Source organism: Silene latifolia, chromosome X, assembly GCF_048544455.1.
Source record: "Silene latifolia isolate original U9 population chromosome X, ASM4854445v1, whole genome shotgun sequence".
Lineage (NCBI taxonomy): Eukaryota > Viridiplantae > Streptophyta > Magnoliopsida > Caryophyllales > Caryophyllaceae > Silene > Silene latifolia.
In genome coordinates this window covers 221,903,047-221,975,135 of record NC_133537.1, presented here as the reverse complement: position 1 = coordinate 221,975,135, position 72,089 = coordinate 221,903,047, and the positions used below count along the sequence as shown (strand labels likewise).

Genomic DNA, 72,089 nt, shown 5'->3' with positions numbered 1-72,089 from the left:
CACATACTTCCTTAGAGATGCAATAAACTTCAGTAATTTAGTAAAAATAGTAAATCAGCTTAACAATACATGAAATTTTGTGAAAAGGAAGTTAAAATGATAAAGTAACACTGATCTAAATTTCAAGATTTTACAAGCCCTCTTAGTATTTTTAGAAATCCTCACAACAGACTGGTACAAACAGAGTTAAACAATTTTACAGGATTGACATTGTGACTGTTTTCTTTGATGTTTTCTGGATAAAATTGGATATAATTATTAAACTAATAACCACAACAAGCACAGGAAATTAGTCTAATAATTTAAGCCCTAAATTTGACACAATCACAGCAAGCACAGAAAGTATCAAGCTTAAGACAACAATAAGGCTCAGACAACCCACAGCAAGCACAGAATTGAAAGAATCTCACCCACAGGTACTTAATCAACACCAGGCCTGACTTAACTCTAGGACTCAGCAATAATTAAGATTTGAAAATACTTGAGAGAAATCTCAGGTTTTTGTTCATTAATCAAAGTTTAAATGTTACAAACTGCTGAAAGGTCCTTATATAGGCCTTTTCCAAGTTCTCAGTACAATAAACCCTAAAAGGTCTCATCCAAGGGCCAAGATTACTTCCTACATAAGGCATAAAGATAAATGATCTATCTTACAACGGTTGCATAGGGGTAAAAGGTGAAAAACTGAAGTAAAAACAAAAGAAAGCTGTTATGACAGTGACAGGTCTGACTTCTCCTTTGGATGTTCTTGTGGAAAGGCTTGGTCCTTGTTGCAAGTTGATTTTGTGCTCTAGGTGCTATCTGATGTTGTATGAAACATGGCCAAACGTCTCCGGGTATTAGTTTCGCAATTGTCTGGCCAAAAGAGAAAACAAACTTTATCAGGAATCACATGTGACTGGTTGGTGCATTGCTGGCCTGGCCTGGCTCTTTGGTTTAGTTTTTGTGGTTTAATTAAAAAGAGTTTCAGCTAGCCATGATGGCTGGTGCTGGTAGGACTGGTGCTGGCTTGGTTGGTCTCTTGGATCAGGGGTCAGAGTTGTTGTGGCCTGACCCTTGCTGCAGTGGCTTGGATTATAGACTGTGGTTGGATCATGGCTTGGCACCTGAAGGCCATGGATTGTCTGTTTTTGGCTATTATCAGAAATGTGTTGGCCATGGTCATCAGCTTCTGCTGCAAAAGTTTTACTATTTACCATTAAAGTTACACACTTGAAAAATTAAAGTTAGATAAACTTTATTTGTTAACTTCTTTGAGCTGTTTATTTTTATTGGTTTTTTAGTAACAAATTATATTTTGTTTTTTCATATCTATTTGTTAATATTTGTTGACGAAAGTTACACTATTTACGACTAAAGTTACACTATTTACGGCTAAAGTTATACTCTTCAAACTTTAAAGTTACATAAACTTTAAAATTATTTTTTAAAAGTTTTAGATCTATTTTTTTTTTAAATTTAGATTTTTTTTAATTGTTAATTTTTGTTGCCAATTTATATTTTTTATTTTTCAGATCTAATAGTGAATTTTTCTTAAAAAATTTCATACTTTATCTTTCAATTTCTCAGATCTATTTTATTTATGAGTAAAGTTATACCCTTTAAATATTAAAGTTGCACTACTTAGGACAAAAATTATATCATTATGGACTAAAGTTGAACTCATAAAATACTAAAGTTACACAAATTTGGACTAAAGTTACAGTCGTCAAATTCTAAAGTTACATCAAATTGACATAAAATTTGATAAATTCGATTTTATATATTCAAAATCATGTAACTCTAATTCTTTAAGGGTGTAACCTTAGTCATTAATAGTTTAATACTATAACATCAGTCTTATAGTCCATTTTATACATTTTTTGATTTTATATAACATAGAGGTTTAAAATTCACTCTCAAAAAATAAAGTTTCACCTATGAAATTAAAAAGTTATACAAATTTGGACTAAAGTTACACTATTTATGACTAATGTTACACTATTTATGACTAAAATTGCACTATTTACGATTAAAGTTATACCCTTTAAACATTAAAGTTACACTATTTAGGACAAAAGTTATATGATTATGGATTAAAGTTATACCCTTAAAATATTAAATCCCTTATTTTTCTCATTCCTTTTTTTTTTTGGACTAAAGTTACACAATTTTGGAATAAAATTACATAATTTTGTACTAAAGTTATACAAAAAAGGACTAAATTTACAGTAGGACAAATTATATAAACTTGTCTTAAAATTTAATAAATCCTAATTAATTTTGGATTAAAGTTACACAAATATGGACTAAAGTTACACAATTTAGGACTAAAGTTACACAATATTGAATTAAATTTATATATTCAAAATCATGTAATCTAGCGAAAAGGTGTAACTCTAGTGCTTTAAGGGTGTAACTTTAGTCCTTAATACTATAACTTCAGTCGTATAGTCCATTTTATACATTATTTTGAGTTTATATAACTCTAGTTTTTTTTCTGAGTGTAACTTTAGTTCACTGACAATGTAACTTTTGTCCATAATAGTTTAACTTTAGTCCTTTTTTGTATAACCTTAGTCCAAAATTGTGTACCTTTAGTCCAAAATCGTGTAACTTTAGTCCAAAATTATATAACTTTAGTCCAAATATAAATTCAAATTTGAAACCAACATAATAACAAGACGAGATTGAAGTTGCACATAATGTCATTGAAGTTGCGCATAAAGTCATTGAAGTTGCGAATAATGCCATGAAATAAACGGTAAAGTTGCACATATTGTCATTGAAGTTGCACATAATGCCACTGAAGTTGCGCATAATATCATTGAAGTTGCACATAATGTCACTAAAGTTGCACAAAATGTGTAATAAAGTTGTACATAATGCCATTGAAGCTACGCATAATGGGGATTGAAATTGCACATAATGTCATTAAACTTGCAAAAATGTGTAATAAAGTTACATATAATGTCATTGAAGTTGTGTATAATCTGGAAAAAAAAAAACAAAAAAATACCACCAACTATCACTATCAACAATCACCACTAAACTACCACAACAAACGAGATAATACGTTTATTTTTTCAAAAATCTATTTCTTATTTAATAGATTTAAAAATAAAATCAACATATTATATGAGATTTATTTTTGTATATCTAAGATCAAAATAAAAGAATCTTACAAAATAAAAACGAGATTTGAAAACCCGAGATCTTAAAAAAATGTACAAAAAGGAGAGATTTGAGAATATAAATAAAAAAACGAGAATACATAAATAAATAAAATAAAAGACAATAAAAATAACGAATAGAAAAAAACGACTCAAAACATAAAAGTTAACACCAAAACGAAAAAAATAAACAAAAATTATAAAAATTTACCAAGGCGGCGGTGGTGGAGTGGTGGTGGGATGGTGGTGGGTGGTGTCGGGTGGGGTGGTGGTGAATGATGAAGAGAGGAGTGAGTGATTTATTTGAGTTTTTTTGGTTTTGATTTATTTGGTTTTTTGGAAATTTTTTATTTATTTGAGTTTTTGATTTATTGGTGTTTTTGAGAGAGGAGGGTAGTGAAATGTGTGATATGTAAGAGAAGTGGATGAGAGGAACAAAAGTTATAGTGAATTAGTGATTAATTATGATGGATTAGTGAGGGAGGAGAGAGTGTGTGAGATTAGCCATTAAATACCTTTTTTATGAGTTGATCTTGGCCATCAATCTTCACCATCTAAGTACCCTTAATAGGCTTTATGGATTTATAAGTATAGGCGAGCTAATTAATCTAGTTTGTTTATATTTAAGTTTGTCTTAAAGGTAGCAGTTTAATGGGGTTTGATTGTTTGATTTCTAAGACTAATAGCGAGGTAAATAAAGATAAATTCAAATATGTTAAAAGAGTCTAGGGATTGGGTTCACTAGGTAGTCATCCAAGGGTGAGATTTAATTTTTTGATTGAGCAATCTATATTGTTGAAAGTCATATGATCGGTCGATTCTAATATGTCTTTTTAGATCTAAACTTAACATGTGATCGCTATTATTAAGTCAGACTAATTCAATTATCGTGGCCTATACTAGTCTTAACCCGGTCGGTGAAAATCCTAGTTTGCAAGACTAATTAACCAATTCTGATCAGTAATTAATTAACTAGATGTAAGACAATAATTGAACAACAATCAAAAGCAATTTAACAATCAATTTATTAATTAACCCTTTTCTAACAACCTAAATCCCCTTTCACCCTAGATTATGAAATTAGCTACTCATACTTATAATAATAACAACAATAACGATATAAGAAAGCATAATTAAGAATATAATAAGATGAATACTAATAAAGCAATTGTATAAATTAGAACTTGAATTAATAACAACTAAAAAAAAATTAACAAAGTACCTTAATTAAAGAATAACAGATCCAAAGCAATACTAATGTAAACTAATCTAAGAGTATTCTAAGAGAGTTTTTATAGAAGCTATGCGTAACTAGGTAAAAATAAGACATAAATAAACATAGGGTACGAATTGGGTATTTATAGTAAAACATAACCGACTTAATGAAATTGCGGAAAATTCAGGAAACTAGTGTGTACTCGATCGAGCCTATGTGCACTCGATCGAGCCCGCTTGTAATTGATCGAGTATTCTTCTTTCTCAGCTCTTTTCTTCGTGTTGTCTTCTTCACTTCTCTTCCTTTATTCTTCTATATTCTCGTGCCATGCTTCGTGTATTCCTTCATGCTCACTCTGCGGTGCTCATTTCATTCCTTTGCTCCTCAAGTGCATCATTGCTGCATTAAACACCAAATAGCGGAAGTATCGACATTCTAACATAAAAGGCATGGAAATAATATAATTTAACACGAAAACCGTATTAAAGTAATTAAGAGGAGGCACAAATATGTATATAATTATGACTCATCAAACTCCCCCAAACCATCTCTTTGCTTGTCCTTAAGCAAAGCATCACACATTATATAGGGCAATCATACAAATGACAAACAAATAACTCAGAGCTAATGTTTAATGTATACAAATCCCAAGCTATCCATATCTGTAACAAAGGAATGACCAAAGTGTACCAATAAAACAAATTCAAAGGTACGGGCAATAGAAAACGTAGCTCAAGTCTCATGTCACCATACTATATACAAATGCCAAATACTTTTCGATCTTGCAAGACAAATTACTCGGATTCTCGCGGATTCACTCATATGTATGGGTGATTTATATGTGAAGATAGAAAGAAGTGGAAACACTCACTCGACTTATGAAACATGCATGCAATCTAATGTGATAGAGATTTCCCCAACTAGTATGCATCCAATATGTAGACAAAAGTACATGTATCAAGGACAATAAGGGTGGCAAATGGGTTAAGGTGATAGAAATGGTTTGTACCAAAGCACGTTATGGATATGTGGAGCTAAGACGGTAGTAGCAGCGCTAAATCAAAACCAAAACCAAATCTATGATAACAAATGAACCCAAGTTAGAGAAATAATCTTAACTTTACAACACATGAGAGCAATGAAGTATTCTCCAAATATGCATTAGACTCTAATGACTATCCTTTTGATCCTTGACAAAACCAAATGAAGCAATCAATTTTCTTTTCAATTCTCTTCTTTTTTTTTCTTTTTTTTTTCTTTTTTTTTTCTTTTTTTTCTCTTTTGCTTGATATATTTTTTCTTCTTTTTCCAACACAAGGATACAACACAATTTCTAAAAAGTACTTTGCCATACCCACATGACGATAAGTCCCAACCCAACCATAATAGCAAAATAGACATGATAAACAAGCAACTGCGATTGCCCCGATAAAAGTAGGCAAATTCTTGGATTGTAGATCATAGGATGTGATTTAAAGTCGGCTACAAGGGTTCAAACGAGCTAAATAAAAGGTAATGTAAGGCTTATTTGAACGGTAAGAACCGCCTATCCACATGTACTTAGTCAAATGAAAGCAATCAAAGTATCAAGAAATCAATGTCACACTTATACAGTTTAATATTACATATTCCACAAGGAGAAACCACACTTAAGCCTATTTGACAATGAGACCAGTTTATTGATGTTCCTGGCCTAGGAAGCTCTATAGACTTCAGAATTTTAGTAGTTTACCAGCATAATTTTGTCGAATCTAATTAGCATAAGGCATGTCAATACGGTTAAGACTCGAGTTATGAGCTTTGTTTTCATGAATAACGGGTCAAAACAATGTACATGGACAACTAAATGGGATTCAAATACAAAAACAATGCAATTTAACATCATTGTTATTAAATTCACCAAGACTCACTTAAAACAAAGGAAAAACATGTTTTTGTATTTTGAATTTTTTAAATTTTTATGGGGTTTTTTTTATATAAATGCACACAACAATAAGTAAATCACACAACAAAATTAAACTCCTCCCCCAAACATAAATATCACAGTGTCCTCATTGTGACGCCTACAGCCTAGCAATCACACAAAATTTTCAAGCAACCTAAAGGACACATCTAACAAAAGGAACTGAAAAGAAATCGAGATAATACAACAAAAGTAGGTACAAGGAAAGAGAATACCGGGTAAGAGCGTAGGAGTTTCCCCAAACCAGCTGCAAAAATAGGGGAACATAACCAACCGCGCAATTCCATCATCATCTGGCTACATTTTATACCCAAAGAGCAAGGGTACTCGATCGAGCCTGGCAGCACTCGATCGAGTATCCATCTGGCGAGCAAATGTCCTGCATTTTAAGATAAATGTCATGCAAAGCATAATCAATAAAACTTAAAGCGCGCAATAGTAAATCAAAAATTAGCGCATGAAGGGTAAACAAAATTTTGTTGGAAAAAAAAACAAGAAAAAACCCTAGAGAGATGAACCCTACGCAGTCATTAATTTCTTCGACTAGGGCATTAATTTCTGCTTGAATTTCAACATTATGGCACGTAATTCTTCAAGTAAAACGAAATCAAAGCATGCTAGGAGGATGCCTGTGTTGAAATCTGCTGGAAAACATGTGAAACAACAACAGAATGCAAAGCAACGTGGACCTACTGAGGATGAAGTTGTGAAAACGAAGAGCATGCAGGAAGTGAATGGTGTCCCTGGGCTTAAGTTTGACGATGATTTAGAGGTGACAGATGTTACTGACATGCCTGAAGTGGTTGAAGTTGACACCACTCAAGATGATTTGGAAAAGGAGAATTCCCTGTGGATTACTCAACGTGGAAAGAAAAAAGTTATTCATGATGATGAGGAGGATACTGATGAAGGTCTCCTTCAATTCTCTAAAGAGGATACACAGGATGAGGTAGAGTATTGGAATAATGCCATTTATTGTTTTGTGTTAGGTGCAAACCCTCCATGGGAGATATTGAATGGCTTCCTTAGACGTATTTGGTCTAAACATAATATTTATAAAGTGTCCTTCATGCCAAATGGAATAGTTTTGGTACGTTTTAAGGAAGCTACAGATAAGGAGGCAGTCTTGAATGCAGGGCACTTCATGTTTGATAACAAACCTCTTATTGTAAGAGCTTGGACTGCTGAAGTGGAATTAACTAAAGGGAACATTAAGGATGTACCTGCATGGATTCGCATCCATGAGTTGCCGCTAAGATTTTGGGGCAAATGCTTGCCTGCCATTGCAGGATTGGTGGGTGCATATCAGAAGTCTGACCAGGCCACAATGGATAAAACTCGTCTGGGATATGCCAGAGTAATGGTTGAACTGACAGTGGGCAACAAGTTTCCATCCAAGATCAGATTTAAAGATGAGAATGGTAACATTGTGGCCCTTAGTGTGGAGTATGAGTGGAAGCCTTCAGTTTGTACTAAGTGCAAGGGGATAGGGCATGAGATTTCTAACTGTCGAAAAGACATGAAACCACAGAAAAAGCCAGTACAGACAGTTCAGGTTTGGAGACCAGTGAAAATAGGAGGAAGTGTAAGCACTTCAAATAAGAGCACTAAACTCAATCTTATGGTTACTCAGCAACCAGTTAATGGAGAGAGTGCTAGTACTTCTCTAGTTACCCCTGACACATCTTATAGAGAAGCTACAGAGGGTCCAGTCACACCAAAGGTGGGTATTGGACAAATTGGTGACCCTAATTCTCCCAAAATAAATGCATAATATCGGTTTTTTGAATGTGCGAGGTCTCAATAGTGTAAATAAACAGAATAATGTGAAATGGTTTTTGCATAATAAAGGTATTGGTCTTTTTGGCCTACTAGAAACTAAAATTAATCCTAATAAAACACAAAGTGTGTCTGCTAGTATGCTTGATGGATGGAGTGTGACTACTAATGCTTCTTATCACAAAGGTGGTAGGGTTTGGCTGTTGTGGAAGGCTGAGTTATTTGATGTCTTTATTCTACAGTATGATGCTCAGTTTGTGCATGCTCTTGTTACTGAGAGATGTTCCCAGGAACATTTCTATATTACTCTCGTCTATGCTTTTAATGATGGTTTGGAGAGGAGAGACTTATGGAAGAAGCTGATACTTATTCATGGTGCTGTTACTGGACCTTGGGTGGTTGCAGGTGATTTAACACAGTCATTACCCTTATAGAGAGACTTGGAGGTAATACAAAATAGAGTGATATGGATGAATTTATTGACTGTCTGGCAACTTGTGAACTGACTGATATCCACACTACTGGTGCGTTCTATACATGGACCAACAAACAGGAGGCACGGACGAGGGTTTACAGTAGACTTGACAGGTTCTTGATTAACCAGGATTGGCTTCAACGTTTTCCTAATTTGACTGCTCATTTCCATCCTGCTGGCTACTTTGATCACTGCCCTTGTGTAGTGAGTGATAGCCGCTTGTCTGTCACTAGGAAAACTAACTTCAAATATTTTAATATGTGGAGTAAGGCCTCATCTTTCCTAACTACAGTCCAAGAGGAGTGGCAAAAGATTTATGAAGGGTATCCCATGTACTGTATCACTAGGAAACTGAAAGCTTTGAAGGGGAGACTTAAAGCTTTGAATAAGGAATGCTTTTCAGATGTAGAGAATGCTGCAATTCTTGCTGAACAGTCAGTGTTGAAAATTCAGGAGGATTTGATGGATGACCCCCTTAATGCTGAACTTATCCAGGAGGAGATCAAAGCTCTGAAATCTTTTAAGGTACTCAATGATGCAAGGAAAAGTTACCTTAAACAGAAGGCTAAAACACAATGGTTGGAGGATGGTGATGCTAACTCTGCCTATTTTCATGGGGCCATTAAGAAGAGATGCTCTATTAACAAAGTGACTCAGATAGAAGATCATCAAGGTAATCTCTGTACCACCAGTCAGAGCATTCAGGATGCTTTCCTAAACTACAATCAGGAACTGCTAGGAACTTCAAAGACTACTGATAAAGTTAGACAGCAAGTGATTAATACTGGCAAATGTTGCACTGAGGTCCATAAGGAGATACTGAATAAGCCAGTCACCACAAAGGAGATTAAAGAAGCTTTCTTCCAGGTACCTATTGACAAATCACCAGGTCCTGATGGATACACTAGAGGATTCTTCAAGGATAGCTGGGATATTGTGGGAAATGATGTTTGCTATGCTATTCAAGACTTGTTTTCTCATGGTAAGCTTCTTAAGCAGATAAATGCCACCACTATCACACTTATTCCTAAATGTGAGAGACCTACATCTGTGAAACAGTTCAGACCCATAGCTTGTTGTAACCTGATATACAAAGTCATTTCCAAATTGCTATGCAATAGGCTATCTATGGTGCTACCAGATCTTGTTAGTGAGAACCAGGGAGCATTCATCAAAGGAAGATCCATTATTGAGAATATCCTGATATGCCAGGACTTAGTCAAAATGTATAATAGACAAGCAGTGTCACCAAGATGCTTGTTCAAAATTGACCTCCAGAAGGCCTATGACACTGTTGAGTGGGGTTTTGTAGCTCAGTTATTGGAAGGCATGGGGTTCCCAGATAATTTTTCCCAAAAAGTCATGACCTGCATTCAATCCACATCCTACTCTCTGAATTTAAATGGAAGTTGCTTTGGTTTCTTTCAAGGTAAGCGAGGCCTAAGACAGGGTGACCCCATTTCCCCCCTTATATTTGCCTTGTGTATGGAGTATTTAACCAGAATGTTACATTATGCTACTGATAGATGGCCTTTCCAGTACCATCCTCTCTGCAAGAGTATCAAGTTGAACCATCTAATGTTTGCAGATGACTTGTTGATGTTTTGTAAGGGTAATGTCCAATCCATAATGTTGCTGATGAGAGCTTTTTCTTCTTTCTCAAAAGCCTCTGGTCTCACCATGAATAGCTCCAAGTCTGAGGTATACTACAGTGGAGTCTCTCAAACTGTTAAGGACGATATAAGACAAATCACTAGTTTTAGTGAAGGTGCTATGCCTTTTAGATATCTGGGAGTGCCTGTTCAAGCTACCAGATTGACCAAAAGTGAGTGCAATGTCCTGGTGGAGAAGATGGTTAACAAGATTCGTAGCTTGGGTGCCAAGAAGTTGTCATATGCGGCGGGCTTGTATTGATAAACTCATCTGAATACACTACATAACTATTGGTCAGGTATCTTCCTTATCCCAAAATGTGTTGTAAAACGCATTGAGGCGCTTGCGAGAATCATCTATGGGATGGGACAGCTGATTTCCATAGAGTACCATCAGTGGGTTGGGATAGGGTAACTTTACCTAAAGAAGAAGGGGATTGGGAATTAAAAGAACGGTCACCTGAACATGGCTTCGTTGCAAAATTGGCGATCTGGTTATATTGCAAAGCTGATAGGCTTTGGATTAGGTGGGTTAATCAGGTCCATCTCAAGGGAAAGAATTGGCATGACTATGTTCCCCCTGCTGATGTGGCTTGGTCTTGGAAAAATATTTGCAAAGTAAAAGAATTGGTCAAGAATGCTTATGTAGAGGATCAATGGATGCCTGATGCTCAAGGGTTCACTATCAGAAATTGCTATGAATGGCTAAGGCATAGAGCTGGTCCTCGAACCTGGCACCTGCTTTGTATGGAACACCTGGAATGTCCCTAAACACTCCTTCATTACCTGGGTGTCCATGAATAATGGTCTTAACACCCGTGCTAAACTTGCATCTTTTTGGTTCTGTCACGAGCATCATTGCTGCATTTGTGAAAACTCAGATGAAACTCAAGCTCATCTGTTCTTTCAATGTGAATACAGTCAAAGAGTCCTGCAGGCAGTTGAGAAATGGTGTGGGTTCAGTGTTGATGTAACTATGGCAGTTTTGGCATCACCTGGTAATAAAATGAAAGGCTTGAAGCAGCTGGTGCATTGTCAGCTCTGGGTTTCCTGTCACTATCATATCTGGTTGGAAAGAAACAGTGCAAGATTGCATGCAGTGGTCACGTCCCCTACTAAACTTGTTGAAAGGATAGTTGCAGAAGCTAAGACGAGAATTATGAGTAAGGTTTGCAAGTCCAAAATTGCGCAGGATAGTGTGTGGTTAAGGAAATGGGGTTGTTTAGTAACATGAGTGTATTTTAGACTTCCTTTTTTTGTTCCTTGGAACAAATCCTTGTATATCCTTTTGATTTTTTTATATATTCTTACATTTCACCAAAAAAAAATTAGCGCATGTGCTACACAAAGACATAAGTAGCACCAATAAATAGTCCAAGCAAAAAAAATAAGCAATGAATAAAGTTCTGGCTCATCAAACTCAAAGTCTAATGTAAAATATGAGCAAGTATGTTCATCGCTCTTCAAATCATCATCATTTGAAAGGAGATAGGTCACTTCATCCATCATAGGAGCTGCATCAAAAACTTTGACGGGCTCCTCTTTGAAAATCTCGGCCTCCAAGGCATCCAACTCGGCTTCTATGTCAACATCATCATCAAAGCTATAAACTGGCTCAGGATGAGGCTCATCTCCATAAGTCAACTTCTCTATTTCATCCACTTCCTTGCTTCATGGTCCTGACGTAGCAGCAGGGGCGTCTGACTGATTCCTGTCAAAACACAAAGTAAAGGAATCATGAATAGCTGGATCAACAACATTAAGCATATAACATGGAGCTACTGATTGGGAACGTTTTAAAGAATTATAAATAACAAATTTAATAATGTCATCCCCAACTCTTAGTGTCAAACTGCCATCCCTAACATCTATGAGTGCTCCTGCAGTGTGAAGGAACGGTCTACCTAGAATAATAGGGACTTGAGAGTCCACAGCCATTTCCATAACGATAAAGTCAACTGGAATGAAATACTTCCCTACTCTAAGTGGCACATCCTCTAAGACACCAATAGGCTTCTTTAAAGATCTATCAGCCATTTGCAAGGTCATATTAGTGACACGTAGTTGACTCATATTTAACTTTTTGCATATGGAGTATGGCATGACACTAACACTAGCTCCTAAATCGCAATGGGCTTTATCAATAGCTATACTACCAATATGATAAGGAATAGAAAAACTCCCTGGATCCTTGAGCTTTGGTGGTGAGTTAGCTTGTAATGCGGCCGCGCACTCTTGAGTGAATGCCACCGTCTCAACTTCATCAAAAGACCGCTTCTTTGACAAGATCTCTTTCAAAAATTTAGCATATGCTGGCACTTGAGTTACTAATTCAGTAAATGGCATACTCACTTGAAGATTCTTCACTACCTCCATAAACCTCCCGAATTATTGTTCAAGCTTAGACTTTTGCAATCTTTGAGGAAAAGGTAGTTGAATTTTAATTGGTTCGGCTTCTTTTGCTTTAGAAGTAGCTTTGGAAACATTATCGTCAGTTCCAGGGTGTACTCAATCGAGTCCAATAGTCACTTGATCAAAGATCCTATTCTCTTTCAATGTCGTAGCTGAAACAAGCGAAAAATCATGCTCGGGGGGGGGGGGGGGGGCCTCGATCGAACCCATGTTGTACTCGATCGAGCATAGGTGGTACTCGATCGAGCCCGTACTTAATCGATCGAGGAACCAAGATGTTCATCATTTTTTCACTTTTCTTCTTATCTCGTGTTTGATCCTTGCTTAATTCTTTCTCGTCATCGCTTAGCTCCAAATTATCCAATCCCTTAGGATGGATGTAATGAACTTCCTCTTCTTCAATGGGTACATCCGGACTTTGATAAGTGGTACCGCTCCTCAAAGAAATAGCATTAAGTTGCTCATGTTCTTGTTTACCTTGAGGAGGAAGATTGCCGGACTGTTCTGAAGGATTTTTAGCCGCCATTTGAGCAACTTGAGTATCCAACATCTTGTTGTGAGCTATTAGTTCGGAAATCTTAGCCGTTTGCTTTTGTTAAATCATCAAACTTTGTTGCAAAAGAGCCTTCATCTCTGCTATCTCATTACATGGAGCTTGAGGAGGAGGTTGCTTCTGTTGAAAACCTCCTCGATTTTGCCGAAAAAAATTCTCTTGTGGTTGATTACCATGATTTGGAGGAATGATATAAGCATTCTGCGGCGGGGTTTGAGCAAACACAGTCTGACTTCTTTTAGGGAGGAAGTTAAAATATGGAGTACCTTGCTTGAAAGACTGGAAAGCATGAACTTGTTCAATGGTACTCATACACTTGGCCGCAGTGTGGCCATCAATCCCACATCTCTCGCAGGACACCTCATATTGAATCATATGAATCGTTTCTTGCTTATTAACCAAAGACTGAGATGCCTTTAATTCAGCTATTTAAGCCGTTAAGGCCTCCAGCTATGCCGTAATAACATTGTCTGATCCACTTCCTCTTTTACTACCTCTGGGGTTACCATACTCAGCAGTGTGAGTAGCTATCTGATCAATCAACTTCCAAGCATTACCGTCATTAGTATTATCCTAGAATCTCCCATTGACAACGGAATCAAGCAAAGTTCTGTGATCATCATACAATCCGTTGTGATGCAAATTAACCAAATCTGGAAGCCATGATGAGGGACGGATCGAACTAGCCTTTTGAAACGAACCCAGGCCTCATTAAAGTCTTCGGTAAGACCTTGTTTAAAACTCGTGATTTGGCTTCTAAGAGCATTAGTCTTCTACGGAGGAAAATACCTCTTGTAGAATGCAAGAGCTAGTGAAGTCCAGTTAGTGATTGCGCCGGTCTCCATATCCAAGTCACGTAGCCATTCTGCTAAATCATCTCTCAGAGAGAAAGGAAAAAGAGTCTGTTTGACTTGATCTTGAGTCACTCCAGCAGTCAAAGGAATAGAACAACAATATGTGACAAATTTATCCATTTGCTTGGCGGGGTCCTCTCCAGCTTTTCCTCCAAATAGATTTCGCTCTACCAGGCTTATATAAGACGGTTTGATCTCAAAGGTCCCTTTATCAGTGGTAGGGACCTTAAAGCCTTTAGGAATAGAATCAATGGTGGGTTCGGAATGACTTGCCAAGATCGGAATCTTCGATGTTCTAGAAATCACGGGTGCAGAAATAAGTGTGTCCTCTTCAAAGGACGAATCTTCTGCGAAAGTAAACCACTCGTAGTCAAGTGTACTCAAGTCTTTCACCTGACTTACTTCTCTTTGAAATTTTCATCTATAGCGAAAAGTCTTCTCTGGCTCGGGATCAAAAGGTACAATCTCCGACCTGTGAGACCTGGGCATACATGAAAACAACAAGAAAATATCAAATTGTCTCAAGGAACTGATGCTCCCTGAGACAAAAGACAAAAATAAACAAAAACAAACAGAAAAATTGTTGCCTCCCTGACAACGACGCCAAATTTGATAAGGTTAATTTCAGTCGTTGGCCTATCAAAATAAATCCTATTCTCAACTAACTAGTAGGTAGCAGTAAGAAAGGGTCGAATCCACAGGGAGGCGAGTTAATTAATCTTGTTTATTTATATTTAAGTTTGTCTTAAAGGTAGCAGTTTAATGGGGTTTGATTGTTTGATTTCTAAGACTAATAGCGAGGTAAATAAAGACAAATTCAAATATGTTAAAAGAGTCTAGGGATTGGGTTCACTAGGTAGTCATCAAAGGGTGAGATTTAATTTATTGATTGAGCAATTTATATTGTTGAAAGTCATATGATCGGTCGATTCTAATATGTCTTTTTAGATCTAAACTTAACATGCTATCGCTATTATTAAGTCAGTCTAATTCAATTATCGTGACCTATACAAATCTTAACCCGGTCGGTGAAAATCCTAGTTTGCAAGACTAATTAACCAATTCTGATCAGTAATTAATTAACTAGATGTAAGACAAACAATAACGATATAAGAAAGCATAATTAAGAACATAATAAGATGAATACTTATAAAGCAATTGTATAAATTAGAACTTGAATTAATAACAACTAAAGAAAGATTAACAAAGTACCTTAATTAAAGAGCAATAGATCCGAAGCAATACTAATGTAAAATAATCTAAGAGTATTCGAAGAGAGTTTTTAGAGAAGCTATGCTTAACTAGGTAAAAATAAGACGTAAATAAACATAGGGTACGAATTGGGTATTTATAGTAAACATAACCGACTTAAGGAAATTGCGGAAAATTCTGGAAACTAGTGTGTACTCGATGGAGCCTGTGTGCACTCGATCAAGTACACTACTTCCTCGATCGAGACCGCTTGTAATTGATCGAGTATTCTTCTTTCTCAGCTCTTTTCTTCGTGTTGTCTTCTTCACTTCTCTTCCTTTATTCTTCTAGATTCTCGTGCGATGCTTCGTGTATTCCTTCATGCCCACTCCGCGGTGCTCATTTCATTCCATTGCTCCTCAAATGCATCATTCCTGCATTAAACACCAAATATCGGAAGTATCGACATTCTAACATAAAATGCATGTAAATATTATAATTTAACACAAAAACGGTATCAAAAGTAATTAAGGAGAGGTATAAATATGTATATAATTATGACTCATCAATATTTTCTTAGTTCTGTTATTTTTTTCTCATTGTTAATAATAAAAGAAAAAATTTACTTTACATTCTTTTCAAGTAGATTTATAGGTAACTAAAACGTTTTGAGATATATAAGAGACTTAAAATGTTCGACTTTTGTTTGTATATGTACATATGCATCCGACATCTTGTTTTATTTCTCTAATGCATACCAAGCCCATTAATACGTTTACGTTAAAATATAATTATAATCAGTCCATATGATTTTATATGTTTCCTACCATTATAAAACCCTACCATAATACAACCTATCAGTATATTTGCGTTGCTTTCCTTTGCTTGGTTTGTAAGCTTTGTGCCTCCATCACATAAATCATTAAAATCCTCTATCTGGGTCTTTCTCTATCCATTGTACCATGAATATTACGATGTACCTATGAGGAGATTAGGTGATGTCAATTGACTGTGAGATTGATAAGGAGGAAGCACATGCATCATTATTAATAATTTCATCTTGTTATTTGGTTGAAGTATTAGCTATGAGATCAGGGTTTATTTTTTTAGCATTCGTATTTGCATTCTGTCTTATATTAAGTTTTTGAATTGTGTTTTTATTATCGTTTCCTTTGACTTTGACTCGTGGGTGAGTAGCTTAGAGCCTTGTACCCTAAGTGTTGACAGGGGCAGCTTTGGGCCGGTTCAGGCTGAGCCCAGGAACCGGGCCTCCAAAATTTTGGCCCAAAAATCTCTCGATCAGTTTACAAAAAAAAAAAAAAAAAAAAAGCTAGAACTTCTCCAATTCCGTATTGACTTCTTAATGACGTTTAAGATATCAAAGAGGAGTATCAATCAACGTAATCTTCTCCTTCCCAAATCTTCTCCTTCCCAAGATAGCTTTAAGATTCCCATTAATCTCATTTACTCAAAATAATCAAACGATCTTATTTTCTGATTATATATCTCTCTCAAATTCACAATAATCACTTGTATTCTCCAAATTTTTCTTTCAATCAGATTACCTATCTAACAAAAATTCTAGCTATTATTTATTTTTAAAACAAATTATCCAAATTCCTCAATTTCTATTGAAAAGCGTAACGAAAGAAAAATCTCGGGTAAAATTTTCTTTAAATTTTATAAGTTTTAAGTTTATTAATTTATTTATTTAACAATTATATTGTAATTTCTTTCATCTTAATAATCTAAAGGCCATGTTTTATGATTGAATAATGAATATATGTTTGGCCGTTTGTGTCTTTGTGACAATCTGACAAAATGAATCTTGTCAAGTTGTTGTTAATTTGTTCTACATAATTAAATTTCATTTAAGTATTCTAATTTATACGTGTTGTATTTTGTTCAGGTTTCGTTGATTAAATTTTGGGGTTTATGAATTCAATCAAAATATGAGGAGTATAACTAACAAGGACGAGAGATACAATTGTAGTGTTTTTTTTAATAAATAGTTGATGTTATTAAATTTTAATTCTATGCTTTTGTATTTTAGCAAATGAATAATCGTCACTATGTTTATTGGCTATATAAAATTTCAAATGTTATTTTTGGGGCCTCATTTTCATGCGGAGCACCGGGCCATTGTGATTGTTAAGACGCCCCTGAGTGTTGAGCACGGTTCTTTGAACCTTTGACAATATTGATATTGAAATTGAGATGGAAATTGGTTACTGTTATTAACTTGTGGGGCCTATGTGCCGAGTTATGTTTACGGTCCGAAGTGACCATGGTTATTGAGTTATATTATAATGAGATTGAAATTGATATTGAGATGGATATATTGTTTAGCGGTTTTATCCGCCAGTTCACTCACCCCTTGTCCTTCACTTAGGTTCAACGATGAGAATACTATACCTAGTTACTTTGGAATATTATATTATGAGACAGAGTAATGAGTGAGACGGAGTGATGAGATGAACGTTGATAGTTGTTGGAATAGAGAGTGTACTATAATGCGGAAATAGAACAGAGTTCGTTTGAGTTACTAGTTAGTAACGGGGGAGTGTTTTTATTATTATCTGTGTTTATTTTATTTTTACGTGTCTCTGTTTCCACGCCATGACAAAAAACTATTCTACTTATATTGAGGTATTATCTGTTACTTAGCTCTCCGGCTGACATGTTTTCTCCCTTCGGGGCTACTCATCATGGGGCTAGTCCTTTCTGTCTTCTAGTTTTGCTTCCAGGTATTCCGCTGCTGTTCAAAAAGGGTTTTATTTCAAGACAATATTTTATTTAAAGTGTTTGTAAAAGTTTTAGTTCATTTTGTATATTTTATTTTAAGAGACATTTTGTAAGAAAAACTTTGTATATTAATTATAATATCTCTGTATTTCGGCGAGTTTTATTATAAAAGTTAGTTTTAATTAGCCGAAAATCAGAGGTGTTACAGAGACAAAGAGAGTTAGGTTCATGTGAGTCCTCTATATCTTATGAGTCCCTAAGTCCTCATATGGACCATAGGATGAAGGGGATGAAAGGTTGAGATTACATCTAAATGAAAGGACAAGAATTCACCTCCACTAATTACCTCCTTAACCCAACTAATCATTCATCTCCCCCCTCTCTACCTGTAATACCCATCATTTGCATAGATTAGACTCGACCAAGTAGACGATTCACTAGGCCGAGTGACGCCCCACTCGACCGAGTGAAGGACCGAGTGCCACTGGACAGTGTTCTGGAAGCCTGTCAAGTTGGTCACTCGACCGAGTGACCATCCATTCGACCGAGTGGAGCTACCACTCGACCGAGTGGAGCTACCACTCGATCGAGTGGACCGGCCACTCGACCGAGTGCCGGTAGAGTGCGGATTATACGAGAATTTGTTGGTGAGATGTCGCTTTCGGAACCTTATCATCACATATTTCCCACACAAAAACCCTTCTCCAACACTATTCACACCACTTTCTAAACTCCCCCTTTATCTCTCTAAATTCCTCACAATAAACTTTCTCAAAACCCTAATTCTCTAAGAGGAGATTCATGCCTCCCTTGTTCTTCCAATTGGTTTAAAGTTGATCTATACCTGGTCTTCCCTTTATTCTTATCTTTACAATCTGAATTAGTTAGTAGATTTAATTAGTATGGTTATCATAATAGATTGTAGTATTGATTGTAGTAATTAATATGTGTAGAGAGCTTCATTGAGGAGCATTTCTAGTGAGTAGCTTGTGGATTGGTGAAGATAAGCTTGAGGTAGGGCTTTCCCTACTTAGCTATGGTGATATTAGTTTTTAATTGTCCATTTATTATCACTAATTGCATTTGTCTCATGATAGTTGCATTATAACATGTTTTGAAAATTAGGGTTTATCACTTATGATGATTTCATGATATTTAGGTTAAGATGAAGATGGTAAATTGTCACAAAAAGGATTACATTGCATGATATGTTAAAGAGCATTTAGATGATGAGAAATGAATTAGTGAAGAGTTGAACATGATTATACTTGTTTTGATGATGTGGTTGCATAGTTGTGTTGTTGGACTTGTTGGCTTATTCTTGGTTGTTGGACATTGGAGGATGTTGGAGGATCTTTGGTTCCGATTTTGGAGACGGAAGGCGTTTGGGAAACCGTCTTCCGCTCAAGTCACCCTTGGAGCTTCCCACTCCAAGGGGGATATGCACATTTAGTACTTGGGTTACTGAGGGACTCGTGTGGTGTAACACCCCCATTTATCTAGGAGCCTTTAACTAGACATTCCCAAATAAATAGGACTGTTACCATCTCGGTTTCCCGAGGTAGTGAATAACAAAGTCCAACTCATCAAACTACTTTAAATTAAACCTTAATGATTACATGTTTATTACAACTTAACCAACTGAAACTTAATATAAAATACAATACAACTCGCAGCGGAAATAAATAAAGTGATTAAATAATCTATGTGGTCTAGACTTCTAGGTAGATTGGCCAGTACTCACGCATCTCATAGCTCCCAAGTCAGCTAATCTTTAGTACCTGTCATATCTGCTCCCTATTATGGTTCACCGCAGGTGTTCACGAATACACTGTCAACCGCGAGGTTGAGTAGGAATAAATGCTAACAACAAGAACATACGATAAGCAATCCAATTTCCTTTTACTTTGCACAACTCCCTGACAATGTGCTCCTTTCATTTACTTTGGTACCCCTCCCTTAACAACGGACCGCCATCATGTAATTGTACCCCTCCCTCACAACATACATATTACCATCACCCCAGTATACAAACTCCCTCAACAACGTACAACTGACTGTCGTACAACTTTTCACAATAAACACGATCACATTCAACGATAACAACATAAATCACCTCGTCAATATTATTTACACAACTCAATATAATTTTCCTTTCCAACAGTTACGATATGATTAACCAACATAAGCAATATAAATCTCCCATCCAACAATTATGATTATATCAACCAACACAATTCACACACGATCAATTCACTTTAATGTAAACCATCCAACAAACATTATCGAGTAAAAGTTGAGTAGGATGTATCCCTACCTGGCAAGCAATTCCAATTACGCAGCTCAAGTAATCCAATAAATAAAGAAATCCGATCCAATTATAATTCTTCACTACCGTCACCTAATCAAAATATTATAATTCAATTCAATTCAATTATTCATTTATTTATATATTCCTTTTATTACATTAATTATTCAAACTAATTATTTATTATAATTAAAGATTACGATATTATAATTATTGTGTCAAACCCGAGTCACCCGAACTACCCACTTAAAACCCGTCACCAAACACACCAAAATACTCTTCCCATACATGGTTTTAAAACCGTGTCCAGACAACCCCATAAACACCCCCCCCCCCCCCCCCACAACGACACCACAATGACACCACGACCACCACCCTACCTCGACACCCCCAGCCTGCAACCCCACGCATCCAACTCACCCCTAACCACTAGTCTAACCACCTCCCAAGTCCTGCAAAACCACACCCGAGTCCCACGACCTCAACAGCCACCCCCTTCACCTGTGTCCCAAAACAGCCCGACACCAACTATTATACCAACCCCCACCACCTCCAGCCACCACCGGTATCACCATTGACCCATGATGGTCCCATGGGTGGTCCCTAACCCCTAGTACAGCCACAAACTCAACCGTGATTCCCGTCCTAACCCAGCCGCGACAATTCCCCTGCTCTCCCCTGTTTACCGCCATCACCAACACCAACCACCACCTGCCACCCTGCCAACACCACCACCATGGTCGACCACCTTCCCCCATCACAACCCTACCATGCCCAGGTGAAGACGGGTCCGATTAGGGGTTCAATTACCCCGTAAAAACCCCACGACCAACCCGCAACACCTCCCTGACCAGCCACCTTTAGCCACCCCAAAAACCACCCTAGGAAGGTCAACGACGGTCAAATAAGGTCAGGTCAGAATCTCGGCAGTCCAAGGTTGCTTTAGGTCTAAATCTCGAGTCCTATGGTGGTCTATAGATGTCATACGGTCGTCTTAAAGATGCTTGCACAATTAAGTATAAAATCGATTTAAGATGAGTAATTACCTCGAGTTCATTAATTGGTTTTTTGTTAATTTCTTCTTCTTCCGTCTCCTAAAGCTCCTCCTCTTAATTTGTGATTTATTTCTAAGATTTAACATGGTATTTATAGTATAAGATTAGAGAGTATGTGAGGTTAATTAGGAAACTATTATAGTTACCTTATTCTAATTAGTATAGAAATTACAATTATTATAATTACCATTATATTATTATTTTTATTACATATATTAGTCTTATCTTAAGTAGGATTCCCTCATACTATCTTTACTAATTTATTATTGTCATAACTTATTATTATTATTATTATTGATATAATTATTATTACCTTTTATATATTTTATTATTCTCCTTATTAATATTATCATTAAATCCCGAAACAATTCCCGACTACTACTCGTACTAAGCCATTAAAATCTATCCATACAATTATAGCACACGGCCCAATGCCCTATTATTAGCTAAGCCCAATTCCTGACTTGGATACTTAATTATTATTTAATTAACGTCTTATTGTAATTATTATTAGAAATGCTTTTAATTAATTATTAAATTACATAAATTATTCTCATAAATTATTATCAAAATGTAGGGTATTATATGTGGTGAGGCACGACGTCTGGCAGGGGACTCGAGTCACACTCGGGCCCGGTACCACAGACGTATTCTGAGTACCTTGTGTGTGTGTTAGTGACGTCGTGGGCGTGTCCCGGTCACCGGTTGTGTGGATTTGTTTGAGGGCGACTTCTTATCTCTCATTGTGTCTTGTTGGTTTCACCGTGCATTGTCATATGTAGGTAAGCTTAGTTTACATGCATTGAACATTTTTATCATTAAGCTAACGCTTGGGTTTTAATGATCTGTGGTGAACCATATGGTCATTTTCCCTCATATGGGAAGCAGTGTTGACATGTTAGCATGATTCATTCGAGGGCTTGGGAGCAGTCTTCACTAGTCGTCATCACTTGGGTCTATCTTAGTTTTTGACTATTAAACTCCTACTTTTCGATATGGTTGTATAACTATCGGGATGGCATTTATATCCCATAACTTGTAAACATTTAACTATAACTTATCTATTGCATGTTGTTGAGTTGGAACTTCTTTACTCGCTTGTTTGCACTACAAAACTTGGGAAACAAAGTATTGTGATGCCTCCATGTGTTGGGAAGGCCTAAAGGAAAGGGTCCCGACTTATAGGGTTGTTACACTATCTCACATCCTCCTTCATTAAACATTCAATCTTCCCCTCTCTCTCTCTATCTCACTACACTCTCATTTTGTCTCAATAAACAAAAAACAAAACAAATTAAACAAAACTAATCTGAGAAAAATAAAATCTCACTCCCTCCGTTCTTCCTCCCGCCACCGGCCCAACGCCCACCATCATCGACTTCCACCATCTCCGACACCCACCACGCGCCTGACCATTGTCTACACCACCAACACCCTCCTAACCGGCGGTGACTCAGATCCCGACCCTACCACAACCTCCTCTCCCTCACCCCACCAAACCAACACACCTCACCATTCACCCACATCTCCTCTCTTCTCGCTTGCTGCTGCCACTACTCACTTCCCACCGCCCATAGCCGACACAACACCTTCTCCTTCTCGGTGACCACCATTGACAACTAACCACGGCCTCCACTGAAGCCAACTCTACCGCCTTCTCCCTTCTTTTCTCTCAGATTTGTCGCCTTTTACCACCATCGTCTCTCCCCTGACTCACCGTTGTCCTTGCTCTCCCTCTTCCTCTGCTGCCACCCTCCTTCTATCGTTTTCCCTCCTCCCTCCTCCAGACCTAGAGGTTGTGTCGTGGTTATGGGGTAATGGTGGTTGGTGGTGGGGCGAATTTTTGTTGTTTTTTTTTTCCAAATCTTATATATTTTCAGATCTACTCGGGTTTTACTAGTCTTTCACGAAGGTTTTTTTAAAAAAAAGGTAGTGGCGGTGGCGTTATAGTCCACATTGATTTTATTTTCATATCTGGTGTCGGTTGTTACATGTTGGTTTGGTTTTTTTAGATAATGGTTTTTGTTTTTTTTCAGATCTACTTTTCGAGTTTATTTAAATATGAAAAAATGCGAAAGAATAGATTATACGACTAAAGTTACATTATTTATGACTAAAGTTACACTATTTTTTATTAAAGTTACACCCTTAAAAACATTAAAATTACATAAATTAATTTCAAAATTATGAATAAAATAGACTATAATAGAATAAAGTTACACAAAGTTTTTAGATCTATATTTTTTTTAAAGTCAAATCGGCTAGAGTTATACCGTTAAAGAACAAAAGTTACACAAATTTTGTTAAAAGTTAAATTACTTGGGCTATAACTCGATTTTTTTTTCCAGATCTACTTTTTTTTGCTAGGGTTTCAAATTTGTTTTTTTTTTACTAATATGGTCATTTTTTTTAATTTTATTAATATGGTCATTTTTTTTAATTAGTGTAACTTTATACTAATATGGTCATTTTTTTATAATTTTTGATCTTGTTTTCTTAAAAATTTTAGAACTTGGTTGGGACTAAAGTTACACATGTTGTTGATTAAAATTACACTATTTACGATTAAAGTTATACTATTTACGACTAAAATGGTGCTAGTGTGGTGTGTGGCTGTGTGGTGGTTGGCATTCAAGTTACATTCTTCCTCTTTGAAGTTACATGTCTCCTCTATTAAAGTTATACTCTTGTCGGTTAAAGTTACACCTCTAATCATTAAAGTTATATAGACATTTGACTAAAGTTACTTGAATAAAACACTAAAGTTATATAAATTTGGACTAAAAATATAAAGACTTGTCTTAAAATTGAATACTTTCAAATTAATGTATTTTTTGGTAAGAGTTGTACACTCAAGTGCCAAGTTTGGTTGCCGGTTGACGAAGGTTGGGGGTCGAGTGCCGAGGCGATTGCCGCAGGGGGCTCGGTGGGGGTGGTGAATGGAGTACTTTTTTCATTCTTTTTCTTGCGTAGTACATGCTTAAATTTATGGGAGGGGTAATTTGGTCAAAAGTGTACTACGTTGAGTAAAATATGTACTGCGAAAATCAATACCCTATGAATTTAATCCATCAATATTTTAAACTGCTTTAAAATAATTAGGTATCTATGAATTATGAACCGCTTCACAATAATTAATTGGCCAAAATCAAAACAAAAAAAACTTTTCTCCTTTTGGTCTCGGCATAAAATAAAAACAACAAAACATTTTCTTTAAAATTTATCTCGGTAAAAACCAAAACAACCAAATAATAAAAAACTTTTCTCGGTTTTACAGCTAAAACCAAAAAAAAAAATTTTTTTTTATTTAAATCTGTCCAACCGTGAACAGTAACAAATTTTTTTTTTTTTTTTTTTTTTTCACGGCTGAAAACCGAAACAAACAAAAAAAAGAAACTCTGAAATTTTTTTGTGTCTCGGCTGGGAAAAATTAAAACAGCCCCCAAAAAAGTTTTATCAATTCGGCATTATGCCCTAATTGCAAAAACATGACATTGATGAACAAAAATCGTTTATCGTTGCTATTAACAAGATTAGCATATTAATTAGTGAAACATGATTAACGTATATGCCAAAAACTATATAGCAAAAACGAATTTTATATCATCAACATGATGATTCCATTTACAATTTAATTTAATCCGAATTAAATCAAAGCATCTACAAATTCATTTTATTATTATCTTAACTGATTAAAACAACAATATAGATGAATCAAATGGAAATCAAAACAACCAAAAATTGAAAACATCTCGGTACCGACCAATGAGGCAACGATCGACCAGGGGTGTTGGTCGATCGACCATACTCATGAACCAAAACAACTACAAAAAAAAATTAACAAAATACAAGCCCTAATTTTCGAGACCAATTTTTGTTTACATCCAATTTTATGAAAATCATCAAAATAAAATTCGTGGCCTTGGCTCTGATACCACTTGTGGGATTTATCTGTATGCATCCCTTTAATTTTAAGGATTATAACGAATTATAGAGTGATGATTACGAGTCATAAAACTAAATTGCATAAACAAAGGTATAAAGGATTAAGAAATAACCTTCGGTCCTAGCTTTTATGGCCTATGAACAATATCGCAATGATATTCTCCTATCAGTTGCACCCAAGACGATATGAGATATGCCCTTGTTCTTTTGCTAGAATCGATCCCTCAAATTTTCTGTAAAATTAGGGTTTTTTGTTTTGTTGAGATGAGAGGCATGAGTAGGTTAGAAATTTGGTTAAGAAAAATAAACTCACCCTTCCCTTATAACTGTGTATTAGGGTGAAATAGGGTGATTTATTTTTCTTTCCAAAATCTCGGCCCACACATACGAAATGTATATCGTCGATCGATCGATACACCTTGTCGATCGACCATGTAATCAAAAGCAATATCATCGATCGATCGATCATACCCGGTCTATCGACCATGTATATAACGCATTATTTATAAATTGTCATTTATATTATACCGCATTAATTAATATGGGTCAATAATAATTTATTACGACAATATCGTATAATTTATCATTAGCTGATTAAATATAACCGATTACATTTAATTAGGAATTAACATATTAATTCGTCCAAGCTAACATTATATACATTAATTAAATATAACATATTATATTCAATTTTACGAATTGACAATTAATTCGTCTCAACTAATATTATTTAATCGGCATTAAATAATTGTCTCATCAACACATTGACTAACCGTTAAGTCATATAAGGCATCAATGTGATTATATTTTCATACAATCACATTTCTCAAACACATCCTTTAGGTGTGACTTTTAGGGACCAGTTGATCACCGCCATCTGTATGATAATAACGTCAAACTTTCTAGCAAGTCAACCGTTATTAGGTAATCGTTAATCAACTGATAAAATACGAAGTATACCCTTGTGAACCTATAAGAGATTTATAAATGTTATCACACTAATTTGTGGAGGACACAGGCTCCAACAATTACCTTTAAGATTTTCACCCATGCCTTGACTTGCCTACTTTACGAGAGGAAGGATGTGAGTAAGCTTAACTCACATGAGTTGATGTTGCTGGTGGCCTACCTTAACCCCACCCGATCCCAAAGAGTCACCTTTAGTGCCCCGGACATAGTGTGTGCCAGCTTGGCCTTGATGGCCTCTTTCGACACCCGTTTTCTGAGTTGTGGTGCCTTCGCCACTCGGTTGGCAGAGAGGCTGACTACCTTCGAGGCCTCCTTGGACTATACCCCTTTGACCCCGGCGGTGCCTACCGTGGACCGAGAGTACTTCCTCGACCAGAAATGGTTGAGAACTTTGGAGGGTGGTGGGTTGGCATGGAGAGTGTGGGATATGAGTTGGATGCGTATACCAGCTCCCGAGCACCTTTCCGCTACAGAGCCTTTACCAGCGGGAGTGGTGTCTGCCGATTCTGACGAGGAGGAGGAGGAGCGTCCTACAGGGCAGTCGTACCTCATTGACCCAGATATCCTACAGGTGATTCCCGAGCCGAGGAAGGGGGACCAGGTGAGACCTGAGGATGCCCAGCCTAGAGTGGGGAGGGGACCACGGCGAGTGAGGGAGAGAGTGGCAGAGACCCAGCCAGAGCAGCCACTTCCTCCACGGTACCAGTATCCCGGTTACCCTCCTTTCTATAGCTCTGAGATGAGAGTGAACGAGCTCACGGAGAGGGTGTCAGCGACCTTGACACTCCAGAACCTCCATGAGATGGCATATGTGCAGGGCACCGGGACCGAGGCAGTGCAGCCCGTGTGATGGAGGGGTGTTGAGGACGACAGTGGAGTTTTTCACTCTTTCGGCGTGGAGAGGTCTACTTGGGGAGAGCCCCAGTCATATCCCTACGGTTGCTTGGCCCCTTGGCGTATGGACGCAGATGCTGGTGTTGGTGGGGTGGCAGGCCATGATGCAGCAGGAGCGGGCACATCTGGTGGTGGCGGTGGTGATGAGATCATGGATGATCAGGATGCGGAGTGATGATACTCCTTTTATTTCTTTTATATATCGTTTCATGGATTTATGGTGGATAGTATTTGTTTTGTTGGTAGTACTTTATTAGACCTTGGTTTGTACGCTGGACATAAGGCCGTATTTTGAGTACTTTTAGACTGATTTTTATGATTTTAGGGTCGGGAGAGCGTCCCGACTCGTGTTTTTATGATTGTTTGGCTTATATTTGGCTTTAAAGAGGCTTTATCGACCTGTGGCTACTCGATCGAGTAACTGCAGGTGTGACTTTAGGGGGGGGGGGGTAATCTGATCTCGGCTTACTCGATCGAGTAGCTGATGAGCTCGATCGAGTAAGACCAGCTCGATCGAGTGCCTGACCAACTCGATCGAGTAGCACTATTACAAGAACTTTTTGGATTGAGACTTGGTTGAATCATCATATCTTTGGGTGCTATTATATTAATTCCTGTTGTGGGTGTTTAGTGCCATTGTTTAGCCTCACCAATGGTTATATAATTGCGTGTGGTCGTGCTATATATATAATTTTCAATGCTATGTATATTAGTCGGACGATAAATCAAATTGCTGCAGGTAACATAATGTGCGGTGCTGTTGTTCAAAGTTGATAATGATTGCATATGTATATATATATATATATATATATATATATATATATATATATATATATATATATATATATATATATATATATATATATATAGGGTCGGGATCCGGTGAGAACCACTAGTATAATGAAAACTGTGAGAACCTCTCACAATTCTTAGATCTTAAACAAATGAATGGCTGACATCATACCACATCTCCGTTGAACCCTCGGTCATTTAACAAAATTACTTTGTCTCTTACTTTTTGTCTCTAAATTTATTTCTCTCTCCCTAATCATCAAACTGCTTCTTGTAATTGAAGAACAAGCTTCAATAGACGCAAAATTGAACCATCCTTCACCGTTCATCAAAATTCGACAAGGTTTGTTTGATTTCTCAATTTATTTCCTTGAATTTCCATTTTATGTCTTTTGAATTTGTTAATTCGTCAACAAATTAGGGTTGACGAATTGTTGATTCGAGTTCATATACATATAATTGGGGTACAGAATTGAAATTTTTCTAGTCACCATGGCAGAGGAAGTTACTTTTCATTTGAATACAAACAAACAGAAGATAAGATGCTTCATTTGAATATTGGTTAATTTAGTATTTTAATTGTTGATGATTGTTTATTCGATTTTGAGTTCGTAATTTTGTGGCGATCAGATTATTTAGGCGGTGATTTGTATTCGGAAAGCAAGTCTTGCAAATGTTACTTCTTCACTGATTTGCAAAGATTAAGTCTTAAAAAGCTGAAATTTGGCGCTGATCATAGGTTAAGTCATATACTTCGTAGTCTATTTCTCAGAATAGGTCTTCTTTTGTTTTCCGTATGTCGCGTTGATTTAGTTTTGAAGAAATCAAGAGGAAATATCTAATTTTATGTTATATTTTCTTTGTGTGATTTGCTTATTTCAGTGGATTACATAAGATAATGAAGTATTCAACGAGCAATTTGATTGATCGACGAAGCTATGCAGGTTTGGAAACATGCATCTATTGTCAACTTGTAATACTTTAAAGCATATTGATAGAATGTTACTTGCTTATGAACTTGATACGATATGGAAAACGTGGATGAATTGCTCCGTTTAATTCGGTTATTCTCCGAGTTATTTCTAGTAGATCTCAGCGAGACGTCTAATTCGTTTTAAAAACTAGAAAATCGTTTTTCACATATAGTAGATGTCTTATTTTGTCTTTATCAACTATCACTCAAATATGTCTCTTTTAAAGTATGCTTGTTATTTGGGTTTTGGAGTATTAGGTTTTCATGATGTCAATGAAATTGTTATGTCCCAACTCTACTAAAGTCGAAGATTCTCTTTTTAGGCTTCAGAGGAAGTATGGAACAAGATCAAATGGCTAGCTAAACCATCTTTGCTCTTTATATTGAGAAAAAAGCAGTTAGTTAGCACACTTACTGATGTAATTCTTATTACGGGCTATTTCGAATAGATGACTGGTTGCAATCATCCTACCGATCTTTACCTCGTCATAGATGGGGAGCCTTTGAGGAACTTTGTTGCTGACTTTTTTTGTCAATGATTTTGCGCTATAGATTTCCACACTCAATTTTCTGGTTTAGTTTCATTTACTACTTTGTTACTTGAACTATCGGTTACTCTGCTTTTACTCGAAAGTTGAAAAATAATCTGAATTCTTCATTATTTACTATTGCTGTACTCATTTGGGAAATATGAGTGGCCTTTGCATTCCATGATAAAGTGTCATTGGTTATTTAAGCAAATTGTCTAACTTGGAAATACAAACTATTATCTGAAGAAATATTTTTATTACGCGTTGGTCGTCCTCACCTTGTTTCTAGTCTTTATTGCTTCTCTGAGCATCACAAGGCAAGGCAGTAAGTTTGTCACCCAAACTGTCTTCCTATTTTTTAAGTCGTATCGTGATTTTGGATTTCCTCTTATACCTTTCATTTGACCTTTTGAGCCGTGATAAGAATGACTGAGATCCATTAAGAAAAAGGTCCATTGAGAAAATCAAAAGTGGTTCTCTCAAACTTGTTCCTTCGTATAGAGGTGAACGAATTTCTCATCTTTGATATAGTCATTAAAGTTTAAACATTATAAATATGTACATTTTACTTATTTAAAAGCCAATTAGCTCAAATGGTAGAGCATTGTGCTATGCACAAAATGTGGGTTCGACTCCCATATTGGCTATGATATACCATTCTTTCTTTTACTTTAAGATTGAAAAATTATATGTAATTGGTAATTCTATTTCAAGTATGGCACGTATGATAATAATTTTGATGCATATGTTAGTCTTTGAAATGCTTGTCTTGAACTTCTCATCACTGCTAAGCTAATTAAGCTATTACACTCGCTCATAATTCTCTTTGTTGCTTCTCGCTTGAGTCTGATCATGGTCTGCACGTCATTGCCCGAATATGATTATGGTCTCCTTAATCATAATTGTATTGTATTGCTCGCATCATGATTTCATGACATGTTCCTATCATGAGATTTTGCGATTTAATAGGCTATATGGGACTCGAACCCATATCTTTGTGCAAAATTTGCACATTGCTCTACCATTGAGCTAATAGCCTTTAAAATACGCTAAACAAATACGAGTACAAAATAACTGACATAAGTACTACACTGAAATGCTTCTCACATATTAGTAAGATATGTAATAGATACACTAAAATGCCTTGTAGTTACATAAAAAGGCCGCTAAATACATTAAATCCAATTTCATGTACATAAAACCTTATTTCTTGCACATAGAATCTTATTTCATGCATATATAATCTTATTTCATGCCCATATAAAATTAACGTCCTTACCCAACAATAATTAGTATCATAATATAATCAACTGACGTAGCTGGAGAAATTTTTAATGCACGTAGAACCTTATTTCATGCTCATAGAACCTTATTTCATGCCCATAGAACACTTATTTCGTGCACATAGAACCTTATTTCATGCACATATAACCGTATTTCATGCACATAGAATCTTATTTCATGCCCATATAAAATTAACGTTCTTACCAATAATAATTAATATCATAATATAACCAACTGATGCAACTGAAAAACTTTTTTAATGCACTTAGAACCTTATTTCAAGCACATAGAACCTTATTTAAGACACACCGTATTATACATAGGTATATCAAGTCAAAAACTAAATTAACCAAACAACTATATTTTGGACACAGATATAAGTAACCCCATGGGTACACATCCAAGCTCCAAATAGCCAACGAATACTGGATATTAGACTCAAAAAGAAAAAAAGGTGTTCTGCAATTCTGCCCAAGTCTAAATGTCGGGTCTGCGCACTTACATGAAAAGTCGAGATGCAGTGACATAGGAAAAATACATAGTTTACCAAAACATTGACATATGCTTAGGGAACGATACACAGTTATACGAAAAACGTTAACCAACAAACTAAACAACTAAAGCCGTATAGAAACTCCAAATATCTGCAGTAAAACAAGGCGGTCAAGCTTCCAGATTTAAGTAAATCACATCATTCACTCATTCTCTGAAAAACAGTTGCAAGCACTAGGCTTCTTACCACACAATTAACAAAATGCATCTACACAAATAGTATTGTTACCATAAGTTCGTAACCTTGAGCTCGTTCACTAGAAGATAAAAGGCTTACACAGTTACACTCATTACTTGGAGGCCCCTCACTCATTCTCGAGTTTAAAAAAAGACAACCAACATGCCCAACGGCCAATCAACATGGATGTATCAGATGACAAATATCATTTGGTTAAACTACTAAAAGCTCTTGACTACTTGACATTCATCATATAAATATATAGGTAAGTATGTCACTTTACTATAAGACGGTCTCAGACAATAACTGGTACAAACGACAACATTTTGATTCACCCGAAAAGTTTCAAAGTAAGCAAAATTAGCAGCTAGAAAGGTAATTCCAAATTGCTAGATTAATACTTGATCAATTCTATTTCTATTTTATGTGAACGGTCATTTACGTTCACGAGAAGCTTAACTACTCTATCCAACAAACAAAATATAGCTTAGATGAATCATAAATTTGGACAATTACAATCGAGACCATTAAGGCACACATTACAGTCCAACCGACTATCTAGAGATCGTTTGAATAAGCGATTCATGATATAGAAAATGGGAAAACACACACAAAATTTACAACAGTGCTCAAAGAAAACAATGGCATATGCACTTACAGTAGGAGTAGGAGCAGTGTAGAGATCAGCTTCAGGAAAAAGACGAACATAGCCATATCTTGAAAACTTTGTACTAAAATCCTTGTCAATCTGGATATTTATTGCATAAATTCATTGTAAATTGCCTGCCAATCAACATGGATGTATCAAATAACAAATATCTTTTGGTTAGACCACTTTTTTCCTCTAATGAACTTAATTCAAGTAGAACGACATCAATTCAAGATCACTAGAAAGTGCAAATTCTACTCAAAAATCATCTGATTGCAATCTTCACTAATACCAGATCTGCCTCATTTATATTGTTCCATTTGATAAAATTGGTAAAAATAGCGAGAAACACTTGCAACTTAAATCGAACAACAATTAAAATCAACGAAAACGAACGAAAGAAGTACAAAACAGAAATAGAACCCTAATCAACTAATTTGAATCATAAAAATCATTAAAACGGATGAATAAGAAAGAAATTGGGCGAATTGAGGAATTACCTAAATTGTAATTTGCTCGAAATCAGGAAAATTGATGATGAAATCAGCGAGAACGAAGAAGGAAACAAAATTGATGTCGAGATTTATGAAGTATTTTGGTCGATATCAGAGTTATGCCGCTCGAAATCAATAAGAATGAAGAAGGAAAACGTGTGATAATGATAATTGAGGGTGAGACGGGTTGGACTATTCTCAAATAATGTTTAATCTCAAATTTAAAGAGGTTCTCACAGTTCTCATTATCTTGATGGTTCTCACCGGATCCCAAATCTATATATATATATATATATATATATATATATATATATATATATATATATATATATATATATATATATATATATCATGTGGGTCATGTGTACGTAATGTCAAAAACATGTTGTGGCTTTCATGAGTGGAATATGCATATTGGTCAATTTGCACAACTCTCGGTGGTATTTGTATAACTTTGTAGGCTATATCAAGTCGAATTGGATAAATAGAATATAATGGTTATAATGCTGTAACATAATTAGTATGATCGTATAACAAATAATTGGTGACTTTGCTGGTAGTTTGTAATAATATATCTTGCGGTGTGCTACATACTTTCAGTGATTTTAAGTTTATACGAGTTAAATTGTGTAATGTCAAAGAGTAGGTTGTGTCAGTATAAGTCAAGGCTGCCTTATGGTTTGTGAATTATGTCAATATGGTATAATATGTATCGGTTGAGGGACAGGGAAGTGGTTCGACAATGAACTTCGGGGACGAAGTTCCTTTTAAGAGGGGAAGAGTAATGTCGCAAAGGAAAAATGACGTAATTATAACAATTTTATAGTATTTTTGTGGTATTTTAAAGTATGTGTATGTTTATTTGAATGGTTTTATAGTGGGTATTGTGCAATTGAGTAAGAATTGCATGTTGTATACTTTATTTTCAGTAATTATTCGTCATGTTGGTTTGAGAATTTGATGCTATTAACAATAGTGGGGTTGTGTGGTTAAAGTAATAGAGTAGAATGAAACATATGTGGTGTGAATCAGTAACATGTGTTGTTGTGAATCGATGATAGGACTGTTGCTTTGTGTGTTTCGTAATTGATAATTATTGCCAAGTGATGAATGAAAGTATGGTGTGATAGTGGTGTTGATGTACGTTTGAATGCTAGTATATAGTAAGTACAGGTGGTAGTCGAGTTAGTCGTTCATGTGATTTGTATGTGTTCAGTGGTTCAAAAGGAAGTTGGTGGTTAGCCGAGAATCGTGTTGTGTTTTGTGTGCTACGGTGGACGATGATGATGTCTGATGAACATACATAGTGGGATGGTAATTCTAAACAGTTGTGTCGACCTGTGTCGGTTGAAAGGTGGTGATGACCTTGGTTTCCTTATCATGTGTCGCGGGAGAGGATGAGTCGAACTGCGGGGACGAAGTTCTTTTTAAGGGGGAAGACTGTAATACCCGTCCTTTTAGGGACCCGTTGATTGACGTTGACCGACCTTAGACGCATGTCTTGACCTTCGGAAACCTTACGAGCAATGTCTGGTGATGGTGTGAGCTTTAGTTAGTGTGTCACTCGATCTAGCGGAGGTTACTCGATCGAGTAGCTTTGGGGCTCGATCGAGTAGCGGTCACTCGATCGAGTAAGTCGGTTACTCGATCGAGTAGCGTGTTTACAGCGAGGATTTATAAATCGTGTTTTGTGAAACCGCAAATCAGTTCCGCCTCTCTTCCCTAAACCTAGAGGTCGTCTCTTCTCCTTCCCTTCACCATAGTTCCTTCCATTGGAGCCCTTGAGGATGCTTGTGCCATGGGGATGGGTTGTTTGAGTCGGGTAGCGGTCTTGACGCCGGTTTGCTATGCGTAGGTATGTCATCATCATCATCATCATCATCATTGTCGTTGATTGTTTTCAGTTAGGGTTGTAGTAATAGTGATAGATGATTGTACTGTTTGTATAGGTGTATTGCTTGGTTGATGGGTATCATGTGATCGGACATGGAGTCGCTGCGGTTGGCAAAAAGTAGGTTCGCCTACTCAGTACAGTTGGTTGTCTAGTGTGTCTTTGGTTGTGGATCGGTTGTGGTAATTGGTTGTCGTTGTTGTTGTGAGTAATTATCGTATTGAGTTCTGGTTTGGTGATTGTTGGTAGAGTATTATGAATATTGTATAACTGTCTGTGATCTTCGGGGTGCGTCCCTGGCTGAGTGGAGTCACTTGCGAGAGTGGCTTCACGCCCTTGATTCGCCTTCTGTGGAACCCGCCACAGAAGGGATGTGCACATTAATGGACATGGGTTATCGCTCGATTTGATGAGCGGGGCTTAGGTGGGAACGGATGCGGTCCCCCACTGGCAGGGTTGTCCAGTGGACAGTCGGTGATGGTGATTGATTGGAGGAGACGTGGCTTGTGTGTGTTTTGTTGTATCTGTATTGTGACGGGAGTTGTCGGTGTGCTTTCCTCAGGTACTGACCTTGTGTGGTTTTGTCTTCTTGTTTATTTCTGTTGTGTCTGTCGTGATCCCTTATGGTGAGAAGTCAGTCTTAGCAGGTGATGTCTTGGATGATAGCAAGGTGCTTGGCGGGATGAGTCTTTCACGAGTCACGACAGAAATATAGTTCACATAGCTGATAGTAGTTTGAGTTGTACCTTTGGTATACCTTTAGTTTTGTTAAGCACTTGTAATAAACCTTAATTGTTCTTTTATCGACATTTGATGATTACTGTCCTCGGGCAACCGAGATGGTAACGCCCTTATATGCTAGGGAAGGTCTTGTTACGGCTCCTTGGTATATGGGGGTGTTACACCTCCGCCACATTCTTAGGTGCTACCCACCTAGACACGGCCTCAATCTTGGTGGGATCCACGACAACTCCTTCTTTAGATATGATGTGGCACAAGAAAGCCACTTTCTCTAGCCAAAACTCGCACTTACTAAGCTTTGCATAAAGTTGGTGCTCCCTCAAGGTTTGCAATACTAGCCTTAGGTGCTCTTCATTCTCCTCTTTGGTCTTGGAGCAGACCAAGATATCATCTATGAAAACCACTACAAACTTATCCAAGTACGGACTAAACACCCTATTTATAAGATCCATGAAAGCGGCCGATGCATTTGTTAGTCCAAACGGCATCACTACAAACTCATAATGTCCATATCTTGATCTAAAAGCGGTCTTTGGGATGTCATCATCTTTGATCTTTAATTGGTGATAGCCCGAACGTAGGTCAAACTTTGAAAACACTCCGGCTCCACTAAGTTGGTCAAACAAGTTATCAATCCTTGGTAGTGGGTATTTGTTTTTTACGGTAACATTGTTCAACTCCCTATAATCAATGCACAATCTCAACGTCCCATCCTTCTTCTTTACAAACAGAACCGGTGCTCCCCAAGGTGAAACACTCGGTCTAATGTACCCTTTGTCAACCAATTCCCGAAGTTGTTTCTTCAATTCTTCTAGCTCCTTTGGACCCATCCGGTACGGGGCCTTAGAAATCGGTCCTCACCCGGTCTTAGGTCCACTCCGAACTCCACTTCTCTCGGTGGAGGTAATCCGAGCAATTCCTCCGGAAATACATCCTCAAATTCTCCCACCACCGGTATATCCCTAGCTTGAGGCCTCTCCACACTAGTATCCCACATGTGGCATAAGATCATTGGGCACTTCTTCTTTGGCAAGTCTTTAGGGTCATCACCGAAACTAGTTTTACCTTAGGCTTGACTAGGTAACCTTTGTATGACACTCTAGTACCCTTAGGTCCTTTCAAAGCAATCTTCTTTTGGTAGCAATCTATGTTGGCTTTGTGTTTACTCAACCAATCCATTCCTAGAATTATTTCAAACCCCTCCAAAGGAAATTCAAAAAGGTTTACCGGGAAATTTGTTTTGTGAATTAAGACGGGTACCTCTTTATAAATCCATGAAGATGTAATAGACTCCCCCGAAGGTAAGGTCACGTCATCCTTAGCTAATTCGCCCTCCCCCAATCCTAGGGTCGGTACACAACTCCTAGACACGAAAGAATGTGTAGCTCCCGAGTCAAATAAAACAAAGCATGGGTGAGAGTTAACAAGAAATGTACCGGATACAACGTGAGCGTCTTCCTCGGCACTCCTCTTGTCCATGGCAACCACTAGTCTTGGGTGCTCCTTGGACCGTGCTAGCCGATTGAGTTGGCCTATTCCCGGAAGTATTGCCGCCTGCATAGCTTGTTGCTCTTGATGGGGTTCCCCGGTTGAAGTTCCCTCGATTGTTTCCACCATTGAAGTTGGGATTTGAATTCCTTGGGTTACTCCGTGCCCCCGAGTTCCGGTTGCTTGCCCCGCTTTAAGAAGGGGTGTAGTAAGAGTTTCCTTGCCCAAATCTCCAGTTATGTCCCTTTTGAGCACTAGTGCATTACACTATTTTGTGACCGAGGCCACCACAATTATAACACCTTAACCCTCCTCCTTCACTAGCGGCCCTATTCCCGTAGTTGCTTGTCCCACCAAAGCTATTTCCTTGTGCTCCTCCCGAGTACGACTTGGATTGATTAAAAGTAACCTTCTTGGGTTGATACCCTCCTTCACCTTCATTTCTCCTTTTCTCCCCGGACCTCTCCTTAGCATCCTTGGCGACACCGAGTAGCCTCTCCGCGTTACCGGCCCTAGCATAGACTTCTTTCACACTAGAAAAATCTCCGAGTGGGAGCTTCTCCAAGAGCTTGACGGTCAAACCTCCCTCAAACTTTAGAGTCAAATGAGATTGGCTAAGGTGAAGGTCCTCCACGTAAGTAGCGAGCTCACAAAAGCGGATGTAGTAGTCTTGCACGGTCATAGCATCGGTCATAATGAACCGGTCGAATTCCGTTCGAAGCTTGCACCTCACGTGCTCGAGGATGAACTCATTCCTCATCTCCATCTTGAAGTCAGCCCAAGGGATGGCGTCTTCGCCCCTCTCTTCATAGAAGTTCTTCATAGCTTCCCGCTCCTTGTACCACCAACCTCCCGCAAGTCCTCCCAAGTAGAAGGCGGCTTGCTCCACCTTAAGCTCTTCTGGGCACCTCACCACCTCGAACACGTTCTCCATATCTCTTACCCAATCGCTAAAGAGGAAAGGCTCCCCCACCCCAAGGTACTTGGTGGGGCGGTGGCGTGAGATGGCGGTGCTTACGGCCGAGGCATCCATTGCCGCATCTTTCTCTCGAGTGACATTCCTAAGAGCTTCGGTGAGGGCCTCGTTTTGAGCAATGAGCCGCTCCATTTCCTCCTCGGACACACGAGGCGGAGGGGAAGGAGTCCTTGCACGGGGTCTCGGCATAATATCTCTTCAATAAGCATAACAAACGTCAATACATGCCTCAAAACACGAGCCAATAGGTATTGACCACTATATAGGTCCACTCGATCGAGTGAGGAAAGCCACTCGGTCGAGTGATGTCCCACTCGGTCGAGTGTCTCAACAATCAGAAGGTTCCCCAAAATTCCCAGAGGTCCACTCGATCGAGTGGTCTCACAGCTCGGTCGAGTGCAATACACTCGGTCGAGTGAATCCTTCACTCAGTCGAGTGTCACAACAATCAGAATGTTTCCAGAATTCTCCCATAATCCACTCGGTCGAGTGGCCATAATATTCGATCGAGTAGGACACACTCGATTGAGTGAGACCTTCACTCGGTCGAGTGTGGCAACTTACAGGGGCTCTTTTGATTCTAGAATGGCATCCACTCGGTCGAGTGGTAGGGGCACTCGGTCGAGTGCTATCTAGTCGACCGAGTTCCTCTCTTCACTTGGCCGAGTACACAACATAAGGGCTATTTACTCATTCTAACTCACACAAGCCCACATATAACCCTATTCACATGTTCCTATACGCAAGCACGGGAGAGAATATAGACATATGCACAACATATGGCACACGTATGACGGTACTTAACATGTATATTTACTCTTATACATCCCACATATCTTTCTCAAAAGTCTACCATTACTGAGCACATTATCAGGTAGGACATCACCAAGCATACCAAATTCCACAACAGCAAGCAAGAAGTATGCAACAATCATATGCACCAAACACGCCCCATTACCCACGTGTAGTGACCGTCTCAAGTTATGAAGGCAAGTGGTCAACCTTGAGACGTCTCCCAAGCTTGTCACATACCCTCTAAAACTCAAACCGGGTTCATTTTAAATTGACTCACCCTAGTTCATTGGTTTATTGGTTAGGCTCCAAAACTGTCGCTCTGATACCACTTTGTAATACCTCCATAAGTCGGGGCCCTTCTTCTAGGCAATTCCCATCATATGGAGGTGTCGCAAGCCTTGGTTTCCCAAGAGTGTAGTGCGAACAACAAGTAAAGAAGTACTTTAAATTAAATAAATAGTTAAGTTGGAAAGTTAAGTAACCACAAGTTCAGGGATATGAAAATCATCCCGAAAGTACAACCAAATCGAATGGAGTTTACATGTCAAAAACTAAATAAGAACAAATGGCGACACGAGGTAGACCGCTCCCAAGCCCGCTACTCAAACATGAGCACCTGTCGACACTGCTCCCTATATGGGCGGAAATCACTATATGGTTCATCACAGACATTCAAACCCAAGTGTTAGCCAATAATATAAATGTTCAATAATAAACGAGAGATGCAACTAACTTACTAATTTAATGAGGTATGAAAACAAGATAAGTGTCCACCAACTCATCTCCTCCAACCGTAACCGGGACACGCCCACGACGTCACCAATACCACTAAGGTACTCGGAACAAGTCTGTGGTACCGGGCCCGAGTGCGACTCGAGTCCCCTGCCAGACAACATTCCTCACCGCATGAGTCCCTCCATAACCCAAGTACTCAATGTGCACATTCCCTTGGAGTGGGAAGCTCCAAGGGAGACTTGAGCGGAAGACGGTTTTCCAACCGTCTTCCGTCTCCAAAACCATCACCAACATCCTCCAACAATCTCCAATGTCAACAATTCACCAACAACAAGAACAATTAACTAAACAAGCATGCCATTAAATTCATACAACAACCAATTCATGCTCATAACTTCATTAATTCATTTTCTCTTCTTTTAATTGCTTATTAACATGTTATAGTACAAGATAATTAAGACTAGGTTTATTCACCATACTCATTCTTCCAAAAATCATCATGACACCACAATATGTACCAAACCCTAATTATCCAAAACATGTTATAATGCAACTACTATGAGATAAATGTAATTAATGGTATTAAATGCACAATTAAACACTCATAACACCATAGCTAATTAGGGAAACCCTACCTTGAGCTTATTTCCACAATTCCACAAGCTAATCCCTAGAAATGCTCCTCAATGAAGCTTCCTACACATATTAATTATTATAATCAATACTACAATCTATTATAACAACATACTAACTTAACTCCTTGAATTCGTACAACATAATTAAGTAAAGAGTAACTTACTAACTAAATAAAGTTGTTAAGACAAGAAAGAAGAGAAGAGGAAGTGTAGATCCACTTACAACAAAGGAGAAAGGCTAAGGAGGCAAGAACTCTTCTATAGAAAATTAGGGTTCTTGAGAGGATTTGATGGTGGAGAGTTTAGAGAGAAGTTGGGGAGATGTAGAGAGTGGTGAATAGTGTTTGAGAGGAGTTTTGGTATAGGAAATCTGAAGTGATAAAGTTATGAAAGCGACATCTCACCAAACATTTCCCGTATAAAACCCACTCGACCGGCACTCGGTCAAGTGGAAGCCCACTCGGTCGAGTGACCGACTTTCCAGGCTTTTCAGCCTACTGCATTGGAGTACTCGGTCCTCTGCTCGGTCGAGTGGATCTGCACTCAGCCGAGTGGGTTCTTTATTCGGTCTACCTATACTTAAATAAATACGAGGTATTACAGAGGATTATCAGTTTTAGGAATCAAAGCTATATAAGTATGGTTAATTTCTTTAAGTAATTTGCCTGAATGAAAAAAAGCTAAAACTACTTTAGTAACAGAATTTCCAACAATATCCCAATATTTTTGGAAAAAATCTATAGAAAAACCGTCAGGTCCTGGACTTTTATTAGTAGCTAACTCAAAAACAGTTTGCCTTACTTCTTCATTACTAATAGAAGAAAAATCTATATTTTTATCAAAACTGCACATAGGATTTTTTGTAAATCTAATCTTAAACTCATTAGAAATCTCTTCTTTAATAAGTTTTTGATTCGAAATACAGGCACCATCTTTATTAATAAATTGCTTAATACCATTTTTACTACGTCTAATAGTGGCGTAATTTTGAAAGAACTTTGTATTATTATCGCCAAATTTTGCTTTAGCTATACAAACTTTTTGTTCCCAATAAACTCTCTTATAATTGAATAGAGCATCGCGTTTGTTTAACCATTTTGCTTGAGCATTCTCTAAATTAGTAACATGAGACGAGAAAAGATGTTTCTGAATATTCTCTATTTTTTTTTCGGCAATAGAAAGTTGCCTAAAAATATTTCCGAAGGTAGATTGATTTCATTTCTTCGCCTTATGTTTTAACAACCTACACTTTTGAGTATGACAATACATATAGGATCCTTGAAATCGGTATTGCCAATAATTCTTGACAAGTTTACTAAATCCTCACGTAAAGTCCACATTAACTCGAACCGGAAAGGTGGAGCTTGTTTAATAATATTGTCATCAAATTGTATCGAAATAGGACAATGATCTGAGCTGGTGAAAGCATGGTGGATAAATTTCATGTTAGGGAAAAGACTCAACCAACTAGGAGAAGCTACGCCCTATCCAAAATTTCGAAAATATTATCAAGGCCACTTTTCTTTTTTTCTCCAAGTAAAAAAATTACCAGAAAAAGGGAGATCTACAGACTGAGTATTGCTTAAAAAATTATTTAACCTTAAACAACGAGCATTAGAAACTTTCTCACCCATTTGTTTTTCAATGGGACTCTTAATTTCATTAAGATCCCCGAGTAATAAAAAAGGCGATGTAAGATTAACAACAAAATTTTGCAAACCAGTCCAAAAAACCCGCTTCTTAGTGGGTTGAGCGGGAGCATAGACAAAAATGAGGCAAAAGCATACATTTCTTGATAAGTCAGATATTTCACAACAAATAAATCTGTTGTAACATTAATTGAGAAGGTCATCGACATAGATTGTTTCCAAAATAGCCAAATTCCGCCTGAAAGGCCTACACTTGGAATGAAATCACATTGATTGAAACCTAAACGAGAAGTCAATAATGGTGCCGACATAGTTTCAGATTTAGTGTCACATAGAGCTAAAATTTTAATTCCATTTGAGGAGCAAAAGAAATTTTCTTCACAAAAATTATTCCTTTTAGTACCTCTAACATTCCAAAAGGCAATATTCATGGAAAATTACGGGAAAATGAAGAAAGCACAAGTGACTTTATAAAGTCACAAATTGCTAAAATCTCTATAGGTAAATGCAAATGTACCCAAAAACGATCATGTGGAATGTTAAGAGAACGATGGAGTGTAGTAACAGAGATACAATCTATAATCCAGTTTGGTTCTATTTGAGACGACAAGGCCCCAATCAAGCTTAAGAAACCCAAAGAATTGAATATCTACACTACTCAAATTATGCAGACTAAAACTAAACAAACAAGCATCACATACTTGATTATTACAGAATTCATCAAAAGTGATAGCAAAAGCTAAAATTGGCCAGAAAAAATACATATCATCATCTAAAAGGTAAGTACCCTCAATTTCAATGATGAACAAGATGTTGAAATCTGTAGCATAACAACAGATTAAAAATTTGCCAAACATCTGTGACAAATTGAATCCCATAGCTAAAGAATCCCATCTCAAAGAGCCCAATAAAAAAGCATAATAAGGTGTCATCTTGATGTCAAGACTAAAATAAACAATCTCATTTGAAGAAATATTGCCATTAGAACTTTTGAATTGGGGGAAGCTTAAATCTAAAGTTTCTTTGATGTGGACAACATACTGATAAAAGCTCTCCGGTGCTAAGATGGAGAGAAAATCGAAGTCCACACAAAAAGAAATCGAAGGAGTAAGCAAAAAGAGAGAATCCAAAGAAGAGAAACCCTCAAAAATGGACAAAATGATAGGAGAAAGACAACTTACTCCTAAAACTGGTGACATACTTGAAGATCTAGACGCCAGACCGTCCTCATCCGAATCCAAAAAACACAAATATAGATTTGTCTTATCGGAACGGTACCTCGCATCACCAATTAATAACAAAGAGGGGAGAATACTAACGCCCGTTATCGGAATCGATTTTGGGACAAGACTAATTGCTTTAAAAAAGCCAAATCGCAGGGAAAATTAATACCCGGAGGAGCTGAGTTCTTCGATTTATATGCGCTATTTTGCTTATTAGGAAAGAACTTGTATGTCCACAATCGGTCCCGATCATACTCAATTAAAGGCGCATTAACTTTGCGCTTATTTTCACCTAACTTCAGATTCAATTTCGATTCTATTGATTGATTGATTAATTCGATTCGATTAACTCACTTTCTATTCGATTCATTCAATTTCGATTCGATTAATTCAATTCTATTGATTCAATTAAATTCAAATGACTTCATTCCATTCATTCAATTTCCATTCAAATTTCAATTTAAATTGAGCCATTTCAATTTTGAACATCTTAAACTTAATAGTTTTTATTAATATTTTTAATATTATTCATTTATTTATTTATTTATTTATTATTATAATTATAATTATTTTATTGTTGTTGTTATTATTATTATTATTATTATTATTATTATTAATTTATCATTAATTAATGATCTTCATTATTGTTATCATTTTGAATATTATAGTTATTAAAATCAATAATATTCATATTAATAAAATTAATAATATTACTAATATGAATATTAATATGAATATGAATATGAATATTAATTATTAATAATATGATTAATAACATTGTTAATTTTAATATTACTATTATTAATACCTAATTGTTATTTCATATACGAACTTTAATCTTTCACATAAACTTTTTCATAAACGTTCTAGTTTGTACCCTTTTCACCTAAAACTGAACCAAATAGACTCTTGAATCAATATTTTTCCCTAAACCTTAATTTAATTGCTCAAATGAATTAAAACTTACAAGATGGATTCTAATTTATCAAATAACAAATTAATTTACTTGTTTATCAATTATTAATATTATTTGTTGAATTTTAATTAATCAATCAAATTTTATTTGTTGGTTAAAGATAAAATTAGGGCCGCCTGTCGATTTTTATTTATCTAATTAATAAAATTAGGATTATTGTTGCTTTGTGGTGGCTACCTAATCACTCACATCAGGATGATATATGGCTAGACTTTGAACAACATTCTAGCAAATCGGTGCTCTATTATTTCACCTAATAAAATTGATGGTGTACTGTGGTTCATGGTGGCTACCTAGTTAATCACTCAAATTAGTATAATTACTAGTATTAATCTTAATTTAATAATCATAGTAGTAGTAGTAGTAGTAGTAGTAGTAGTAGTAGTAGTAGTAGTAATAATAATAATAATAATAATAATAATAATAATAATAATAATAATAATAATAATAATAATAATAATAATAATAATAATAATAATAATAATAATAATAATAATAATAATAATAATAATAATGATAATAATAATAATGATAATAATAATAATGATAATAATAATAATGATAATGATAATAATAATAATAATAATAATAATAATAATTATAATAATAATAATAATAATAATAATAATAATAATAATAATAATAATAATCACGATCACGATGATGATGACGATGACGATGACGATGACGATGACGATGATGATGATGATGGTAATAATATTAATAATAATAATAATAACGGGTTTTCTATCCTATGCCCACTGGGCATAGGTTAAGAAAGCAAAAATAGAAAGATTTAAATGTTTTCCTTGGGAAAAAAGTAAAAGTAATTGTGTATTACAATTTCCCATAAAGACATCATTAAATTCTTTCTATTTTTGCCTTTTTTAACCTATGCCTAGGTTAGAAAAACCCTAATAATAATAATAATAATAATAATAATAATAATAATAATAATAATAATAATAATAATAATAATAATAATAATAATAATAATAATAATAATAATAATAATAATAATAATAATAATAATCTGCATTTTTATAAAAAAAAAACAAATAATATTAATATTAATAATAATAATATTATTATTATTATTATTATTATTATTATTATTATTATATTTAGTATTAGAATTAATATTAATAATATTAATATTAATATTACTTGATTCAATTCAAATCTCAATCACTTTCGATTCAAATTCACTCTCTATTCGATTCGATTAAATTCGGCTCCATTCATTGATCCCGATTCATTCAGCTCATTGATTCGATCCAGCTCGATTTCGATTCAACTAACTCACTTCATTCATTGATTCAAATTAGTTGATTCGGCTCATTCAATTCGATTCGGCCAAAGTTGATTCAGCTCTAAAAAGCCAGAAAGAACAGGGCCTAAATAACGATTTGAAGACATACCTAGCTTTCCATTTGTTACTACTTTATGAATAACTCAAAGCAATGCTTTGCAAATGTACAAAACGAGCACCGAGACTGACCAAAAAGCTGATGAAAAGTCAAGTTGCTAATTTCTGAAGAGGGAGGCTTAGAAAATACAGGGGAGAAAGGGGAAAGAAAAGTTTCTTTGATTTTTTTTTTGTTGGCATTTGTAGAGAGAAGTATAAGGAAACCTCTCTTTAGTTTTCTCTCTCAAACCGCGGTCTAAATGTTTTACTGTTCATCCTGAATTGACACAATTGACACGACACAAAACGACTCTATCATACACCACGGGTCAACGTTGTACAAACTGCAAAATATTTTTATCTTTTTTCCAAAACACAAAGAGTTAATATCTCTTATCAGTAAGTCTTGCTTGCGACGGGTTATCCGTCACAAGCTTGCGACGGGGCGAATAGTAGTGTTTTAGTGGAAACGGGTTGTGAGGTGATGTGGGGAGTGCTGTGCAGTTTTGCATGGGGAATGAAAAGAGATATTAAGAAAAATTATTAATTAATTCATCCTTTCCAAAGCAAAGTAACCGTCCACTTTTCATTTTGAAAAACAACCATATTCATAATTATTTTCACATTTACCATCATCTTCATTCATCTTCACAACTTTCTTTCTTCTCTCTTAATCCTCTCTCTTCATATTCTCATAACATAATCGCCTAAAATACCCACAAATCAACCAAAATTCTCATCATAGTCATCATAATGCCAACGAAACAAGCAGCAAGAAGGGAGCTAAATAAGAAAACTACTAGAGGTTCAAAGACAGATGATGGTGGAGAAGGTAATGATCTATTTTTTTGTTTTTTGATTTAGTAAAATAGTACATGCAAATGGTTTGGTTCATATTTTCAATTTCAATTATTCTTACTTAGTTGGTTTCTTTTTTCAATGATTCCGGTGTTTCGTCTAATTAGGATTCATTAATCTTGTTTGTTCATTTTATTGTTGTTAGGTTCAGTGAATGTGGTAACAAGAGAGGAGGTTCAGGCAGAAGGCAGAGGAAAGAAAGTTATGGCCGCAAAAGTCAGGGGAAAAGGTAAAGCGGTTGTGGCAGAAGAGGATGTGAACGAGGATGCGATAGAAGATCTTGCATGTCAGAGAAAGGGGACGAAGAAGAAGGTGACGTTCAGCGTTGGTAATAGTAAGGGGAAGGATAAGGCTGTGGAGGAAGAGGAAGAGATTGAGGAGTCGGGTGAAGAAGAAGCTGGTGAAGATGAACAGGAGGATGATAATGAAGAAGGCAAGTTTATGGTTTATAATTAAATATTTACATTTTTCACTAATTTGTTGTCATCCTAATAATATGTTCTTTCGCCATAAATAGATCGTGTCAATGTCGCTGTCAATATGGTGGTAATGGTTGGGAAAAGCGCGCTGAAGAAGAAAACGATGTCAAAGCCAATGGAGGTAACTAAAGGTAAAACCTTTTCCTAGTAAATGAGGTCAATGGTCTATGGAATATTTTGTGTGACCATTTTTTATGTGTATGTTACAAATCTGAAGTGGTTACAAATGGATCTATGTTGTGCACATTTCGTGTGCTAAATAGTTGTAATTGTGCAGATCATCTACTAAAGCCAAAGGCATTGAAGGTTGTAAAGGGGGAAGGCAGAAGTTGGTGAGGGATCCAAGAAGCGGAAGGGGGATGACTCTTCTCTTGTGGTGGGAAAGTAAGTTATTCAACCTCATTTTTGGTGTGTTTTTTTTTATTGAGAATGTTTCTTTCATTTAGATAAATGTTTATATGTTGATAAATTGTCACCATTTTGGTGTGTTTTGATTGAGATAAATGATTATATGTCTTTCATTGAGATAAAAGTGTTGTCAATTGGCTGTTTTTTTTTTTCTAGTGTGTTTTGATTATAAAATGTGACCAAATTGATTAGGAATGTTGGCATGGGACAGTATTTTATATATTGTGAAGGAAGTGTAATTCAAATGGTGAATTTTTTTGGATTATTTGGGATAAATTTGTGTCTGTTGATTAACCACCTTTGTGATCACTTAGGTGGATTATGTAGGTAGGTTAAAATAAGCAAATAAATATGAACTGTAGATGTAATGCTGCATGGTTTTATTTGTCACCATTTTTCAGTTTATTGTAGCATTATTTGAATGGTGTCAAAGTATTGTGAATTTGATGTCTTTTTTTGGTGTGTTTTGAATGTAAAATGTGACCAATTTGGTTATGAATGTTGGCATCTGGCAGTATTTTATATATGGTGAAGGAAGTGTAATTAAAATGGTGACAATTTTTTGATTAATTGGGATGAATTTGTGTCTGTTGATTAACCAGCTTTGTGATCACTTAGGTGGATTATGTAGTTAGGTTACAAAAACCAAGTAAATATGGACTCTATATGTAATGCTACATGGTTTTATTTGTCATCTTTTTTCATTTTATTGGAGCATTATTTGAATGGTGTCAAAGTTTGTGAATTTGGTGTCTTTTTTGGGTTTGTTTTGAATGTAAAATGTGACCAAATTGGTTAGGAATGATGGCATCTGACATTATTGTATATATGGTAAATGAAGTGTAATTGAAATGGTGACAATAGTTTTATTAATTGGGAACAATTTGTGTCTGTTGATTAACCTGCTTTGTGATCACTTTGGTGGTTTATGTAGTTAAGTTACAATAAGCAAATAAATATGGACTCTATATGTAATGCTGCATCGTTTTATTTGTCACCATTTTTCATTTTATTGTAGCATTATTTGAATGGTGTCAAAGTATTGTGAATTTGGTGTCTTTTTTTGGTGTCTTTTGATTGTAAAATGTAACCAAATTGGTTAGGAATGATGTGTTGGGGCTGGTGTCCTTTACAGTTAGTGCAAGGACTTATAAATCTCTAAAAGGATCAAAGGGTATACTTTTGTATCATAATCAGTTGGTCCACGTTTATCAATAACGGTTGGCTTGCTAGATAAGTTTGACGTTATTGTCATACAGATGGCGGTGATCAACTGGTCCCTAAAAGTCACACCTATAGGATACGTTTGAGAGATGTGACGGTATGAAAATACAGTCATGTAGATGCCAAATTTGATAATTAGTCAAAATTTGCGTTATAATCCTTAAATTTAAAGGGTCTTATACGGATATTACCCCACAAGTGGTATCAGAGCCAAGTTACGCAAATTTTATACGTGATAAATAGTCATAAACGAAAAACATAATGAAACGATAAAGATTAAGCAATAACCTCCGGTCCTAGTGCAATTCGGCAATGAGAGATCAAAGTAGATCTCCTCCTAATTGTTGCACCCAAGATTGTCCGAGAAATGCCCTTGTGCTAGAATTGAATCCTCTAATTGCCTTGCAATATTGAGAGGATTATTTTGTGAGTTTTGCTTAGATGAGAGATCTAGGTTTCAGAGAGAAATGATCTCCAAAACCCTAGTTATTTTGCAAATGAATTAGCATTAGGTTACAAAAGATAGAGAGCTCTCTTTTGTCTATTCCATTCGGCCAAAACCGAGTCCAAGGGAGAGGAATGGGCTTTCATTTCCTCTTCATCTTAACTCGTAGTCCGACATGTAATTCGCTAAGTGTATATGACGCGGTTTCATTATAAATCACATCATCGGTTATCGGAAATTAAGGCATCAACTAATAATACGGGTTAGTTGAATTATTAATACATGTCCGACAAAGACAATATTGTATAATTATATTCAATATACATTTAATTAAACATAAATCGCTTTATATTTAATTTACGAATTAACTGCTTAATCCGCCTTAGCCATTATTATTTAATCCGCATTAAATAAAATATCTCAACATCACATTTTGACTAATTATTAGTCAAATAACTCAGACTAACTGGTTAGTCAAATTTGGCATCTACATGACTGTATTTTCATACCGTCACATCTCTCAAACGTATCCTATAGGTGTGACTTTTAGGGACCAGTTGATCACCGCCATCAGTATGACAATAACGTCAAACTTATCTAGCAAGCCAACCGTTATTGATAAACGTGGACCAACTGATAATAATACAAAAGTATATCCTTTGATCCTTTTAGAGATTTAAATGTTATTGCACTAACTGTAAAGGACACCAGCTCCAACAAGCTCCCACTTGTCCGTACAAGTGTATGTGCAATGACGTTATCCGCACTAACTGGAGGACACCACCTCCAACATGATGGCATCTAACATTATTTTATATATGGTGAAGGAAGTGTAATTGACATGGTGACAATTTTTGGAATAATTGGGAACAATTTGTGCCTGTTGATTATGTGGTTAGGCGGATTATCTTTGTCATCACTTTGGTGGATTATGTAGTTAGGTGACAATAAGCAAATAAATATGGACTATATATGTAATGCGACACCGTTTTATTTGTCACCATTTTTTATTTTATTGTAGCATGATTTGAATGGTGTCAAAGTGTTGTTAATTTGGTTTCTTTTTTGGTGTGTTTTGATTGTAATATGTGACCAAATTATTCATGAATGTTGGCAGCTATCAATATTTACTATATATGAAATGTTGTATAGTTTTATTTGTGACCAGTTATCATTATATTGTAGCATGTTTGTAATGGTGTCAAAGTCTTGTTAATTTGGTGTCTTTTTTGGTGTGTTTTGATTGTAATATGTGACCAAATTATTCATCAATGTTGGAAGCTATAAATATGTACTATATATGAAATGTTGCATAATTTTATTTGTGATCAGTTATCCTTTTATTGTAGCATGTTTGTAATGGTGTCAAAGTGTGGTGAATTTGGTGTCTTTTGTGTGTTTGTTTTGATAGTAAAATATGACCAATTTGGTTAGGGATGTTGGTTACAAATATTAACATATGCTTGAACTATATCAATATGTACTATATATGAAATATTAACATATGCTTGACCAATTTGACCGAGGCAATTGTTCAATATAATTGTTGTTTTAACAGACGCTCAAAAAAAGGATATCGAGGACATCGGTTTTGGTGGGCTACTAGAGTTGAAGACACACGCTTTTTATCATCATATGGTCGACTAGTTGCTCCATAAATATGACCATAGTTCAAGGATGTTCTTGTTTAACCTCCATATCCAATTTGTTCTAACCAATCATGATGTCTACGATGCCTTCATTCTACCGTGTACTGACAAAACGATAGAACCGAGGACCGATCAGGAATTGGCACAACTTGGGCGTGAAGGTTTCAAGGTCACGAAGAAAGATGAGATATCAATAGAGAGTGTTAAAGTAGCGATGTTGGGGCTGCCTGACGGAGGTGCTGATTTTAAGAAAATGTTTGTGGTCTTTGTTATGGGGACTTTCCTTACACCAACGGTGCACAATCGTATCGACTTACGCTTGGTGAAAGCAGTAGAGGATGTGGACTCTATTTCACAGCTTGACTGGTGTTCATTGGTGTTGCTACTTCTCAACCAAGCAGTTGAGTCGTGGAGGTCCAACGACACCAAGAATGTAGGAGGTTGTCTAATGTTTCTACAAATGATGTACTTCCACCGTCTGACTTGGTGGGGACTCCCAGAACCGACTAGCCTACCGCTTGTTCAGCATTGGACTCTTGAGCGATTGAAGGAGAGAATGGCCCAGGAAGTTGCTGCATACCTGCATCATCGCGGCTTTGGGATTGGTATTTGGGAGTTGGGCACATATCCAATATCAAGGCACCAGGTGAAGTGCTTGTACCATCGTACAGATGACCAGGAACTAGCTTCTAAGGGACCTCCATCCAGATTTATTCAACTCCCACTACCTGAGGTGTTCAGACTGCTGAGGAATTGCAGGCCTCGTATAATGATGTACGCTCTCTTCTTTCATCTTTTTTAATGTTGATGTCTTCAGTCAGTATGTGACCAGATTGGTTATAAATGTTGGCAGCTAACATTCTTCATCTTTGTAATGTTTACGTCTACAATCAGTATGTGACCATCTGCATTGGTTATGTTTACATTATATCATTTCATTTTGTATAGGTGCGAGTCCGCAATTGGATGACGACAAGGAGGAACCTTTCAGTGGTCTCCGTTATGCACAAGAGCCTAATGCATGAGTTGGCAGCCCAGGAGGGAGGTGCTGACGAGCTTCAGTCAGGATCTGTGACAAGTGATGTGGGTGAAGGCGAACAGTCCCAGGGGTCATTTACGCAAGCGTTGGGTTCACCGGGGTTTGTTGCTGCTTGGAATGCGCTTGGCGAAAAGTTGGATGCACTTGTGAATGTGGAAATGGTGCAGGCGCCTTCATTTTCCCTTGGCCTTGATGACATTGGCGTTACTAGTTAGAGAACCTGCCCGACTAACACCCGCAGCAGGGGGAGGAAATCAGCTGCCCAGAAGTAGTAGACATGACATGGTTGGATGTTGTTTATGGGCCTAATGTATGGCCTTATTTCGGATAATTATAGCCCTGATGGATGGCCTTATTTTGGATATTAGTTATGGCCCTAATGTATGGCCTCATTTTGGATCTTAATTATGGCCCTGTTGTACGGCCTTTTTTTCGGACATGTTCACTGGGTTGGTTAAATATTTGTGTTTGTATAGCTATGACTTCTTTGTTTGTTATATATTTGTGTTTCCCCTCCCTTATATGGGTATTTCAAGTTGTGCCATTTCGTAGAAAAAAAGGAACAACTTAGGACCAAAGCAGATGGTTTATAGTTTGAACAATTATGTTACCATGTTCTATTTGATAACATATGTTCCAAGAATAGTGTCTAGACTATCAAAGAATGGCAACCCTAAGTTGTTTATAGTTTCAGCACTAATGTTACCGAATTTTTTATGGTTACATATATCTGAAGAATGGCAACACGATTTTAAAAGGCCAATGTCATATCCTTCCATAGGCTGAATTAGTTAAAAAATGTCAAGTGTATACATATAATTATGGTATCATATTGTGAAAAAAAAGGACATTATTAAACGAGTCATAAGGCAGCCTGTAATTCACCATTGTTTCTTAGAAAAAAATGAACTTAAGGACCAACTCAAATGGTTTACAGTTTGAAGAATTATGTTACCATGTTGTATTTGGTAACATATGTTGGAAGAATAATGTCTATTCTTTAAAAGAGTGGCAACCCTAAGCTGTTTATACTTTCAGCAATAATGTTACCAAATTTTTATAGTTACATATAGTCTAAGAATGGCAACATGCCTTTAAAAGTGCAAACCATTATCTAATCATTTAAGATCTGCTAACAGATTGTACAATAATGGGAACATTAATTCGGTACATTGTTTTCCAAAAAGCAGACCATAATTCCAAACATTACGACATAGTTCAAAATGACAAATATCAGACCATTTTAGATAACCTAACAAATAATACAATAATGGTCACAACAGTAATGTCTTCCACGCCCTATGGCTAAGTGGCAGCAGCTTGGATGCGTTGTGGTTTGCAAAAGGTCAAAATGTTACCATATCAACGACGTTCACATGAGACGAGGTATTGGGGTGTAGGCGTCCCCATCGTTGGCAGCAACTTTTTTGGCTTTCTTCTTCTTACCAAGTCCGCTTTTTTTTACTTGCGCTCCTACCTTTCGTCGTGACATGGATAGGATCAAGAACAAGACGCTCTTCGGTTGTTTGAGTGTTTGCTTCGGCGTCCACAGTAAGCTTTTGCAGCAACACTATTACTTCAGCATTTGCCGCCTCAAAGAACTTATCCACAATTACCCTTGCCTCCATTACCTTCTGGCTCTTTGTTATGAGATTGTGGACATTGGTGAGTGTTGAACGTCGCCAACTAATGGCCTCATTTGCGGCACTTCGGCGCATATCAGAAGGTAGTAAACGTTTCCAGACCTCCGTTTTTGCGAATTTCGTCCACCTCCTGTGTATACAACTAGCTGGGATCCGGAACAGAATGCATGTGCATGACACGTATGATGTGGTAACATATGATACCCATTACTTGGTACTTCCCGCAAGTGCAAACGCACAAGTTGTTCCCACAATCATAAGTAACATGATGGGAAGAACCCTCGTTGCCAACCGTGTCGACACTATAGATTAAAGTGGTGTCTTCATGGGTGATAAGTGCTGCCCGGGTGCCCATTGCAAGTCCAAACTCCTTCTCAAACACACGGAACAGCTCCATAGTGTATATCTGCGATGCATGTTGTAAAAGATCTACAAGGGGGAACACGGATGTAGGGGATGCTCTTATAGAGTTGAATTCTTTCCGCTCCTCCTCTCCTCTCCACCTTGTCACGGTCGTCTCAAATATGCCAAAGAATTCAGTGACCGACGTTGTTTTTGAAGCTTGGAACCCCATAGCATGATTTGTACTCTCGCTCCTTTGGGAAGAAAGGATACCCGCTGAGAAATACTGATTACTCAATGCAGTGCACCATTTGATTCGTAAACTGTACAATCTATTGAACCATGGGTGGTTTTCAATACCATACTCTGTCGTCATTCTTTGCCATGTCGCTTCAAATTCTTTTTCGTTACAACAACCATTAAGACATTTGTTGAGCAAATTCTGGAATGTCCTATCATGCTTTAAATGTCCAAAGTGTGAGATGGCGTTCTGTTGGATATGCCATTGGCATAGCCTATGCCTGCTTTCTGGGTATATCTGTATGGAGACAGAAGACAAATGTTAGCATTTAGAAGTCATATGTTTATGTTTGCACTATTCATTGCATATCATTACTTAACGGATTCATTTGGTGACATCTTAAAAATTAACACAAAAGTTCATCAGTATAATATATGATTACATATCTGGGGATAATGTTGCCATTCAATGTGGTCACATAAGTGCTTCATATGGTGACATCTTCAACTTAACTCAAAGAGTTGATTATTAAAATATGTTGTTAACTTTTGGACAATTGTTGTCATTTGCGTTGTCATTTGAATAAGAACCTAAACATATGTTAAGTGGTCACATATTGAACAATTAACTAAACATAGTCTATGCCTGGTTCTGGGTATATCTGCTAAGGACACAACACAATGTTAGCTTATAGAGGTCATATGTTTATAGCTATATTTTTTATTTCCATTTGATTACATAAGTGCTTCATATGGTGACATCTTCAATTTAAATCAAAAGGTAGATTAGTAAAATATGTTGACAAAAATTGGAAAATTGTTGTCATTTGAGTTCCCATTTAAATTAGTAAAATATGGTGACATATTTTATTGAGCTAATAACATAAGATCTTAATATAGTGACCTCTTCAGTTTTATCCTCAGCGTTTCCACCAGTATAATTTGTTATCATATTTGGGATTAATGTTATCCAAAGTTAAGTGGTCACATAATGGTGGGATAACTCAACATGCGAAACTTAACAGTAAGACACAGAATATAGCGCTTCAACTGCATTTGTCATTGCTTTATCTTGGTCAGTGAAAATGGAGACAGGACGAACATCCTCACCCATAGCTTCATTAAACACATTGAACAACCATTGGAATGATTCTTCTTGCTCGTCGGATAGGAAAGCACACCCAAACATGACATTGGACCAGTCGTTATTTATACCGACAAACGCGCCACAAATAAGATTTTACCTATTAGTGCGGTACGTTGTGTCAAATATGACAACATCATGATACAATCGGTAGTCCTCCGTTATCATCGAGTCACACCAGAAAAGATGATGCAGTCTCCCTTCTTTGTTGAATTGCACCCGGAAGAAAAACCCCGGATCCTCAGCTTGTCTTTGAGTGAAAAGATTAATTAGTGTGGCTGCGACACCGCCCTCGATCGCTTTAATCTTCAGCCTATGAACAAAGTTGATGTGATCCCTCTTGGTGTGTCCGACGAATACATCGCCCCCTGCTACAACAGCTGCCACTTTGTATTGAACCGAGGGGGCAACAAAGGCTTCAGTCAAGGCCCTTATAGCCTCTCGCCTCGGATCGCTTATTCTCTCTCCCGAGTGGTGGTGCTGCTGCCATTGAGTGGGAGTCAGGTCATGGTTGTGTTCTGTGAAATGTTGCATTACCTCCCACTGCCCGTCCTCGTTTACTTGTGTCCTTAGACCGGCTTTGCATTGGCAACGTGTGACTGCAGAATTCCTCAAAGGATTGTCGTTATCGTCTCGCCTATTACCATTTCCATGTACTCCTGCACATGAATATACAAAGTATCTCTCGACTTCGGGTGTGCTAGGCCCGTTCGCTCTGCGAGAAGTTGCTTTCCTAATGCTGAAACCAATGGCTTGCGAGTGTTTCCTAAACATCTCATAAATTAATTCCCATTTCTCTGCTTTCATTCCAAATAGGGATTTGGAATAATCTGTACCTGCATAGGTTTACAGGGTCACATTAGTAAAAAAAGTGTAAACATTTATAACATAAATAACAACATCTGCATTTACATATTCATCCCTACTCTAGTTACAGGGTTACATTAGGACGAAAATTAGACACATTTGTTAGATATACAAAATTTGTTTTCAAGTTAGCTGGCCCAATGGAGTTGACAGGGTGACATTATGTAGAAAAATGCACACATTAAACAGATAAATAATAACATGCAATGTAGTTGACAGAGTGACCTTATATGAGAAAAGTATAAACATCTTAACAAGAAACCAAAAAATTTCCTCTACGTTGTCAACATTCAATATCTTTCTACTCATTATAGTTGACAGGGTGACATTAGAACTAACAGTAAACCCATTAACACAAAAAATGTAAACATCCAATATATTTAAACATCCATTATAATCATACAAATATGCTGCACTGAAAACCTAAAAATTAATATTCAAATTAATGAATTGACAAGCAGACATTTGGACCAACAGTACAGACATTAACACGATAAATATAAACATCCATTATATTACAGTAAAATCAAACATATATGGTACATTGACAAACTATAAACTAATATTACAGTTCATGATGATAAAACTTAACACAAATCAAACTTTATACTCCATGAGACTTTGCATATCAATATAATGCAATACAAACATCACAAACACATCAATATAATGCAATATAAACTTGTTATTTGCTTGATGTTAAGATGTACTTCCTCCATACCAATCCAAAGGTAACATTGACTTTTTCACACTTGTCGAGACACGTTTTGCAACGTGAATATCGTTAGTTACACATTATTAAAAATTATAAAAAATTGATATACTTGTAGCATTCATGACGATAAATCAAACAAGATCTCACATGACTATATTTTGTCTTATAGATTAAGAATAATCTCGAAGATTCACTACGACCATGAATAGTGCCATTTTGGTCAATGTTACCTTTGGATTGGTATGGAGGGAGTATTATAGTAACATTAATAATAACAATAATTTGCCTGTTCTAAACAAAAAAAATGGCGTAAAAAAGACATACCTTTACTCGTCGTGTTTTCTGTTGAAGGTTGATGAATTATCCCACCATGATTATTATCTGCACTTTCCATTGTTGTTGGAACGATTAGGGCACCATCAACTAACATTTCTGTGAAAGTTTGTTGAAGATCCTCCATTTTTTTCGTACTATGAGAATAATAAAGTGCAAATTTTATGTCATTTTTTTCGAATTATGAGAATAATAAACTGCAATTTTTACGCCATTTTAGTTGTAAATTTTAGAGAGTAAAAAGAAAATGTGGAAAGAAATTATGCGAATGGCAGGAAATTGTGCAAAATAATGGTGAAATGGAAGTAGGGTTTTGCATGGGGGGCAAAGAACTGAGAAGCATTAAATGCAAATTTCACTTATTGCAAATAATTGGAATTAAATATGCTAAAACAAGTACAATTGGCAATTAAATAAGGATTTTCAGTACAAACAATCATAATCGCCCAACAGTGTAAGCCGCCCACCTTTGATGTGCTGTCAGCGCAGGGTTTTGTGCAAACGGGTACCCACATGCATGTAAATGGTATGTATTTGACCCGTTGCAAGCTTGCGACGGGTCTCTCCGTCACAAATAAGAATTTGTGATCTCTTATTGGATTCGTGCTATGCTATATGACGTTCTTATTAGAGAGTAGTTGACTCGTAAAAAACTAATTTTAAACGCCATTTAGGCAACAACCAGTCCCGAACACCACTACCTCTGAATCTCTGATCACAATCACCTCGAATGCCATCACTTTATCACCATGTCCGACGACCATGTCAACACCTCCGATCTCCATCCTTTGACCTTGGTTGCATCCCAGTTGATCTTAGTTAAAATTATCCCAGTGCCAGATTTTCCGATCATGGCGGAATTTATATGGTTTGCGCGATGGATGAGATTAAGCCAAGTAAAGGGAGTGCGGAGCTCGACACTCGTAGCCATGGAGACCCACACAGAAAAGGGAAAGGTAATGTACACTTTGATAATGACAATTTGACAAGGAGGGTTTGGTTTTGAAAATGCATTGAAAATTTTGAAACCGAATCAGAATACCGATTTCTCGGCAACCGGTTTCGGATAATGGTTTTTGAATCCTGAAAAATCAAATCATGTTTTTTTTTTTTTTTTAAATAAATGCTTGCTGGTACCCGATTTTGAAGAGAAAGTGGGGGCGTGCCTCACACAAGAAATGCTCATCCCATCCCACTCTACACACGCGCCTGCGTATACTAATTTATTTAATCCTTTCTTCTCCAATTCCCATCCCTTTTATCTTCTTCCTACTTCCTTGAATCATTCAATAAAAATTCATCTCCATCTCCATTGAGCCAAGATCCTCTCCATTTCCTAAAAAAAATGGAGAGGCCATTTCCTATCAACGTTCCGGATTGCATCTTGCTAATATCGAACGGTTCACGATTTATGCAAGGAAATAAAGGTTTAATAGGATGTAGAGGGGAAAATATTATTAAATGGGTTTGTGAGAGGAAATGGAGAGAAAGAAATGGAGAGGATCTTAATTGATCTCCATTGTATCCAAACCTTGAAAATAAAAAAGAAAAAATAAAAAAAGAAACAGAAATTCCCACTTGAGTCATCCTACTATTATTATATTTGTTTATCCACAAATTAAATGGATACTCGTTTGTAAGAATATAATTGGATTATAAATAAATAAAAAAGAAATTGTAATTGTTGAATTGATTGGGTTTGTAAAAGGATGGAGAGTTTGAAGAGTATGAGAGAATTAAGGCCAATGGTGTGCTTATTGCTGCCGTTATGTGTGCATTGGATTGCGGAGGAAATGACGGTATCTGTTCTTGTTGATGTTACTACACGTGCTCTTTGTCCTGGTCAAATTACTTGCTCCCAGGCTATTTATCTCAACGGCCTTCAACAAACTGTATGTCTCTTCTTCTTTCCTTGAATGTCTATATACTTGCCGAGGTAATTGTCTTCTTCATAACTTCAAATGTTTAAACTACAAAATCATGAACCATATCACATAGAATAAGTTGGGTTATGCTTCTTCTTATTCTCATTAATCAAACTTCTTCTTACTTTCTATATTCCCGAGTAATTTGTTTGGGTCAACCTTGTCTTAATAGGTCCGACAGATTGGGCTATTATAACTCACAAACCTTTCTTCCATATCATTTTTCCTTTTTTAAAATTATTCACCACAATCCATGCCTGGGAATAAAATAATCTAAACTCTAAAAACTTGTGCTCATATTAAAAAGTAATTTACAAAAATGTATGCCTGGGAATATCATATTAAAATTATTAACAAAATCAATATTTGGTCGTTCAGGTTGTTATTGAATAATTTAGGATAAAGTGAGATTTTACAAAAATGTATGCCTGTCCTACACCCCCAACCAATAACAAAATTAGAATTAACTCTATTACTTATTATACTTTTAAATAAATAAGCATAATTTAAGTAGAATAAAATAGTATACTTTTCATTCACTAGGATGTATGCTAAATTGCTAACATAAAATACATAATTCACCCAAAACCCCAAGAATTCAATCATTTATATAGGGTTGACATCCCATGAGAACTCATCTCAACCATCTATCTCATAAAATTAAAGGCTAAGATCAAAGAGGATAATACTAGTATAGGCCCCGCAATGCATGCACGGTGTTTATAAAATTTTACCTTTTATTTTACTATATTTATAGAGTGTAAATTGACAATTCATTATTTTTTAACGTTTTTCATCATTGTATTTTGATTTGAGAGAAAAAAAAACAATTTAATTAATACTCATGACATGAAATGTGTATTTTAATGAAAAAAAGTTTTTTTTACACAGATTTAATGATATTGTTTATCTTTTAGCTACAACTTATCTTATCGAGAACGAAATTTTTATCATCAAAAAAACTTAGAAGTAAATCTTAAATAGAGACTTTGAAGCAAATCTTAATTAATGATTATTGAGTATTAGATGCACCGATATGAGAGAAATAGAGTATCCACTCTCCGACCCATATTTTAAAATAAAAAAAATATAGCATTATCCTCATGATCAAGTGTCCGTCCAGAGCAGGGGAGGGAGTGAGGGCTCGATTGTTGCAGTACTGAAAACTTAGAGCCTTGATTACAATGTTAACAACTACGGAGTAACACAGTTAAATTATACGAGTACTAAATAGATTAAGCTCGTCATTTTTGAATTTTGATATAAAAAAAATTATTAGCTTTAAAGAAAAACCAAGTAGCTGCCTAAGTACTGTGAACACATTCTTCACGGCGGTGCAAATTTGCAAACTACTCGCAGGGGCGTCTTAAATAAATGGAGGCCCAGTGCACCGAGAAAAAATGAGGCCCCAAATATGAATGCACAAGAGCACTCTACTTCGATTTTTGTATTGAATTTAATCAATAAGACCTATAAATTCGGTATCCAAAACCGGAGGCCCGGTTCCTCCGCCCGTGGTTGCATGGGGTGTTAGACGCCCCTGACTACTCGTGGTTATGACAGGTGTTGACTTAATTTCTCCATACACAAATTAAAGATGTAAGGGGGGACAAAAGTGTTAAGAAAGGCAATGAAGCTATTGCATTACCCTACGGAAGGTGGGGGCACGATTACCCTTTTTAAACTTGCTGCTACTACAAGCTATTGTGGATGTTGTTTTCTTTAAATATTGCTTCATGCTCCCTCAATTTTTTTATTGGGTCTTCTTGTCTCTCTTTATTTTGCCATTGTTTCATACACGATACATGCTACCCAGTCTAAATCATGTTTTGGTGTAGGACTTGTATGTTTGTTTAGTTCCATACATAATTTAAATTTTGATTTTGAAATGTAGGTTGTTGGAATCTTTAAGATGGTAGTACTTCCACTTTTGGGTCAGCTTGCTGATGAATATGGACGCAAACCATTGTTACTTCTCACTGTCTCTACAACCATTTTCCCCTTCAGTATGTTTTAGATTAAATCTGCATTTCTGCCTATCCGTCTTATTAAGTTACTCTGTATATTGATCTGCTCACAAAGAAAAAATATAAAAAAGGGACATTCCAACTTTATTATGCATGAAAAGCAATGCATTCATTAACCAAAAGCAGTATAACATAGCAGGAGCTACGGAACTACTTCACCCATCCTTTTGGATTATTTACATTTATATATTGCAGATTTTTTTTTTTTTTTTTTTTTAAAAGTGAGAAGGTATACTAAGTGGATGAGTGTGAGCATACTTCTCAATCCTGGTTTTGGTCATAGTTGAGGACTGAGGTATCCACTGTTGCGATGATCTTAGCAAAACGGTCACTTTTTTGTGCGACGGCCTTGATTTAATACCATGAGTGTTAGTAGAAGTAGATGAATAATGGGACCTATTTACTTTTGTGAGGGTATTGATGTCTTTTTACGTTCACATATATGTGTAACAATGGCAAAGCAAATGCAGGTAAGTGTCTTCAACTGCCCAAGGATAATGTAGTGAATTTAAATGAATTGAGAGAGTACTAAAATATACTTATCATCTTTTCCCATAAGCGAAAGGCTTAATATTTGTTGGTTCTTGATTATGTGGACTAAAACAAAATGACTCACTGCTAAAGTGACTGCAGTATCTTTTTATTTTTTTATTGTGAAATAGTGATTTGATGTAATCTGCACGATAGATCATTCGGAAACAACCTCTCCATGTTGGACAACATTGGGATAAGGCTGCGTACATCCAATCCCCTTATCCCGCGATTTGGGAGCCCTTGCGGTACTGAGATAATGTTGTTGATGTTGTAGAGGGAGTACTAAATTGTTACTCCGTCTCAAACATTTCATGTGCCAATTTTTGAACTGATAAATGTTTAACAGATCAATTGAGACATGTTTCAAATTTCATACAGGCTTACTTGTCATTAATCAGTCAAGAGATTTTGTATATGCATATTATATGATCCGGACAGTGTCCTACATCATAAGCCAGGGGAGTATTTTCTGCATTGCGGTTGCCTATGCTGTAAGTCATGCCTCATGCCTAAAATATCTGGTCTTTCAAAATTCTTGCATGTATAAATATATAGAAATACTTTTTCCCCTTCTATAGGCCGATGTTGTTGAGGATTCTAGAAGGGCGACAGCATTTAGTTGGATGACAGGTCTCTTCTCGGCTTCTCATGTAGTAGGAAATGTGTTGGCTCGATTTCTTCCAGAAGACTACATTTTTGAGGCATGTTTTTTAACTTCATCTTTCCACTTTAAGAGGCTTTTTTTAAAATGATTTTCATGACGAAAGGTACTCCTTTTAAAATATTCTCAGGTGTCAATTGCTCTTTTGATCTTTTGCCCGGTTTATATGCATTTCTTTCTACCTGAGACTGTCAAGAGAAAACAGAGGGATCAAATGCAGTTATCACCAATATCCAAGTTTCTGAGAGTTATTGCTGAGAGATACAACTCTATGAAATATGCTGGTACTGTTGTCATTAGCAGGTCAAATAACTTACACACAAACCAATTTTCTTCTTTTTGTTTGTACTTGGCTTTATGCTGTCTTCTCATTGGGATATCTTGCTCATAAATAATTGGTATTCCTGATATCTTTTCCCTATTTTCTGTTAAAAGTCTTTGTTCCTTACTTTGGATATTCAGATGACTAACAGCGTTATGTTTGCTCAACAGTCCAACACTCTTGGGAATTTCTCTGGTTTCCTTCTTTTACGAGTTGGGAATGTCTGGCATTACGAGTGTTTTACTGGTATGAAAATGTTGATCTGCTATGTTCAGCTTGTTCTGATAGTCATTCTAGCGAGTCTATGTTTGAAATCTTACCCCTCCAGTCCTAGACGGTAGTTTACTTTTTGTTCTAGATTGATTTTTTATGTTGGCCCGTGGAAATGGGACAAGGAGCCTCACACTCACTCTCGAGAGTCTTCACCACTCAAAACATCCCTTAATCAACTATTGTGTGGAACGAACTAAAATGAAATATGTAAACTATTGGTTGGGACATAGGGAATAATAAATCAAGATAAATACTTGCATTCATCCAACATGCATTACTATTTACTGCTCCACACATCAATTCATTAAGTTTTCCTTTTTGAGCCGTTGCAATGGATCACACTGATTCCTTTTTTTGGGTAATAAATAACCCTAAAAATCACAACCATGTAACATTCACCCTCTAAATTCTGTGTCCATTATAATGTGTACTCCGTAATGAGAGAACATTAGCTAGAGAGTACTAATCTTTGACGTCCCTGTAATAATTTTTGAACTTGCTTTTGTAAGGACACTTTACCACATCTCATTAATATTAATACTATTCTAATTCATAGCCTAGAGTTATTCCTCTATAGATGTGGGTGATTGGAGTAATTTTCAAATTGCAGTATGCTTGCAATTTCATGTTATCTAAATTTTACATGTTTTCTTAAAAGGATACTATATGATAATGCAAATGAAGACAACAACAACATTACCCCAGTGCCTCAATGGCTCCCGCAAATTGCGGGGTAAGGGGGGGGGGGGGGGTGGGGTCGAATGTACGCAACCTTACCCTTGTGTTAGCAACACAAAGAGGCTGTTTCCGGATGACCCAAGATGAAAATTGCGTCGAGAACTGCATTGAAGGACCGCTACTTCACAAAAGAAAGAAGCGCAACCACTTTAGTGATCCATTTTGATTTATTCCATTATAATCCATAACCAAAGAGTAATGATTCTTTGGCTCCATTGGAAATATGGAAAAGATAATGCAAATGAAGAACGAAAAGAAAACAATAATCCGTATTGTCGTTTAACATGTTTATTGTTTTGATATAAGAAACCAGAATTAGTTCATTTTTAAATTTTTAATCTCCTGACTTTGATGGTATAATGTTAAACTGCGTGAACATACTGAGAAGTTTGTGAATTCTGATGCTGCAGTACTACTTGAAGGCAGCTTTTAGCTTTAATAAAAATCAGTTTTCTGAGATACTGATGGTTGTTGGAGCAGGTTCCATTGTTTCTCAGGTATGTCCATGTCTTTAAATAGGGATAAGCTCATGCATATTTCGCTTCAGTTGTCAAAAGTTTGGTGTAACTACATTCCCTTATTGTTTCCTCTGTATTTGACCTGGTCTTATTGTATGTTAATCCATATTGTTTTTACATAGAAACATTGACTTTGAAATAGGGGTAAGAAAAGGGTCCTGTAATAACAATCTAATCCAGAACTAATATTTTGTTACCAGGATTACAAATATTTTTAACATACAAAATATATGCTTTAATCACACTTCAAAAGCTTTCCTCGGTTTTTGTATGTTTCTTCGTTGTGTCTTGACATGTTCTATGATGCCAATCTTGCTTCAACTTTTACTTTCTAAATTTTTTGTATTTTTTTTACTGGTTTACCTCCAGTAGATGGTTTCATACAATCATATTAGGTAATGTTAAGCCATTTTTCTTCTTCTTCTTGTGTTTACCGCCAGATATTTTTGCTCCCGCTAGTTAACCCATTGGTTGGAGAGAAGGTGATCTTAAGTATGGGGTTGCTCGCATCAATAGCTTACGTAAGTTCCTCATTCAGCTCATTTTGTACGCCGATACATGCTCAGGGCACATTGAACTAATTTTTTTTTCACTTTATGGTTGTCTTTCAGGCATTATTCTATGGGTTTGCCTGGGCTCGCTGGGTAGGCACACTTCTCTTCTTGAACTAATCTTTGCATTATTATTGTTATAGCCATTGGACACTCAATTACTGATGTGAACAACTTTCTTCGACCTTGATAATATTTCGGCTAAATTTCAGGTGCCGTACCTGAGTGCTTCATTTGGAGTCATATATGTTCTTGTTAAACCTTCTGTAAGTTCTTGGATGTCTCTATACACTAGCCTAGTTATAATTTTTTTTTGTAGTTTTCTTTGATTGTTCTTTAAATTGTTTGTCAGACTTACGCCATTATTTCAAAAGGATCAAGCTCTACTGATCAGGTGTGTGAAACCTTACTACAAGAAGTTCTTTTACCATATTGCATTGGCCATCTTCTGAAAATCTCTCAAAAATAGTGACTTAAAAGTATCTGTTGCCATCGTAAAATCTTATTTTTTCTAAAATTGCCATTGTAAGTTATTATTTTCTATCGTTGCCACTCAATAAGGTACCTAAGTTATTTCATTGCCACTTTATAACCCATTAACCTGTTTATCAGGTAAACTTAATTAATTTTACATATTTTAACATTAGTAAAAAAAAAAACATATTTGACATTAAAACAACTTGAATATTCTACTTTACTGGTTATTTCTTGTTTTATCATTTACAGGCAAGTTGTATGGTGTGCAAATGATTAATTGCCCAACTATATTTTTTGTCGGTTAATCAAAATTTTTGTTCGGCCAATTTTCTAAACCAAAATCAAACCGGTGTCAGTAGTGTTAACTGCTTTTCCTGTTAACTTTATGAATAAACAAAATTCATTATTTTGTAATTTAAATGGTTTTTTTCATGAAAAAATGACGGCTAAATTTTATTAATAGACACCAAATTTTTTGTCCTTACTAGAACTTATTTATATATGTCAAAATTTCTTATTATATATGTTTGTTATTTTCAGTCCGGATCACCTGTCCCGTATATTTGTCCCACTCCCTGTCCCATCCACTAATACACTGACATCTGGAATTAAATAAACTAGAGGAAAAAAGTCACGTGCAACATCTCCCTTTATCTCTCACTCCATCTTCCTCCTCCTCTCTCTCTCTCTCTTTCTCTCAACATTAAACATTAAAACCAGCATCAAAATATGAAAAACAAAAACCAATTAAAACCGAACAAAATCAAAATCTGGAATATTATGAAATGCTTATGATATGACGGTACGATCTCGCGCTGAATGGCGTCAATTGGTGGCCTGCGACTTGGTAGTGACGATGGAGTAGATGATGTCGTGGTGGTGTGACGGTTGTCATACAAAATTGCAGGGGTGGTGCGATGCAAGTCCGTATTCGCCGAGATGGGTAAGTAGAAGTGGTTCGGATTCCTGTGTCGCAGCAGGTGCGCAATGGTTGTGAGCGAGAAAGGGCTTCCTGCGCTCGGCGGTTGATTTCGGGCCGTAATTGTTAGTTTTATATTTGGTGATTATGTGTTAAAAGTTTACGTAGGCAAGGTTTTTAGTAGGTGAGGGAGAGTGGAGTATATGAATGTTTGTATTATCGATTTGTTTGTTACAATTTCTTGTGTATACAAAGCAAAGCTTCAATGACCTATTTATAGTGCTTCAATGCTTGGGTTAACCATTTTCCCGTGATCTCTCTAGAAGAGTCATATGACTATTTTCTATTTCTAAGCCTTAGAGATACCACATGTACTACATTTTTGTTTATAATCAAATTGCTAGATTATTCTTGGATTTTTCTAGATTATCTTTAATAAGAATAGAGCCATGAATGGGCTCAATTACGGGTTGCTGCTAGTAAATAAGGAGAGGATCGGAGGCAGAGAAGTGGTTGTTGTTGCTGCTGAAGCGATACTCGATTCCGAGTTCGTACGTGGTGTTTGATCTGTGAGGTGAGTGATAGTGATGATGGGGAGTTGGGGACGTTGATAGCATCATAGCATAATGAAGTAGGGAGCCATGTTTGGTTGAGAGGAGGAGGAGCTGCATGCGAGAGATATAGAAGTGTTTCATGAGAGAGAGAGAGAGAGAGAGACGGGAAGGGGGTAAGAAGATGCACGTGATGTTTTTCTTTTTTGTTTTATTTCGACAGATGTCACAGAGTGGATGGGACGGGAGTGGGACAAATATGCGGGACGAGTGATCCGGACCGATTTTCACCCGATCACCCGTCCCGTATATTTGTCCCACTCCCTGTCCCATCCACTAATAAACTGACATCTGGAATTAAATAAACTAGAGGAAAAAAGTCACGTGCAGCATCTTCTCTTTATCTCTCACTCCATCTTCCTCCTCTCTCTCTCTCTCTCTTTCTCTCAACATTAAACATTAAAACCAGCATCAAAAAATGAAAAACAAAAACCAATTAAAACCGAACAAAATCAAAATCGGAATATTATGAAATGCTTATGATATGACGGTGGATCTCGCGCTTGAATGGCGTCAATTGGTGGCCTGCGACTTGGTAGTGACGATGGAGTAGATGATGTCGTGGTGGTGTGACGGTTGTCATACAAAATTGCAGTGGTGGTGCGATGCAAGTCCGTATTCGCCGAGATGGGTAAGTAGAAGTGGTTCGGATTCCTGTCGCAGCAGCGGCAATGGTTGTGAGCGAGAAAGGGCTTCACGCGCTCGGCGGTTGATTTCGGGCCGAATTGTTAGTTTTATATTTGGTGATTATGTGTTAAAAGTTTACGTAGGCAAGGTTTTTAGTAGGTGAGGGAGAGTGGAGTATATGAATGTTTGTATTATCGATTTGTTTGTTACAATTTCTTGTGTATACAAAGCAAAGCTTCAAGCAGCTATTTATAGTGCTTCAATGCCGGTTAACCATTTTCCCGTGATCTCTCTAGAAGAGTCATATGACTATTTTCTATTTCTAAGCCTTAGAGATACCACATGTACTACATTTTTGTTTATAATCAAATTGCTAGATTATTCTTGGATTTTTCTAGATTATCTTTAATAAGAATAGAGCCATGAATGGGCTCAATTACGGGTTGCTGCTAGTAAATAAGGAGAGGATCGGAGGCAGAGAAGTGGTTGTTGTTGCTGCTGAAGCGATACTCGATTCCGAGTTCGTACGTGGTGTTTGATCTGTGAGGTGAGTGATAGTGATGATGGGGAGTTGGGGACGTTGATAGCATCATAGCATAATGAAGTAGGGAGCCATGTTTGGTTGAGAGGAGGAGGAGCTGCATGCGAGAGATATAGAAGTGTTTCATGAGAGAGAGAGAGAGAGAGACGGGAAGGGGGTAAGAAGATGCACGTGATGTTTTTCTTTTTTGTTTTATTTCGACCAGATGTCAGTGTATTAGTGGATGTGACAGGGAGTGGGACAAATATGCGGGACAGGTGATCTGGACTGTGTTATTTTATTCTTAGAAAGATTAAGTTAAAAAATAATACTACAATAAAAAAAATAATGATTTTGGTAGTGATTAACTTTTAGAGAAAATATTTATCCTTAAATGAACCCTTTAAGTTTTTTAGAAATTCAAGATAAAACTTCATTTTGGTGATTTCAATTTTTCAAACGTAATTTGACGGATTCAATTATTTTGTGATTATTAGTAGGCTTTCTGAGAGACCGTCTCCATTTAGTGTGAGACAGAACATAGAAAATAGATTTATAGTCGAATTCTTATTTACAAGAATTTTGGAAAAATTAAGTAATTTCTATTTCGAAATATAATTGCAAGGGACGACCTTAAAAAAATATAATGGTTCAATAATAACCTGTTATAGAAGGTTAAACAAGTAGCATGATGGCAATTAACTTAGGTGACCTAATTCTATAATGGCAGTTATAGAAAAATTATTTTTACAATGGCAAAACTAGAAATAAATAATTTCTATAGTGGCAATAAGACCATTTATCTCAAACCATTTTTGTTTTCTTCGTATATGTCTATTATATATGGAAACACATACTTTGACACTTCATCTCTTTCAATATTTAAGTGAAAAATAAATGAACTGTTCTTTCATAGAAAGTATTTCATTTATATGAGTATAATGGTGTAATCTTTTTAAAATGTTTTTGATTCCATCTAAAGTCGATAGCTTATCTCAAAAATTTAAAACGGCATTGATTAAAAATTGGAGGGAGTACTAATTATCAATTACGAGCTCCAGTATGGGCTAATCTGAAGCGTAGAGTCGTTTTCTTTTCTGTCCTCTGTTAGTTGCAGTATTGTCTTACGATACTTGTTTGTGATCAACCTTCTGCAGGGGAAAGCGCAAGGTTTTGTGGCAGGGGTGCAATCGATAGCAAGCTTATTATCGCCACTTGTTATGAGTCCATTGACTTGTAAGATTTGTATAGAGTACAATTTTTCTTAACCTGAATATCTTACATGAATACTGATTTGTCTCTGCTACCTTTTCATTTAGCCTGGTTTTTATCAGAAGATGCTCCCTTCAATTGCAAAGGTTTCAGCATTGTTTGTGCATCTCTATCCCTGGTATACACATTGTTTCTCTTCTATACCGTTGTCTACTACGGAGTATTTATTTCCATTTCTAAATGGAACCACTAACTTGTTACAGTTTGACTCTGAAATACGAGGTTATAAAAGAAAATGACTCATAAAATATTTGCATTTGTGAGCCACCATTCAATACGATTCTCAACACAATTTTCGTGATAGGTCATCCTAAATAGTGTCCTATGTTGTCAACGCTTACAATATGGGTAGTGGGGTGGGTAGTTATGATGTTTTACCATCATGTCTTCTACATTTCACTGAGATTCTAAGAGCATATGTCCAGGTTGTTGCGCTGATCTTTGCCTTGGTATTGAGAGTAGAATCACCCTCCAAGCGTGAGTGCAGTACCAAACCTGAAGACATTGAAGCACCACTATTATCATGAAGTTCTTGGTCCGACAGCGTTCGCTAGCTCCGCAAAGCAAAATTTGTGTACAGTTCGGTTTCTTAAGCCAAGTTGTAGCCTAAAGGTGTAAGTCAAATCATATATCCAGTAAAAGTTCTTTGTAGGTTTTAGATAGAGAACTAAGACGTGTAGTGTATGGGTGACGCAGATTATCTATAGACCAGTTCAATAGTGTGGTTTATTTGACTGATAAGTAGAGACCCTCAAATTTTCTTTAGTTAATGGTGTTGAAATTGTATAGTGTGAATAAAGTATTTGCCAAGATCAAGGAGAACCATTTTTTTTTTTAAAGATAAGAAATCTTATCTATATAAGACTACTACTGTAAAAATAACATATTTTTGTCTTAGAAATCATTAATTCTCAAAACTTATCAGTTTAATTTATTCAAAAGTTGTTATCCAGACAAGAGAAAAATAGATCTCTCAATTTCTCTTCAACCCATTTTGCTATAAATAAGAGAGATTGTTCCACTCCCTTTAGCATGTTAAAACACGATAGTATAATGAACTACAATTCTACAATCATATAGTACTATTCTTTGATCCTGTGCACTGTACGGGTAGTAATAAAAAGTATTATTAAAAGTAAAAATTTATGTATTTTTTGATTTAGTAAATAACTAAACTTTAAGAATAGTTCGCTTTGACTATCCACATACTTTTAATAAGTTTATGTTGCTTAATTTTAATCGAAGTATCCTGCGTTTTTTTTCTCGAGTTTTTAACATATAAGAGGTAAAATCTGAAAAGCGGATATAAAGTTATTGGATATTTTATAACCTGTTAATTTAAGCAATATACACTTAAGGGGGTTAATTGCTACATATGAAAGTTAGGGGGCTTAATTTCACCTTTAGTTAAACTTAAGGGTTTCAATTGCCACTTTAATTTTATTCATTGTTGTAGGTTTTTTATATCATATTACCCCTATTATTTGTTATTGATACAAAAATGATGCGACTCAGCAACGAAATGAACAAAATGAACAGACTACGTGACTGCTCAATGTAAGCCGATCAAACTACGTGTTCAACAAAGTTTTCCTTTAATTACTTGGGCGCCAAGTTTAATAACTTGCTTGGACGTCCAGGAGAGTGCATGAAGCTGGAGAAGGAAGGTCCGTAGTGTAACACCCCCATACTCCAAGTGCCTTACCAGGACCACTCAGGTATAAGGATACTACCATCTCGGTTGCCCGAGGTACTGAATATCATAAGACAATAAAGAAACGTACTTTTAAAGTAATTATAGATTAAGTGATTACATGTTCAAACCAAAACTAATAAAAGGAATTACAAGGTTCTCATACGGTCTACAGCTAAAACTATCAAAGCTACTAGACTTCGTCCGACACAAATGAAGACTTCTAACCGCCACGTGATGACTCATCCCAACCTATCCCATACGCGTCATATCACACTCGCTCAATAATCGCTCACCACCCCGAATGGATCACCACGCTTTTAAAACATTTAAACGGGTCAAGATAATCACACAATTCAATACATATATCAACAATAAGATAAACAGATGACTTAACATCACACACACACAACCAACCAATTCCAATCATCTCAATCATTGATCGTCCACCGGACCGACCACACGCGATGGGGGACCGCAGCAGTTCCCACCTAAGCCCCGCTCATCATACCGAGCGATAACCCCGTCCATTAATGTGCACATCCCCTTCCGTGGCGGGTTCCACGAAGGGCGAAACTAGGGCGTGAAGCCACTCCCGCAAGTGACTCCACTCAACCGAGAACGCATCTCGAGAACCATAGACAACCAATCACAATCACAATCACAAACCACACAATACAATTACTATATCAAACAATCAATCTCAACACATCAACAATCATCCCATTATGGGACTAATACCGAGTAGAAATCCTACCCGAAAGCACAACAATCGAGACGGTATCAACAGCTGTATCAAAAGTCTCTTCTACGAACCCTCCTCCTATCATATAACACATAGAGGCTACACATCACAAACTACACACAAAACCCCCAATCTCTAAATTAGGGTTTAACCAAACTTAACAAAACATTATAAAAATTATATTAAAAGCTTACCCTCGACGCAGGGAACTCAACGATACGAATAACGACAAGAACTGACCGTCTGAACTCCGGAATCGCTAAGGATGCGATTAGGAAGATGAACTTGTTGCTTTCTCTCTTAAACAGGTTTTAGGTTTTGTAAAAGTGATTTAAAACAATGACGACTATGTTTAAATACCTTAATCGCATAATTAACAAAACCCGAGAAAACTCCCCGTAAAACCTGACACTCGATCGAGTACCCAAGGTACTCGATCGAGTACCCCTTACTCGATCGAGTACCCCAGCTACTCGATCGAGTACCCAACAGTCGAAACTATTTTATCTCGCAACTTACCCTTACTCGACAGAGTAAGGGCTACTCGATAGAGTACCCCAAGACTTATAAATACGGAGTATTACAATCTTCCCTCCTTAAAAGGAACTTCGTCCCCGAAGTTCAACCCATACATAAAAACAACCATACAGACTCGACCAAGACACAACAACTTAGCTAAGGACTCAAGAACTCGACCGAACATAGAACATGAACTCTTAACACCCACTCCACCAACTATGTTTACTTCCACAACATGACTCACTATATCGTATCTACCACATATATATCTCTCACGACACCAACTCCATACATAACCAACTACCATCCTCTAATGCTGCTAGCTCCATAATATCATCAACTATCAAATCCAATACCAAGACACTCATAGACATCAAACGGGATGTTACATTCTACCACCCTTAAAAGGAACTTCGTCCTCGAAGTTTACTCACACTCGTAACCTCATCATCCAACTGTCAATACTAGCGAAATATTCTCACACTCCTAAACATCACGCTACTCCAAGCACGGTCATGACCTTTAATAAAATCACCCACAACACGAATCGATCTTTTATTCTACATCAAGACTCAACTTCCGAATATATTACCATATGTACAACCATCAAAATCTGTTTTATCGCATCCTACTCCTCTT

At 36.5% G+C, this 72,089-nt stretch overlaps 3 protein-coding genes and 1 non-coding gene across 9 annotated transcripts; 2 read left to right on the top strand and 2 right to left on the bottom strand.

Moving 5' to 3' along the window:
• The first annotated feature begins 13,859 nt into the window (after positions 1 to 13,859).
• LOC141625692 (small nucleolar RNA R71) lies at positions 13,860 to 13,966 on the top strand. Its single transcript, XR_012535459.1, has one exon. It is a non-coding gene; the product is annotated as a small nucleolar RNA R71 (small nucleolar RNA).
• Positions 13,967 to 32,969: 19,003 nt separating this feature from the next.
• On the bottom strand, positions 32,970 to 42,977 carry LOC141623817 (uncharacterized). Of its 3 annotated transcripts, XM_074439970.1 has the most exons (4): positions 42,707 to 42,977; positions 39,877 to 39,937; positions 39,244 to 39,388; positions 32,970 to 39,156 (listed from the first exon to the last, which is right to left on the bottom strand). In XM_074439970.1, the coding sequence occupies exon 4, from the start codon at positions 37,898 to 37,900 to the stop codon at positions 36,998 to 37,000; it is 903 nt and encodes a 300-aa protein (XP_074296071.1). In that variant the 5' UTR covers positions 37,901 to 39,156; positions 39,244 to 39,388; positions 39,877 to 39,937; positions 42,707 to 42,977; the 3' UTR covers positions 32,970 to 36,997. The 3 variants fall into 3 exon arrangements, with proteins under 3 accessions (XP_074296071.1, XP_074296070.1, XP_074296072.1); XM_074439969.1 differs by lacking the exon at positions 39,244 to 39,388; XM_074439971.1 differs by lacking the exons at positions 39,244 to 39,388; positions 39,877 to 39,937.
• Positions 42,978 to 54,699: 11,722 nt separating this feature from the next.
• On the bottom strand, positions 54,700 to 56,645 carry LOC141619380 (protein FAR1-RELATED SEQUENCE 5-like). The gene is made up of 2 exons (XM_074436397.1): positions 56,510 to 56,645; positions 54,700 to 55,439 (listed from the first exon to the last, which is right to left on the bottom strand). Exons 1-2 carry the CDS (start codon positions 56,643 to 56,645, stop codon positions 54,700 to 54,702), a joined length of 876 nt encoding a protein of 291 aa, XP_074292498.1.
• A 1,476-nt stretch (positions 56,646 to 58,121) lies between these two features.
• LOC141623815 (uncharacterized) lies at positions 58,122 to 69,358 on the top strand. Of its 4 annotated transcripts, none has more exons than XM_074439965.1 (14): positions 58,132 to 58,410; positions 60,338 to 60,449; positions 61,383 to 61,495; positions 61,583 to 61,705; positions 61,796 to 61,968; positions 62,158 to 62,233; positions 63,409 to 63,495; positions 63,957 to 64,037; positions 64,128 to 64,160; positions 64,280 to 64,333; positions 64,420 to 64,461; positions 68,379 to 68,457; positions 68,541 to 68,611; positions 68,919 to 69,358. In XM_074439965.1, the coding sequence occupies exons 1-14, from the start codon at positions 58,228 to 58,230 to the stop codon at positions 69,018 to 69,020; spliced, it is 1,329 nt and encodes a 442-aa protein (XP_074296066.1). In that variant the 5' UTR covers positions 58,132 to 58,227; the 3' UTR covers positions 69,021 to 69,358. The 4 variants fall into 4 exon arrangements, with proteins under 4 accessions (XP_074296069.1, XP_074296066.1, XP_074296067.1 ...); XM_074439966.1 differs by having other exon boundaries at positions 58,390 to 58,454; positions 68,919 to 69,357; XM_074439967.1 differs by lacking the exon at positions 58,132 to 58,410 and adding an exon at positions 60,013 to 60,101 and having other exon boundaries at positions 68,919 to 69,356.
• The last annotated feature ends 2,731 nt before the right edge of the window (positions 69,359 to 72,089 follow it).

What these genes read in the sequence shown, in the direction of transcription:
- LOC141623815 (XM_074439965.1), top strand. Translation starts at nt 58,228, where the DNA reads ATGGAGAGTTTGAAGAGTATGAGAGAATTAAGGCCAATGGTGTGCTTA. An exon ending in TGCTCGCATCAATAGCTTAC is followed by an intron (nt 64,038 to 64,127) that starts GTAAGTTCCTCA and finishes GTTGTCTTTCAG; the next exon opens with GCATTATTCTATGGGTTTGC. An exon ending in GATCAAGCTCTACTGATCAG is followed by an intron (nt 64,462 to 68,378) that starts GTGTGTGAAACC and finishes AACCTTCTGCAG; the next exon opens with GGGAAAGCGCAAGGTTTTGT.
- LOC141619380 (XM_074436397.1), bottom strand. Translation starts at nt 56,645, where the DNA reads ATGGAGGATCTTCAACAAACTTTCACAGAAATGTTAGTTGATGGTGCC. An exon ending in AGAAAACACGACGAGTAAAG is followed by an intron (nt 55,440 to 56,509) that starts GTATGTCTTTTT and finishes AAACCTATGCAG; the next exon opens with GTACAGATTATTCCAAATCC.
- LOC141623817 (XM_074439970.1), bottom strand. Translation starts at nt 37,900, where the DNA reads ATGCCGAGACCCCGTGCAAGGACTCCTTCCCCTCCGCCTCGTGTGTCC.